General features: G+C 39.4%; 2 protein-coding genes across 2 annotated transcripts; both read right to left on the reverse strand.

Annotated features, from left to right (window-relative positions):
* Positions 1 to 22,819: 22,819 nt before the first annotated feature.
* Positions 22,820 to 23,770, reverse strand: LOC147826848 (olfactory receptor 14I1-like). The gene has a single exon (XM_087216987.1). It carries the CDS (start codon positions 23,768 to 23,770, stop codon positions 22,820 to 22,822), a length of 951 nt encoding a protein of 316 aa, XP_087073113.1.
* A 20,502-nt stretch (positions 23,771 to 44,272) lies between these two features.
* Positions 44,273 to 45,064, reverse strand: LOC101705039 (olfactory receptor 14I1-like). Its single transcript, XM_013067873.1, has one exon. It carries the CDS (start codon positions 45,062 to 45,064, stop codon positions 44,273 to 44,275), a length of 792 nt encoding a protein of 263 aa, XP_012923327.1.
* Between the last annotated feature and the right edge of the window lie 5,705 nt (positions 45,065 to 50,769).

Here is a 50,769-nt window from a genome sequence, read left to right on the forward strand (position 1 = left end):
TCATTGATGTGCCCTGTCCAGTTCCTTGTCCTCTAACCCTCTCAGCACAAATGAGGCTCATTGAGCTCTATTTTGCAGGTAAGGACAGTGACCCTCAAGTACAGACCTCAGGGTTTTCCCAAGATTTCTAGAAATGTTACCAGTAAAACATTCTATCATACAGGCATAGCTTTTTCATTCATTCAGTGAACAAGACAAAGCCCCTACCATAAAGAAATTCACATTCCAGTGGAGGAAAGACTGTGCAAAGAGACAAAAAGCAAATTAAATAAAATTCATATCCCCACCGTGTTGTCTGTGATAGAAGTGACAAAGCTGAGCATATCCATAACCTGTACCCAGCACATCCATCTTTGGTCAGCTTTTGATAGATAGATATATCTATAATGTCCACCAAGAGACAACAGCAACAGGTAAGCTGTACGGGCTTCTAGAAGCCCACTGGTGTTGAGATGGATAAATATATCATGACATACTCATAGTGATAGAGCAATAGTACACAATAAAATAGACCCTTGGCTGCCCTTGTCTTGCCTCAATGCTTTTTCTGCAAAATGTTTTGTTCCAGATATGTAACAGTTTGTGCTGTGCTTCTCCTGTACAATGCCTCAAAATGTTTTGCAAGTGTTTGAAGTTCATGACCTTTCAAGAATGTTCTGTTAGCTTGTTGCCTTTCAGGAATGTTCTGTTAACTCTACCCCTTTCAGGATTGTTCTGTTAACACTGCCCCTCTACTTCTGTGAGCATGCTCAACCAGTATATATTTCAGGACTGTTCTGCAACTCTGCACACCTGCTTCAGTGAGCATGCTCCCCTAGACAGTGAATCCTTCTATAAGGAGGCTCCCATTTCTTGTGAAGTGCTCAGACTTCAGAGTATGAACTCTGAGCAAGCTAGCAGAAGAAACCCATTTTCTCCACCTCTTCCAGTGACCTTTGTATTCTCAAGTCTTCAAATTGAGATAGCTGCCACCTAGAGCTATAACTCTGAGATGTAACACTCAGCTGTGTCTCAGAGCTCTGACACTTGGCTGTGACACTAAGCTATAACACTTGGCTATGGCAATGAGCTGTTCTACTTTGTCACAACAATACCATAAAATTAGATGTTCTATACTACTTGCAGCCACATGGATTTATCCTATAAACAAATTTGTCCAGCTCAAGAAATGCATTTATATGAATTGCAGATCCAGTAAAACTAGTCTGTGCTCTTAGAAGACCTATCGCTGGATGGGTGCATGGGCAGGCTTCTTGGTGTGGCTACTTTTCTGTTTCTTCCCATGCACAGTGATTAACCATCCAGAGTTCAGTTTGACATAAGTGAACAGGTTCTAAAATTCTGTATGTTTAATATTTTGAACTTATATTTCAAGAAAGTGTTAAAGACACAATCCATGGTGTAGTGTACATAGGAAATACAATGATGGTGGAGACAGGTGGAGACTGGTGGAGGGCTGCCTAGCTGTGGCATTCAGGAAGGTCCCCAGGAGATGGCATTTGAGAAAAAGAGGGCACAGGAAGAATAGGCACACAGCCCCCTGGGCAGGAAATACAGCTGGTGCCCATGTAGTGGAACCAGGATGATGTGTCCACAGGGTGGAACAGAGTCACTTATCTAACATAAAGAGTGGAGAAGATGAGTCTGAAAACATGCAGGGAGCAGACCAGAGAGGGCCTGGAGTGCTGTGGTACAGAAGTGGGAAATTTCAAATGTTAAAAAGCCATTGCAGGAACCCATGTGAAGAGAAGAAATGGAAGTTTTCTCTGAGTAACGGGAGTGACCAAGTTATACAGAATGGGGACATGGAGTTAATCTACACTTTCTCCTGTGCATGATGCCATGCTTGTTCAGGTTTGGCCTGAATGGTCTGGTGCTGGGGGACAAATCAGTGACTCAGGAGAGAATGTGAGGAGAATCTGGGATGAAACCATGTGAGTGTGTGGGAAAGGCTGTAATATGGAGGCCACATGGGTTTGGCTCTGGGTAGAAGGAGAAAAGCAAGAGTACATGCAATGAAAGGAGAACAATGAAAAATGGAGCATCTTTAGGTCTGACCCTTCATTTTCAGTATTGCAGTCCTGTAATTATGTCTGGATTCTTTTAGCACAAGCCTGTAACAGCTGTGAGGTAGGATAGAAGACAAGCATAGGAAGAAAAGAGAGAAAAAATGGCAAGTATTGAAATGTATTTTAAGAAAACAGCAGCTTCAAGACGTAAATTTACCCAAGGTTACCTTTAATATTTTCCCTTCCAGGATACTCATGACTCAAAAAAAAAAAATACTAAGGTATTTCAAGTACAATAAGCTTAAAAAATGGCGGCTCTGCTGTTCTCCTATAAATTGGCCCAGCACTTTTCCTCTAACACTACAGGTTCACAAATTCCACTGATATCCACCCCCCCAATACAGTATTATATACACACTATGTATGAAATTCAAACCCATGCAAATGGTTTGCATTCTGAACAATCCCACTAATGGGTAGCCTGACAGACACTAGGAAAACATTTTCTAAGCCCCTGAAACCCCAAGAACACATAAGTACCCCAGGCTAGCCTGCAGCGCATTCTGTGAACACTCACATTGCATTCTTAGTGTTACTTTCTTTGATTCCACACATCTTCCTGTGCCTCTTTTTTCACATCTGGAAATGCTTTTCAGTGGCAGGAAGCTCTTCCATGGGCAGGGTGACTTGAGGTCCCCATCTCCTCTCTTTGTGTTTATTTTATTAGGAATACATTCTCCATTGGGATTTGGTTCCTGTACATATCCCAACTTCTTACTTTTTACTTCCATTTACCTCCCCGTTTCCCTCCATTCCTAGTCCCCTTCCCACCTCCCCAGTCTCTCTCCTGTCACAGGCCCTCCCAGTGAAGTTTAGATTGCTATGGCTGTACAGACACTGACTGATAAGGATACTTGTGTTTGACAGAGATGACTATGTATAACTGCTTGAACTAGTTTAGTCTATTATGACTATGTACATGAATGTGAAAAGTTTTAAATCCAATTCTCAGAGCTCAGAACATGACACCCCAGAATATGGGATCTTGATGTACTGAATATTTTTTCCTGAATATTTTAAGCTGAAAGAAATTGAGAAAACTGCAGAAGCAGAAAGGGCACCTCATTACCTTCTTCCTCCTTCCTCCCTGAGACCTACCATGGAAGATTTCTCTACCCTCCCTCTGAGAAGAAATCCTAAGACTCTCATTCTGGAAGGGTCCTACCCTGCTACAAAAGGGGCTGAACTTCACAAACAGGCCAGGAAGGACCCAGCCTTGCTCAATTCCTCTCCCTGAAGTTATTACCAAGAGATTACACCCCAGTATTTTCCAATCAGACTCCTGCATGACCATCACAAAAACACACATTTTTCCCTGGATCTTTGGAGTTTTGTTTCTGAAGTCTCCAGTGCCACAAAAATTACATTAATGAATTTGTCATGCTTTTGTTGATCCCTCTTTTTTTTCATAAAGCTGTCTGGATGAGGAAAAGATACAACTTTTTCTCACTTGCAGGACCAGTTAGCAGCCCTGCAAACCCAGACACTGGTCCCTTCTGTTTTGCACCCCTGGATCAGAGGGAAGCTGTAGCACAGTGCAGGGGTCTGTGCAGCCCCCTGCAAGGCAGGGTGCTGATGGTTTCTGCACCCAGGCCTCTGGAGACCAGCAGCACACAGGGCTCTGTGGGGCACTGCCCAGTCCCAGAGTACGTGACCATCACCATCCATGCCTAATGGATGGAAAGGAACCTTGAGAGCCACTGCAGATTGACCTCCACTATCTTTTCTCATAGTCCTACCATTTATGTATATTTTAGAGCTTAGTTTATTATTTCCTATATTGACCTTTTAAACTGTTCTTGCCTTGTACTTGATGTCTTTATCTTGGCTGGAGGATAGGTATTAGTAAGAACATGTTCAAATGTGAAAGGGAACAAGAATTAGGGTTGGGGGAGGGAAGGAAATGAAAAGGGATTTAAAGAAATAAAGAATAAAAGCAAAAAGAAATGGAGCTAGAAATGTTTTAAATGGAGAGGGGAGAAAGGATTGGAGGGAGGGGAGAAAAAAGGGACCAAAAAAGAATTAAGATGTGTTATGTACAGGTACAAATTCCCATGATGATTGTGATTACTATGTACTACAAAATATACCAATAAAATTAAAGAATGAAAAAAATACATAAAAGCAAGGTAACAGAAACTGTTTAGAAAAAAATTTTGGCATTTGGCTTCTTTAGCTAAATATTACACTTGTAATATCAACCACACTATCTTTATAAAAATACTTTGTACATTTTCCTTAGTATATGACACTCCACTGAATGCATATATGAAAGCTAACACACCCATTCAGTGGCTCTTACCTATGTATGCTGTTTCCAGGTTAGGGATGTTGTGAATGATTCTGTACCTGTGTCCCTATTCTTAAATGCAAAAAATAAGGCCTACGCCCAAGGATAGAATTTATGAACCAAAAAGGATCCAAACTTCAAAATACACTAGAATTTATATTTCAAAATATCTATACAACTATAGAGTTCCTCCACCAATGAAACTTCACATTTAACCAAAATTTAGTGTTTTAGATTTTTTAATATTTGCAAATCCATTTAATATCTACCTCTATTAAAAATGATTTAATATGAACTCTTGTGATTTCTATTCATATTGATGAGATTTTCTTTGATCTACCCATCATTTAGAGTTGCTCTTCTGCAAAGAGCCTATGAAATATATTGCCTTTTTCCCAACACATTCCTGATTTTGTTCATGCATGAGATTATTTTAATACACATGAAGGAAGTTTTTCTAGTTTTTTCTATGATCTGCTAGTTTCTGAGCTATCTTTTATGTACTTTGTTTTTATATAAAATAAATTACCATCTTTTCATTTATTTTGAAGAATTTCATGACTTGTTTACATAATCCCTTCCTATTCAAGATATTCTCCTATCATGTCTTCTAAAAGCTTTGTTTTTGCTTTCTGTACATTTTGCCCATTGATCTGTGTAGAGTGGATCTGAAGAATGTGAAGACAGATGGAATTTCCATGTGAAAAAGTGAAGATGTCAGCATAATAGCTGCCAAGCACCCTGCTCCTCCTGACCTGAGGCAGTGTCTCTGCCCCTTCTATAGTCACATCCTTCACCAACTCTGCTGTTTAACTCTTCTCCTCCCATCTGCTCTCACACTCTCTCCTGTCAGGATTCTCACCTGTCCTTTCAAGTAAGTTTATTTAAGTAAATGAAACAGCTGATTAATTCTCAGGCCACTTTACATTTGAGCCATTTTGTATTTATTTATTGTTTTGACACAATTGATTATTCCTTCAAATGAAAATGCTTGCATTTCATTTTGTTTTATTTGATTAGCTTTAAGTGTACTATATAGTAATGACTTTATTCCTTCTTCTCTCTTTCGTTTTTTACTTTTAATTGTTTTTCTCCAGGTGTCATTTCTCCAGGTTTGCTTCCTATATTCATTAGGGTTCCCTCAGGACAGAATCAACAGAAAATATATGAATAATATGCATGGGGATTTATAAGGTAGGCTTATAGGATGAGGGATGGAAGAGGCCCCAGTGGCTGAGTGCAAGCTGGAAAGCTGGAGACTCTAGTAGCTGCTCAATTCAAGAAGGAAGCTTAGGACAAGATGGACCAACAATGTAGCACCAGTCAAAGGCCTAGGAGCTCAGTTGAGTTTTAGGAGGATTTATTTCTCACTGTCTGGCATGCAAATGTCTCAATTCAGAGTGGCTATTACTCTCGCTCACTCAGCCCAATCTGCATAATTTCACCAATGTAATAGACCCATGTGATGCCTTGTGAAAGAGAAAGATGATCAAGCTCCCTGTGAACTAAGTGTGACACAGGTCCAGAGAGTGGATATACCCCTGAGGCACAGTAGTGAAGGTGTATTGCTGCCCTTGCCAGATGAATGAAAGTTGATTCTGGTGGGCCTTGTGGACAGGTATGGAAAAAAATGCATTTCCCATATTAATAGATGCATACCAAGTACCAGCAGATGTGTTAATCTCCTCAAATAAGAAAGCCACATCTGGTATAGCAGTTTAAATCACCCCTTGATTAATCTTATGGAAACTCACCATCATCTGAGATCATGTCTTCTACACAGGTCAAATAGGAGAGTGAAGTGAGGATGTGATGACAACTACCACCACTGCATCCTTCAATTCCTTTTGGTGATGCTAATTTCCACAATCTTTCCAAGGGATATGACTTTTTTATTTTTCTTTTTTCCCATTTAAAGACAACTCTAATGGCTTCTACTTGGCCTTTCCCACCATAATAGTCCACACTCCACCTGGATGGTGCCACCCATACCCAGGGGTGGAGGCCTTCTCATTATCCACACCCAGAATCATGCTTTACCAATCAGTGCACAAATTTAGTGATCACATGCCCTTAATTTTACCATCACACAATGTGGTCCCAGTATCACACTCCCTAGATCCAGCCACCAAGGAAAAGCCCTAAGTGCATGAGGCTTTGGGAGGACATCTAGATAAAAGCCATAAGAGTGATCAGTTGCACAGAATGGGGCTATAATAGTAATGCGTTGCATATAATTTATGTGCTGAAAAAAGTAGATTTTAAGTGTTCCACACCCAAAACTGATAGAAATATTGAATGATAGAGTTCTTAATTTGCCTCAAATAAATATTCTATTTAGTAAAACATAAATAAACATACTGCATCCCAGAATTAGATATGATGGTCATTTGTCAATGAATGATTTAATACATTAAGTTATTAAAAACAAAAAATTCAAGAACTAAAAAATTTCCCAGAGAAAATACTTGTTTCATGATTGATACAGTCTACCTCATGACAATATATTAGTTCAAAAATGCACAAAAAGAAATGATAATATAGAATTTTATGAAGCCATCAATAAAAATAATATGGTCTAGGTAGAAAGGCAAAAAGAAGAAGAATGACAAAATTTTATAATTTAAATCAGGAAATTAAAGTCAATGTACATGTTCACTGAAAAAATCTGGAGGAAAATAAAACTGGACAGAAAATATGAATACAATTTTATATAGAAATTATTAGGACAAAAGAAATTTATGTTCCAACATTCAAAGATTCAGAATTGTTAACACCCTACCTTTGTAGCAGTGCAATTTAAATATGAAGTACAGAGTGATTTTTCTCTTGAAAACAGCTATACAAATGACAAACATATAGACATATTTTGAAAAGAAATATGGATATGTTTATTAGCTTATTTGGGGAAAATATTTCTATGGATACAGAAATCACATCAAGATTTACAACTTAGCTCCATACAATTTTAACTGTCACTTGTACCTAAATAAACCTGGATAAGAACAGAAGTGGCTTCCTCAGTGATGAAACATTGAAATTTGAGGAATCTTAGGCATCAGAGGAGGGTGAGCCACATCCAGACCTTCACCAGAACATGAGCTCTAGATGATAGGAGGTCCATGGTGCCAAACACCACTTGCTTCTGCCAGGAGAAATAAGTTTGGAGATGTAGTGAACCTGACGTGCTGTTGTTCCAGTTCTAGACAGGGGCTGAATGTGTACCAGTCCCTCAATGCTGAGGTTTTCCTAGATAGGGCTTCTAGATGAAACAGCTGAAGTATTTGGGACTCACTTCTGTATTTGAACCACTAGGATTCTGGTTCAGCTCTTCAGAGTCAGATACATAAAATGCTTTCCATTATGAGTGAATCCATGTGTACATGCTACATGATGAGAAAAACTTAGTTCACATGAAGCATCATCTGCTGCTCTCCAGGTAAATCCCAATAGCAGTCATTGTTCCATATGTCTCTGTGTTACACTCTGATTCTTGTTCTTCATTACAGTGAAGGTTTGAGTGGATCAACATGATGCATCTTTTCATCCAGAGGAAAAGGAGAACCTAAAACCTTCCAAACAACAATACTTTGAAGTTCAGCTTTTTTGTGTGTCCTAATTTTCATTGAATGAATCAAAAGCATTTTTGAAGGTGAAGCAGAAGGGGCAGTTGAGAATCTCTGTTGATCACCCCATTGTGTCCTCAGTTCTTCATTGTCCCCCTGTCTAATCTCCTTGTCTCTTATCACAGCCTGTGTGGAAGAGTGAGTGCAAAGAGCATAGTGCAGACACCAGGGTCTTCTCACAGGACTGCTCAGTATGCTTCTCCAGGTTGTTCAGATCCAGGATCTGAGATTCTCTCAACAGCATTGGTGTCTGTTAAGGTGGAACATGTAATGCATGCCCTTCTCCTTGTGGTACCTGATTTTGTTCTTAGCTCAAAGTGATCCCAAATATTTTCAAAACATATGTGGGCTAGTGTTTCAGGAAATGGGCATAAAATATACAATATATACCAAATACCCAGCAAGGAAAATAACTACTTCAGCATAGGAAGAACAGACAAGAAAATATATAAAAACAGCTAAAATAAACAATTCACAGGCATACATTGAAATATAAGAACATACAGAAAATAAATTAAATCATTTTCAGCTGACTCATTCCTATTTATGTTTTAATCAAGAAAAAGCTTGACTGTGAAATGAGAATATCTGTTGAACGTCCTTTGCAGAGCAGTATTGATCTCCCTAATGCATAAACAGTACATGATGGGGTTCACAAATGGGGGCACCATGCTGAAGAACATGCCAATCAGCAGATTCTTAAGGGATGGTTTCTTTGGAGTGGGACCTAAGTGAGCTATTGCCCCTGAAATGAACAACAGCAGAAGAATGGCCAACCATGAAGTACAGGTGCATAGGGCTTTGTTTTGGGATTCCACAGAATGGCTATTAAGCACTTTTAAAATTATGTTAATATATGACATAAACATAAAGGAAAACATAGTAATGCAAGACAAATGCTTATAAGAATGATTACAAATTCTGAAAACTGGACATCTGAAGATGAAATCCTCAGAATTTGAGGTACATCCCGGAAATATTGCTGGATCACATTGGTCTTGGTATTGGTAAGGGAAGCCTGAACAGAGCCCCTGTGTGGCTAGCAGAGTAGACTAGGCCAGAAGCCCAGGAGCCAGTTGCTGCCTGGGAGCACAGACAGGGTGATGATGAGCCTGTAATGCAGAGGGTGGCAAATGACCACATATCAGTCATAGCACATGACCACCAAAAAGGCAAATTCTACCTCTACAAAAAGAAGATAGAGGAAAATCTTTGCAACACACTCTGTCAGGGAGATTGACCTACTACCAGTTATGGAATTCAGTATGGGTCTGAGAATAATATCTGAGACAATACCGCGGTCTAGGAGGGCCACACTGATTACAAAAAAGTACATGGGAGAGCACAGAAGTGTATATTTCATGATGAGAGTGACAGTCACAAGATTCCCTGTTAGTGATCCCAGATAAATCACTAAGAACAGCACACCTTGCAGAACCTGGAGCTCCCTGGAGATTGTGACATCCATGAGGAGGAATTCTGTGAAGACAGTGAGGTTGTCCATGTCTGCCTACCTGCCATGGTCTCTGCAGAGTCAGAGGTTAAATTGAGCTGGTGATGCTACAAGCAGATTGTGGAGCACCTAGTAAAACTACAGCGTGACTCTTAATCAGGAAATTAGGATAGAATAAATGCATAAAATAAAGTATTCTGAAATACAGTAAATGTGCATATTTCTTTTCCTTTCCCAAACTGCTGAGAGATATCCTGTTAGGTTCTACATGCATAGTCTGAGAATGACACCAACTGGTCACCCAACACCAGTCTCCCACTTCAGGTGCTTTCAAGAGGTGAGTGTGTGTGTGAGCACTTTCTTTCCCTCTTTGCATCATCATCTATGACATTTGATTCAGGTCACAGAAATTCTCCCTTCCTGTTGGCAGTGTGTAGACTGTTCCCATCTTGTGCTTTCTTGTCTTCATATTTTAACTTAAAACAAACCAACCAACAAACAAGAAAACTTCCTGAAGTATGCCTCTGAAATGCACCCTTCTGCTATGTATGGATTCTAATATTTATTTAGGTGCCAATTTTCTCTCCTGACCTTCCCTCTACTTGCTGTCAAATCTTTTGATAAAATCTCCTCATTGTATAATTATTATTATAAATTTAACTTACTTACCTGCTCTGGTTTGAAGCACTCCAAATCATAAGTAACTTCTTTAGAAATTATCTTTCAGTACTAAAATTAGTTATATAGAGATTTTATCTCAGTATTATTTTATTTTTTGTTGAGAAACAAAATTGAAATATGATATATAAACTATTAGCAACTATATATTTGTTAATATTATGTATGTAATTTGACATTACAGAAACATTTAAATTTTTATTTTTTCCATGCATAATTATTATTTGCTTAGTCACACATTCATATGGCTTTCCAGTTCTTTACAGAATATTTTCTATGAATGGATGTCTCTGAATAACATGTGGTTACTTCTTTTCAGCATAGAGAGTTACAATCAAAATCAATAATAACTGCTCATTTGATATGATTAACATCTAGTAGGTTACTCCTGCAAACCACACTTATACCTATTTTTACTTTCCTCTATCAAAATAACAGATATGGGCCATAAAAGTCTCCATCCCATTCCCCATCTCTTCTTATTACATATACTAAATGCTAAATTCATTTCTAATCTCTTTTTTGGTACCAGAGATCAAACTTGGGACCTTGCGCTTGCGAGACAGGCATTGGAACCTCTGAGCTAAATTCCCGGCCCCCATTTCTATTCTTCACAAGCATCGTGATTCAGTGGAGCAGAGGAAATATAAGGATTATTCCTTCTAAATCATTTTCTCACTAGTATTTTGAAATTATTTAGCTCACAATTTAAAGTCTGGACAGCAGAATGATTGTAAATACTACTTCTCCAAAAATTATTAATTGAGTGAAAGATAATATAGCTAAAGATTTAATGTTATTAAACAAATTTAAAATGAAGCTACTGTTAAAATTACTATTGTTAATAATAAAATTTCTAATAATTAATAATTAAATTGCTATTGTTAATAATAGTAAACATCTTAACATTGTTTGCTAATTTAAAGACTATTTGCGATTTGATCTGCATGAAATTCTCTATAAATTTCATCTGCTTATAGATTTCTTTGTTATCCTTTTAACTCTAGGTCAACAAAATATTTAATTTACATGGACTGATGGTCTATTTCAAGGTAAAAAAAATCACTATGATTTCTTCCTTTGACCTGGACCAAATATGAAACAAAGATCTTTGGAGAGCATTTGAGAACTACTTGCCTGGAATGAAATTTAGAACCTGAAACAATCTGGCTATTCTTTAAGCACACAAAGATCATAAAGAACCAAAACCATCACATTGGCTTAAGATTTTAAAGTATTTAATAGGTACTTGTATATGACTTATGCAGTTCTAATGTTAATAGAAATACATGTGTTAATATGTAAAAACTTAACCTGACCAGTGATGAGTCAGACTTCACTACAGGAATATTATTTGTGCACATTAGGAGACTTGATGAGATCCTTGCTCCTGCTTCTTTCTTTAGTGAGTAAATGCAAACTCACTTCTCAGTGAGACTCCCAGTGTGAACCATGTGTGCAGCCCTGCTTCTGAAATACCTGAGATCCTGCTGCATGTTCACCAAGAAAATGTGGGGCTCACACTTCTGATGAGGTCTGGGGAAGTAGTGATCCCAGCTTCAAGGAGCCCACATTACCTCCAGCCTCTAATTAGTCAGGATTCTTGTCCATAAAATTGAGACTACCTAAATTTCCAAAAGACTCTTAACAACTAAATTTTGTGTGATCAACAATTATTAAACATAGATGCCTTAAAATGTTTCATATTTTACTGGATAATCAATATGTTTCCAAGTTCACATCTGATTATAAAATTAATTTACTTACACTATAGTAAATCCAAATCTTTTGACATCAAATAGTCAACTGTGCCATGTTTGGGAGAGTGGCTTCTCTCTGAGTTGGTATTTTTCAGATGACCAGTACTGAAGTCTGAAAAAGTTTAAATCAGACCATGAAAAATTTACTAATTGGGTTGCAGTTTCCAAAGTTCATTTATTCTGCATAAGTATTTTTTGTGTTACTGTGGAATACATGACAAATATCAAACTTATATGAAAGCATGATTAAAGTATTCCTTCCCTTTTTAATCATACATCAGTGCAAGGCAATATTTTTCTTGTAGTTCAACCCAACACAATACTGAAACAGGATAAATAAAGACGTACAGGATTTCACTTGGTATTGACTGAGCCAGACAACAAATATATTTTCAGATCAATGAATGTCTGTCCCTTCTTAGTAATTTTGATTTTGGGATACAATGCATTTTCCATGAAAATATAGCTGCTGGATTGTGTTACATGATTCTATCTTTTTGCTAAATGTCATTAGATGTATTTAACTTTTGTTCATTTAAATGAGTGCAAATTGTGCTTGAAACAATGCCAAAAGAACCTGCTCTAGTAATAACATTCTGCTATTGCTTCTACTCTATTCTGTGTCATGAATTTTTAAGATTCTCTCTGTTGTGGAAAGACCGTATTTCTTCATAGATTTTAAAAGATAATTTTGCAGGATATATCATACTAGATTGGAAGAATTTTTATAGAGATTGAAACTCTTCACTTCATGATCTCCTGTCCTTTAAATTATGTGTTGAGAAGCAAGCTATAATTCTAACTTTATAGGTGACTCACTGCTTTTCTCTAAGAGCTTTTAAGATTCATTCCCTAAACTGGAATTCAGGGATTTTAATTATGATGTGTCTTTGGGAGGTACTTTTGTGATTGCAGCTGTTCAAGGTCCCAAAGGCTCACTTATCTGTATGTTCAACTTTTCACCATATTTGCAAGGTGTTCTGCTATTATTTTGATAAACAAGTTCTTTATGCCTTTGGGCTCTCTTCTTATTTTTCACTAATTCAAATTCATCTTAGATTAATCCTCATTGTGTCATGCAGCAGTTGTTGTATCCAGTTTTCATGTTCTTTTCTTTTTAAGGTGTCTCTGCATAATTGCTTCCCAACAGCAGACCTCTTTTCTAGTTCTCATACTCTGTCCTCACATTGCCTGAATTTCCGTTTTGTACAGCTACATGGATGCTAATTTTTTGCAATACAGATCATTCATGTTTTGTCTTTTTGTATAACTCAGCTACCTTCACATTGGTGTATTGTGTAAACCCACTCATCATTTCACTTATTATATCTATGATTTGTTTAGTTATTGTGTCTTCTTTGAGTTTTAGGCACTTTATTTATGTTTTATATCTCCTCTATTCCTTTTGTAATAATTTGGCTGTGTTTTTTGATTTTTACCTCCTCAGTGCACCATGTGTTGGCTTCGGGGCAGTTGGAGGCATAGGTTGGCTTGAATTCTCATGTTCTTAATGCTTTTGGGGATATGATTTGTGTAGGTTTTGAAGGATGGGGGCCAGGTGTTAGTGTGTGTGTAGGGGGTTGTGGATTAATCATTTTGGAAGACACCATTACTAGCACAGAGACCTCTTTAGTTAGTATCTGCTTTTCAGTAAGGCATTCTGGTGGTGGCTAACTGTTGTCCTGTGAATCTCACAAGATTCAACTGACTGCATTTATTTGGGAGGGGAAGCTGCATGTATTTGGTCCAGCACCAAGTTCTCCAGGGATGAGCTACAGTATTGTTACTGCCACAAAACACAGTCTGGATTGTGGCATAAAAAACCAAATTAATAGTGAAAGCTATGCCACCTTGACAACAGCAATACGATCAGCAAAAGTAGTAGCAACAAAGACCAAATGTATATTGATGTACTCTAAGAACAAGTAATGTACAGTTAATTATAAATAATATTTATAATCATAATGCAAACACCAAGACAAACCAAATGTTGCCACACAGTAAATAACTGCTAAATTTAACAATTGTAAATACACTAACAACAGAACAGCATTCAACAGTAATAATTGAATTAACTAACTATATAAAGATTCTTAAAGCTTTTCAGTCTCCAGTTCCTAAATTTCTTTCACCCAATCACTGTGGGAAGGTACCAATGGAAACCCTGAAGTTGACTTGTCATATAGTTCTTCTGTGGCTCAGTCTCAATTAACAACTTCCAAAATGATGCCTAATTAAATGCCCTCTGGCAATATGATGGACACTGCACTGGGTTTTTTTTCCAACTCTAGCTGGCCTTGAATGAGTCAGTGTTGTTGTAAAACCCCACATTGTTTTTGTAGCTTATAATATGTGGGCTTCTGTTAGGGTGAGCACTACTGGTCCAGGCCATTATTTCTCCCTGGAGTTGCTGACCTTCTAGGACAATAACTTACTCCATGATCGAGTCAGCTGATTTACTGGCACATCTGCTCCTCAATGTCAAGTAGAAACAAATACAGGCTGGGTTTAGAGTTGTTAGGTGGCCACAGCTGCTATATAGATTCCATGAGCAAGAATTTCACCTCTAATTATTTTTATGTCTTAAAAGGTGCATCATTATGTCACTTATTTGGGCCTGCTTCATTTTTTTTTTTTTTTTTTTTTTTTTGGTACCGGGGATAGAACTCAGATCCTCCAGCTTGCAAGGTGGGTGGAACCACTGAGCTAAATCCCCGGCCTGTGCCTGCTTCATTTTTATAGCTTTTATCCACACCAATAAACTTTCCTCTTAGTAATGATTGTGTTTTGTCAAGTACATTTTGATAAGTAATTAGCCTAGCATCATTTGATTGAAGCATATTTTTAATTTCTCCAATTTCTTCACAATCCCCTCAATCAGTTAAGAATACATCATTAATCCTCTAATGTTTGTGTCATTTCTATAGTTTCTTTTACTGTGGATGTCAAGTATCATTGTGACACAATGTATGAGATTCTTTCAATGTTTTTTTTAATTTTGAAACTTAATGGCCAAAATTATGCTCTCCTTTATAGAAGGATCTATGGTGTACTGAAATGAAAGTGTACTCTGCTAACATTAAACAAAATATTCTATACCTATCAGCTAGTAGGTTTGATCCTTGGTATAGTATAATTTTGATAGTTATTTCAGATTTTTTTCCATGTGTCCTATATATTTGTGATAAGGAGCTGTTGATGTCCCCCACAATGATTATCTTGGTGTTAATAACTCCTTTAATGTCAAATGATATTTTTTATGAAGTGGGTGTGTAAAAGCTCAATGAATATATATTTACCTCTTCTTGGAGAGTTCTTGCACTTACCAGTATCTGTCTCTTCTGAATATTTTTCAGTTGAAGTCTACCTTGCTGGATATGCTGGATATAGATATTTCTGCATGCTTTAGTGCTCTAATAGCTTGGAGTATTACTTTTATCCTAACAATCTGAGTCTCTGTATGTCTTTGAAGATGAGGTGTATTTATTCCAGACCACATAAGGATGAGTAGTTTTTTTTAATCCATGTCTTTTAATTGCAGAGGTGTAATAACATATATTGTTATCATTAAAAGCAGTGCACTAATTCCTGTCATTTTTGGTTTTGCTGGTATTTGATTTCTTTCTGTTGTTTATTCACTTGTCTTCCTTTCCAGTGACCTTGACTAGTTCCCTCTTGAAGAGTATGACTATGGCAGCACAGAGGATGAAAGATTACTCTGAGTTGAAGTTCACCTTACATTCCAAGAGGCCAAGAAGGACTCCTTTACCAAGACACATCAGCATGACACAGTCTCAGAAAAACAGTATCAAGTTGGGAAACTCCTGGCCTTTCATTTTCAACCCAAGGTTATGAGAACAAAGATGCAGAAGAAAAACTCATATAGGAGTTTCAGTCAGGGGGAGGGAAGGAACAGGATGGTCTGCTAGGTTAAGAATATGATCAGGGCAAAAGAAGCACAATAACTGGGCCAAAAACCTCATAATATTTCATTGCTGATTCTGCTTAGCTGTTGCCCTGAAGATTTGCTGTAATCTTTAATCATGCAATCCAGGAGCCTTGCGCTATTGCTATAGGGGTCTTTTCATGTTTACATTCAATCCAATCACCAGCCAGCATCTCCATATATTTTCTCTTTTTTGTCTTACACCTCAGATTGAGCAGAGGAGAGGGGGTAGAGAGTAGAGCAGTATTGGACTTGGTGTAGAAAGGTCATTAGGACTTCTGCACAGAGGGTGCATTGGAACACATTTTAGAATGCTCTCAGGACTTCAAGAAAGAACAGAAAAAAACATTATTCCAATAATTATAAGAACCCAAATGTGAAGGTTGAGGCCAGAGGAACAATTTCCAATGTTGAAACAGTTTGTAATATCATTGCGATGAACTAAAGTAAGGTTGCAAACCTCCATTTGAAGCTTAGGAAGTCAGGCTTGTATTTGTACCTGGATACTATTAATGTCACTTTCTATCTTTGTATGAAAAGCACCATGGTGGGACTGAAACTCCTTCCAAGATTCAGAATGGTTAAAAGCAATAACAGTAATGCACATTGAGCATAACCCAGCATCACAGCTAAGTGGACTACTTGTCCATAGGGGCTGTTTGTGTTCACCAAGCCACATGGCAGGTGCCTCATAGCACCAAGTCTTTGTAGAATTTATTTCTCAGTAGTAGTCTGAGTCAGTAATTCTCATGGTAATATTTTGTAAATATTCATGGTCTGAACAGTTTGAATAGTGAGTCAAGGTGACCAATGCCATAGCCACAGTAGCAGTCAATGTAGAAGCAACAATAATAATTGTACTCAAAATGCTTAGAAAGTTCTTTTGTCTGATATGTGCAAGCACCCATGTGATTTGCTTAAGAGTGAAATTTCCCAACCACTCCTGGATGAGATTGGTGGGGTGCCAAGCTTGGGCTAATTTTCTAATTACCATAATATGAAGAATGTTTAATTGAGAGATATTAAAGTTATTCATATACTATTATGTTTGGAAAATAATACAATAACCTTTATTGGTAGTATTGGCGGCCATGCATAATGGAAACTTTTCTGCCCAGAGATACCATATGTATGGTAACAGATGATGACTAATGGAATGGCCAGACTGACTATAGTCCCTCCCACATTCCCTTAAGTGGCCAGGAGGTGGAAGCTAAGCTATGCCTGTATATGAGTTGTCATTAGAGAAAAAGGTGGTTTTGGATCTCCCTATGTAACTATGTCAGTCAGGTGAGGTGTGAACATGAGCCCAATAAATCACACCACTCACGATGAGGTGTATATGTCAGCAAATTTAGAAATAGAAGGGATTTCTAATCTTGTAATTTTGGACGTGTGATTTACGTGACTTTTGCATGAAACACGTGTTCAGAAGTGAAGGAAATTCTCATGCTTTGCAGTGTCTGCTCAGCTTCAGAGGTGAGCTGCTGTCCACTGCTGTGAAACCTTCTGAATCACAATTTTTAAAACTTGAAAATAAGCTCTGCTGGGAGCGGGTGAGAGGTCCAGGAGCCTGGAGGACTCCCTCTGTAGGGGACCAACCCCAGGAGATTTTAGGGACCTTCCTGGACCAACTGGGAACTCCTCCAGAGTTCCTGAGGTACTAAGCGAGTAACATGGGACAGAGGAAGAACAGGTCGGGTGGAGCCTCTGCTCCCTCCTCAGAAGCTTCCCAAGACCATCTCAAGCTTGAACTTTGGCACAGGCTGCTCTGCAGCCCCTGCCACCAGCTGTGCCTCCAGGGACATGAGCAGCTGGGCCCCGCTGAGCCACAGGCCTGCTCTTCCAGGGCGGCTTGTGGCCTCCGGGCCCGGAACGGGGGGGGGGGGCGAGGTCCTGGCGTGGCACAAGGTCCTGGTGCTCGGTGCTCAGCAGGCCACAATCATCGCCCTGGGACTTGCTCGGGACTGCCCTGGGCGCAGGCGAGGAGGGCGAGTTTGGGCCAGCGCTGCTGAAGTCGGGTTAGAATCCTGAATTGAGTTTGGGAGGCTGGGGGCACCTGGGGCTTCCCCAGAAGTTGCTGGGAAACACACTTGTGGGAGCAAAGCACCGGAAGCCCGAGGGGCTGGGTCTTGCGAGGAGTTGGGAATCCTCGGAGAGGGCCAGTCCACGTGACTTTCTTAAGCCGTTTCTGCCATCCCAAGGATCCTTTTTTTCAGGAATGAGTTGGAATCAATAACTGCCTTTGAAGAGCTTTTAGAGACAGTCTAGATTTCATCCATGTGCAGTGTAGGAGGAAAGCAAAAACAATTCATCAGTGTAATCCCATTATTAGAAAGGGAAAGATCTTTTCAGAGAGGGCTGTGGGGCAGAAAGGTTGTTGAGAAATCATAAATTACCTAACAATAGGAAAGACACAATTCAGTACCAAGGATAGTGTGTGTGTGTGTGTGTGTGTGTGTGTGTGTGTGTGTGTGTGGAGTTCTTTTCTTTTTCTAAAAAGCAAAACATCATTTCAGTGAAAAATTAATTGCTTAAGAGTCAGTTTGTTGAAGATGAAATTTCTTGACCTCAAATGACCTCATATCAGCTAGCACTCAATCTAGACACTTTTTGGTGATTTTTTTTTTAATGAGTTTTAAGATTTAGATGCTAGGGAGTAAGGAGTCTTCAGCTACCCTATCATGTATGTAGCTGAACTTATTGGGAGGAGTAGTATTTATGCAGAAGAGCCATGGGGAGCTCTGGGTGTGACTTAGATAGACCTGGCATTAGACACCAGCCTTGTAACGTGCACTAGCTCTGTGACCTAGGGGAAGATATTTAACCTCTTAACCCTCACTTTCCCTGCCTATAGATGGGAGTACAAGTTTCTACTTTATATAAGATGACTGAGAATCCAGCAAGATCTTATACATATACATAAGGTCCCTATACCTTGTCCATCCAACAAGTGGCAGTGGTAAGATAAAGTGATAATTGGTTCCATTCTGGGTAAGTTTACTACATCAGGAGGTCAGGGAGGTGCTTGCCTCATGTACAAAGCCTAGGAACTAACACATAGAAAGTTCTTACTAGAACTCTATTGAGTGGATTAAGTAAATAAGCAGGGTATTTGGGATTATGATTGCTTAAACTAGTGTATCAAAGGAGTTTGGTTCAGAGGTGATGACAGGTTTCACCAGTAGACTTGTCTGCACCTATTTTGGTTTCTACCTTGAATGGGAATGATTAGATTTTATTAGATTTGGCAGAAGCGTGGACTCAGGATAAGTAGCTATACTGGTTTTGCAAAGATCTTGATAGTTTAAATTATGCTGCTATCTCTAACACTGGAATATTTTCTTTCTAAGAATGTTTTCTGATTAAGTTCATACAAAGTCATTTTAGAAAATTTGGAGAGAGGATAATTTCCATCCTCAGAGGTAACTCTTGTTCACATTTTGGTATATATCCTTCTAAAGGACAGGAGCAATCAAATCTCACATTACTTTACTTTTGCTTCTTGTGACAAGGTCTCACTGTGTAGTTCAGGCTGTCCTTAAACTCACTGTGTACTCCAGTTTGTTCTCAAACTCATGCCAATCCTCCTGCCTCTGTGTCCCGAGTGCTGGGATTACAGGCACAAGTCGCCATGGCCAGCTTGCATGATATTTTATAACTAAACAGAATGCAGCTAAGAAGGCATGATAGCATTGTTATCAGGAACCTGGGGTGTAGAACCGTAATGCCTAGGCAAAGCCTGGTTACTTTAGTGAACCTATCATCTGTGCCTGAGTGCCCTCATCTTAGAATGATGCCACACTCTATATTAACAAATGAGAAATTTATGTAAATACTTAGTATATCTCCTGGAATATAGTAGCTGCTCAGTAAGTTTATTAATTTCAAAGGCTTGGCACCTTAGACACTTGGCTGAGTGGGCCCTAGAGATCAGCGGCAATATTCCCTTTCTTTCACAGGTGCACGAACAGACTCAGAGGGAAGTGATTTGCTTACTGTCACACAGGTAATTTTTAGTAGATCCAGATATGTCCTTACTTCCTCTCTGCTCAAAGGTCACCTTAGCAGAAACAAGGAGTTTATTTCCATTCCTTTCTTCCCTTGTCATGTGCCTCTTATGTTACACAAAGGCTGGAATTTATGACTATGTACTTCTGTCTTGTCTGTTACTTCCTCAAGAGCTTGGCTAATCATTCAGGTTTGAATCTTCAGCATGAAGAGACCACTGCTGAATGAAGAGGGTGTTGTGTTTGCTGGAGGATAAAGCTAACATGTAGTAGAATAGTGTCCAGATTGCGGAAAGGGATAATTCCACTGTGTGTTGTTCATTCATCTAGCTAGTATACATTGAGTGCTCACTGTGCACCAAGCATGGGTTCATGCAGAGGATACAGTGCTGCACAGAACAGACTCATCCCCTTTTGGAGTTTACAATCTAACGTGGCAGATCAGGAATTGCATGTTTTGTTCATCTTGTGCTGAGTACTACAGAGGTGAATAAGGGTGCCAGAAGAGCCAGGACCAGAGAAACATGGCTTGATGAGGTAGGGAGGGGAGGTCAGGAAGGTCTCATCTGAGGATGGAGGTCAACCTCCAACAGTGGTGAGTGTGGGTTACACAGCCAGGGGCCAGTGTTGGTGACTTGTGTGTGAGAATAGCATTGCAGGGGCTTGAGAGGCTGAGGCTGGAGGATGGCTCTGAGTTTGAGGCAACCCTAGGCTACCTAGTGAATTCAAGTCCAGTCTGAATTATACAGCAAGACCCTATCTCAAAAAAAAAAAAAATCAGGTCGAGTATTCCTTTCATTTGCACCACCATGGCTGCACTTGGAGGACATTCCTCTATGTGACATAAGCCAGGCACAAGAAGAAAAACACTCCATGAGCTCATGTAATGTGGCATCTAATAATGGTGAATTCATAAATCTAGAATAAAATTAATTTTACCATATCCTTGCAGAGGGGGTTTGATAGCAATGGGGAAATATTGATCAAAGTACACAAAATTTCAATTAAACAGGAAAAACTATTTTAGTGATCTGCACAGAATGACCACTATAAAAGTAAAAAATCTTATATTTCTCAAATATTGACAAAAAGTAGATTTTAAAGGTTTCATACCCCAAAATGGTAAACATAATTGGTGATAGATGTATTAATTTGCCAAATTTAAACATTCCACTTTGGAAAATTTATGTCAAAGAATTACATTGCATACAGTAAATATATACAATTGTTATTTGTCAATGATTAATAAGCAAATAAAATTGAAAAAAATGAAAAAATTACAAATAAGAATTAACCAAAGAAGAAGATGAAGTCTAATAGTAACTTATTTGAAAATATACAAACACAAAATTAGTATGAAATATTTAAAATCTCCTAAAATTATGTTAGAAAGTCAAAAAAAGAAGAACTAGAATGACAAAGTTTTCCAAATTAACATTGGAAATTATAAATAAATTTACTTGTTTCATTCAAATATTTGGAATAAAAAACTGGACCAAAAGTATACATATAAATGTAGATGGAAATAAATGAATAGGGAAAAATAAATTCATATGAAACATTCAAAGATTCAGAATTGTTAACTCCCTACTTTTGTAAAAGTGCTACTTAAATATAAATTGGCAAGTGATTTCTTCTCTTGAAACCAGCTATGAAAATGACCTAGGGACAGACATATTTTGAAGACATGTGCATAAGTTGGTAAGTTTGGATGGGGCAAATATTTCACAACAAATGCAAAAATTAAAACAAGATATTCAACTTAGACTCACAAATTTCAGTATCACATATACCTAGATAAAGCTAGAGAACAGATATAACCACCTCAGTAGTGAAACATTAAATTGAAGAATCTCAGGCATCAGAGGAGAGTGAGCCCTGTCCATACCTTCACCAGGACATGAGCTCTGGATGACAGGAGGTCCATGGTGCCAAACACAACTTGCTCCTGCCAGGAGCAATAAGTATGGACACACAGGGAGCCTGATGAGCCTGTTGTTCCAGTACTGGATGGGGAAAAAATGGGCACCAGTGCCTCAGTGCTGAGGTTCTCCCAAACAGGGCTTCTTGATGAAAAACAAGGAAAAATAGGATTAAATTCTGAGACATAATATCACCAATGTATGTATTAGCCAAACGCTGCAGGTTCAGCTCTTGGAAATCAGAAAAATAAAACTCTTGGTTTTGGGGGAATCCATCTGTATGTGCTATTGATGCAAAAAATGCACCACACAGTGCAAGCATTATCTGCTGGTCTCCAAGGATATTCCAGTAACAGTTATCATTTCATTTGTTTCCAGGCTACACTCTGAGTTGTTTTTCCATAAAGTCTGAATGCATCAACCATGGCCTGCATCTTTTCATTCAGAGCATAGAAAGAAAACACAAACATCTAAACTCCAATTTTTTGAAGGTGAGCTGTTTTGGGTCTTGATATTCATTGAATAAGGAAAGGGTTTTAGGAGATGCAGCAAAAGGGGCTGGAAAGGATTTCAGTGTCCTCATGCCTGAGTTGTCCCCCTGTCTAATCACTGTGTCACTCATCCCAGCCTGAGTGGAAGAGCTAGTGCTCAGAGCACGGTGCAGACAGCAGGGTCTTCTCACAGGACCACTCAGTGTGCTTCTCCAGGCTGGTCAGATCCAGCACCTGAGGTTCTCCCAACAGCACAGGTGTCTATTAAGGGGGAACACATAACTCCCACCTGCTCCTTATGGTGCCTGTCTTTCGTTTTTGTTCAAAATCATCCAAATATTTTCAGAATATTTTGTCTGTATAGATGACTTTTAGTGTTTCATAAAGCATGAAATATATAGCAAATGCAGCATGAAAAGTAAAACACAATTTATACTTCATCATAACAAGTACAGACAACAAAAATATACAGAGACATCTAAAACAAGATAATCCACAGGTTAGATCTCAATTTTAAAAATATACATCAAATATGAATAAAACTACTTTCAACTGATATATTGATATTTATGTTTTATTTGAGAAAACCTTTGACTGGGAACCAAGAATATCTGTTGAACATCCTTCGCAGAGCAGCATTGATCTCTCTATTGCGAAGAGAGTAGATGATGGGGTTTATGAATGGGGGCACCATGGTGTAGAACATGGCAGTCAGCAGATTCTTAAGGGATGGCTTATTTGCACTAGGACTGAAGACAGGGACCACTCCAGAGATGAGAAACAAAAGGAGAATGGCCAGCTGCGGGGTACAGGTGGATATGGCTTTGTTACGGGCTTCAATGGAATGCATCTTAAGCACAGTTGAAAAAATATTAACATATGACACAAACATAACTTTAAAACATACTAAGACAATGCAAACACTTAAAACAATCACTACAAATTCAGAAAACTGGACATCTGGTGATGACATCCTCAGGATTTGAGGCATATCACAGAAATATTGCTGGATCACATTGGTCTTGGTGAATGGAAGCCTGAACATACAGCCTGTGTGGATAGCAGAGTAGACCAGACCAGAGGCCCAGGAGCCCGCTGCAGCCTGGGAGCAGAGACTCAGGGTGATGATGAGCCCATAGTGCAGAGGGTGGCAAATGGCCACATAGCGGTCATAGGACATGACCACCAGGAGGGCAATCTCCACTGCTGCAAAAAGTGTATATAGGAAAATCTGTGCAGCACACTCTGTCAGGGATATGGTCTTATTGGCTGTCATGGAATTCACTATAGCTCTGGGAGCAACAACTGAGATACTGCCAAGGTCTAGGAGGGCCATGTTGCTTATAAAAAAGTACATGGGAGAGTGCAGAAACGTGTCTGTCATGATGACAGTGACAGTCACAAGATTCTCTGTTAGTGCTCCCAGGTAAATCACTAAGAACAGCACACCTTGAAGAACCTGGAGCTCCCGGGAGCTTGTGACATCCATGAGGAGGAATTCTGTGAAGATGGTGAGGTTGTCCATATCTGCCCACCTGCCGTGGTCTCTGCAGAGTCAGAGGTTACAGTGAGCAGAGGATGCTTCAAGCAGAATGCAGCACACCCTTTAGAGATATAATAAAATGCTGATGTTGGCACCAGTGTGTGGACATTAATCATGAACTCAACATAGAATGAATGGATAAAACAAAGTATCTTGAAATCTAGTGAAGGTGCATATGTATATTTTGATTTTCAGATTATTTTTTCAATATGAAAAATACTTGTATTGATGGTTGAATGTCATTTTATTTTACTTGAAAAAAACAATTGTGGGATTATAATATTGAAAATATTAACATCAGCCCTTTTTGTTAATACTTTAAATGTAATTAATTTCCATTGTAAATCATTCGCATTTTTCTTTCATATGCATAATAGTAATGATTTCTTTCAGTGATCTTCTCATATGTCTTTGCATGTTTCTACCTAAGTATTTTCCATGAACTGCTTTCCCTCCTCATCCTCTGAATTACCAGCAGTTTCTTCTCTTAGCCTTATTGCTCTGCATGAAGAGAAAATCCTGTGAGCACAGGATGTTACTATGGAAACCAGTGCTGATTGACTAAGTTAACAGTGCTTACGTCATGTAGGTCATGGATGCAACCACACTTCAGGCTATTGCTATTTTCCTTTATCACAATAACAGATTAGCTATGGGTCATTAGCAGTCTCCTTTCCATCTCCATCTCTCCTTATCACCTATCCTTTCTCTGCAGTCCAAAGTCTCAGGTTCCCTGTGCTAAATTCACCTTACATTTTTGCTCCTCACAGTGCATGACAATCCGCCGCAGAAGAAAACATATCTGAGGCTCCTTTCTCCTCCTGCTTTTTCACAGTGATATTTTGAAATTATTTTTATTTGGCTCAATATTGTAAATGGGATGAGTGTGATGCTTAATTTCCCATAAATTATTAAATGGGTGACATAATATCAAGAATATCAGCATTATGATTTAATACTTTACAGGATTGAGCTGTTATTAAAATAATCCATAATAATGACCACACTAGAAATCTCAACTTTTTTCCAATTCCAAGAATATTTTTGCTCACATGACTTGATCTCTGAGAAATGTCTCATGATTTGCATGAGCTTATAGATATTTTCATTACCCTTTTAAATCCAGCTTAATTCATGAGCCCTACTGCTTAAATCCAAGATAATTTCCAACCACTATGATTTCTGTCCTGTGACAGGGGCCACACATGAAGCACAAATCTTTGAAGAGCATTTGAGAACTAACTGCCTAAAACAAACATTAGAATCTAGAACAGTGCATCTATCCTATAAGCTCACATACATCATATGCAGCTGAAATAGTTAAGTAGACTTAAGACTTTGAAGTATTTCACAGGTATTTGTGTATGATATATTCATTACTAGTGTTAAGGAAAATACATTAATTAATATGTAAAAACTTACCAGGGTAGTGGAGTAATGAGTCTGACCTCACTGATATGAATATTGTTTTGCACAATGTTAAGAAACTTGGTGGGTTCCTTTCTCCTGCTTCTTTCTTCTGAGTGAAACACAAGCTCCTCTTCTCAGTGAGATTCCCAGTACAGCCCACACTCAGCCCTGCTTCTGAAGTAGTTGTGACCACAGTGAGTCTTCACCAAGGACACATGGGGGTCACACTTCTGATGAGCTCTGGGGACCTGGTGATCCCAGCCTCCCAGGACCCCTTTTCCTCCCACCTCTAATTGGCCACAATGCTTTAGCCACACTATTGAGACTAATTAAATTTCCAAAAGAGATTTTACGAGGTAGTTTAAAGGTGTGGCATTTAATAACAAAGAAGCATTAAAAATGTTCCACACATCACTGGAGATTCAATAAATTTTCAAGTTCATGTCTGATTATGAAAGGAATTCCTTTATACTATAGTAAATCCATTTGGCATCACATAGCCCAATGTACTGTGTTTGGGAGAGTGGCTTTGCTCTGTGGGTTGACATGTTTCAGAAAACCACTACATATTGCAGAAAGTCATGTGCCATGCTGGAAATTAAAAAAAACTTAAGTCAGACTTTGAAATATTCTTCAATAGCACTCAGTTCCCTATTTGCTATTATTCTTTAAATAATTAAAAGTTGTTTTGTGCTTGTATGGAATAAATGAAGAATACCTCCACTTATATGAAAGTACAACCAAAATGCTCCTTCATCTTTCTACATGTATATCAATGCAAAGCAGGTTGTGTGTGTGTGTGTGTGTGTGTGTGTGTGTGTGTATGTTTTCAACCAAATCCACACAGTGCAACACAGTGAGTGAAGATTTTTTTCAAGGAAATTCATTTGCCATCTACAGAGTCAAGAATCAAACACATTTTCAAAAGAAAAGAAGTTTCATCCTTCTAACTAATTTAATATTAGTTTTGGGATGCAGTGCACTTTCCACAAAATCTATCTCTGGGATTATGTGTCAGGATTGCTTATATTTGTTAAATGAAGCATTGTTTGAGACTTGGTGTTACTTGTTTACATTTTCTGAAGAGTTGTGGCTTGAACCTACTCGGTCCTAGGCTTTTGTTTTATGGGATACTTTGTATTGTTGATTAGGTCTCTTTACTCCTTATTTGTCTATTCAGATCTTTCATATCTTCCTCACCTGAATCTTGTGGACTGTGTGTTTTTAGGAATATGTCCATTTCTTTTAGCTTATCCAGTGTTTAGAAGTATAATTATCCCCAGCACTATGGGGGTTTTTTTTTTGTATTTTTGTTCTATCTGTGCTAATATCTTCTCTTTTATTTTTGATTTTATGAATTTCACTTTTTTTCTTCTATGAAAATCATTTTGGATGAAAGTTTGATGAATTTTATTTATCTTTTCAAATAATAAGGTCTTACCTGTATTCCATTTTCTATTTCCTTTGTTTTTTCTGTTTTACTTATTTAAGGTTTATACTTTCTATTTTATTATACCTGTAACTTTTGGGCTTAGTTCACTTCATATTTCTAGCTGAGATGCATAAAAATTTATTTGAGGATTTTTTGATATAGGTGTTAAAATTTCTAGCATAGATTGCTTTTGCTGCATTCTGTATTTTATGTGCTAAATTTCTAATTTCATTGATTTAATGATACTTTAAAATTTATATTTTAATTTCTTCCTTGAAATTTTGGGTATTTAGCAACATGCATTTTAACTTTCAAGTATTTGTGGGTATCCAAAATTCCCCATTTTCAATTTGAGGTTTCATTCTATTATATCAAGAAATGACAGCTTATATGAGTTTAGTATTCCAAAAACTTAATATTTTTGAGGACTAAAATATGATCCCTTTTGAGAATCTTCCATGAGGTACTGAGGCCAATGTATGCTGTGTCTGTTGGAAGGAATCGAAAGCAGGAGTTGGAGAAACAGTGGAGAGGAAACACAAGGACCTGAGGAAACAGACAACCCCTGAGAAAGAGGAAACACATGGGACAGAACCTCACTAAAGTCTCCCTGGACATAAGCATGAACAGAGTCTGTTCTCCTGACATCAGAGGCCTGGCTGAAAACAGCAACCACAGGGTTTCATTCTCATGTGCCCAGAAACACAGCCCACTGAAGCCTGCATAGAAAGGCCTGAGCTTGGTTCCTCCATGCCTGCCTGCCCTGGAGCTCCCCAAAGCTGGAAAGGCCTTTTCCTTGTTTTCTCTAAGAAGCTACCTTGGTGTATCCCCACTGCTGCTATCCTATCATTACTTCCCATTGTTTTGTTCCAATGTACAGAACTCTCTGAGGCTGTCTTGTCAGGCCTGCCTTGGGTTAGGGACCTCCCTCAGATTTGGTGGAGTTGTAATATATTTATCTCTTCTTCATTTCTAAAGGAGAGAATTGTATTGTAAAATACTCATGATAGAGATTCTTTTCCCTTTTGGCACTTTGAAGACATCACCCCATTCTCTCTGGGCTTGAAAGTTTTCTAATCAGAATTTTACTCAGCTTGTGTGAGATTTTTCACCTGTTTGGATTTCTTTTCTCTTTGCTGGTTTCAAGATTCTTTTTTTCATTTTGGCAGTTTATGATAGTCTTTTCAGTATGCTTTTTTCTTTTTTTTCTTTTCTTTTTTTTTTTTTTTTTTTGGTTTGGTCATGGTTGGTGTCTTGACACTTCCTGAAAATTTATGTGTGTGTCCCTCCCAATATTTGGAAAGTTTTGTCCCAGGGAAAAATAAAAGACAAGTTTTGGTAACCAACATGATGCTGGGATTGGGTTAAGGCACACATCTCACAAAGCAGCCCCAACCCCAAGATAAAGCAGCCAGAGTGGGGCAGGTCTATTCATGGGAAAGTTCTAAATGTCCACTAAATCTCTAAGAGAATATCTGTTGGAGGTATACTGTCAAACCCTACAGCAGGGGCCTTCTTCAAATAAGGCAGCAGCTCAAGGCTCCAAGGAACATGTGCAATCAAGAGAGAAAAGAAACACAAAAAAACAAAACTAAGCTCCTGTGGCTGACCTGGAAAAAAGGGAAATCTGTGAATTTCCTGTGGAAGAGTTTAAACAAAACAAATCAAACATAAAAACTGATAGAAGCTCATTGAGCTACAAACCACAAAATTTTCCAATGACACAAAAGCAAGAAACACACTAATAGTCTCTCTTGGTTCTTATTTTTCACCCTTGCCCAGCCCTCCCTTCAAAAATAAGAAAAAACATGCATTATTTAAAGGTACAATTCCCAATGAGAAATGTAATTGTGTTGTATACCTACAATGTACCAATAAAAGAATTTAATGAAAAAAAGAAACACACTAATGAACAAAATAGTGTTTTCTACAGAATGTGTAGAAATACAGAATTCATCCAATACCAAGAGTTTTATTTTTCTGATTCCAAGATCTGAACCTGATGCATTTTGGCTAATGCACATGTTGGCCATAATGTGTCTCAGAACTGAATCCAAATTCTCCTCCTCTTTCATCTAGAAACCTTGTCTGGGAAAACCTCAGCATGTCTGCCCACCTGCCATGGTCTCTGCAGAGTCAGAGGTTAAAGTGAGAAAGTGATGTTACCAGCAGAGTATGGACCACTCATGAGACCTACAAAGTGGCTTCTAATCAGGAACTCGGGAGAGAGTAAATGGACATAGTTATCTTGAAATACAGTAACACACATTTTCCATTTCAATTTCCTTTCCCAAACTGCAGATACATGTTATATTAGTGTGTATAATTATAAAATGTGAGAATTAATCAATAAAGCACTTAAAGTGCAACTAAGAACCAGCAATCTTTTACTTTTTCAGCATATTTAAGTCCTTTATAGTTCTACAGGACACCTCAAGTGTTTTTTCCATTTGCTTCACTTTTGTGTGGCTTTCCCTGACCTACTCTATGAGAGCTTCTCTAACAACCCCAGGTATTCAAAATCCCACATCTGCTCCTCATCCTCTAGGTCCTACAGGTGAAAAATGACTGTGATGCAGCCCCTCATGTAGCTGATGCTCTGGTCAATTTTTCCCTAACAGTTTTAATGCATGAACCTGGTGTGTTTGATGATGACTTTGATTTAAATGACACCAGGCCAGTCACACTGCACCATTCTCTCACTTCAGATGCTCATCCAGACATGTGTGTGAGCCTTTTCTTTCTTTCCCCTTTGCACCATTATCTATGCAAGATGTTATTTCATGTTGGAAGTAAAAATTTTATTTTATATTGGCAATGTATACAATGTTCCCATCTTGTACAGCCTTATCTGTGTATTTTATAAAAAGAAGACAGAAAAAGGAAGTAGAAAGAAAAAAAGAAAGAAAGAAAGAAAAAGAGAGAGAGAAAGAAAAAAAAGATTGAAGTTTTCCTACATGCAAAAACTTCTAGGAATGGATTCCAATAATTAATGAGGTGCCAACTTTCTACTTAGAATTTCCCTCTGCTTGCATTTATGTCTTTGGCAAAAATCTCATTATTCTTAAATCATTATTTTAAAATTAATTTATTTACCTGTGCTTGTTTTGAAGCATTCAAATTACAAATGATCTGTTTACAAATTAACTTTTCTGCATGAAAATTAGTTATAAGAAGAGGTTTAATCTCAGTATCATTATTTTCATTGGCAAAAAGCAGAATAGAGAGATTATAGTATTGAAAATATTAACATCTGCACATTTAATACTTTATAGGTAATTACTTTGTCATTACAAACTCACAATTATGCTTTTCATGTGCATAAAAATAATGATTTCCTGACAGTGGTACATTCATATGGCTTTCAATGTTTTCAAATATTTTATAATAGGAATTTTTTTGTCTGCTTATTCTTTGAATTACATGGTTTTTTTTCTCCCAGTAGCTTTATTTCTCTAAAGAAAAAAAACCCTGGGCCAGGGATTTAGCTCAGTGGTTCCGCCACCTGCCTTGCAAGCTCAAGGTCCCAAGTTTGATCCCCGGTACAAAAAACTAAAAACTTTTTTAAAAATTAAAAAAAAATCATCAGAGCACAGAATGTCAATCTCAAATCCAATGCTACATGATAAGGCTGATACTGCAATATGGTGTACATCACTGCTGCAAGCCACACTATGGTGATTTTGATTTCCTTCATCAAAATAACAAATGGTGTCATTTGAAACCTGGTTTCATTTTTCCATCTCTTCTTATTACATGTCCCTCCTTCTCAGTGCAAACAAATTCTCAGGGTTCCCTGAGCTGAATTCACCTTACATTTCTATTCTTCAAGGTGCATCTTGATCCTGTGACGAACAGGAAATCCAAGGATTATCCCCTCTTGTTTTTGTTCTTAGTGATATGTTGAAATTATTTGGCCCACGACTTTAAAATGTGGATGACAGAATGAGCATGGTTGCTAATTCCCCATAAATTGTGAAATGGGTGAAATATAATAATATATCTAAAAATCAGCTTTATGATTTTATATATGAAATCCAGTTTTTTATAAAAGTTGACCATAATAATGACTGTAGTAGACATCTTAACATTTTTTGTCAATGTAAAGACTGTTTGCTTGCATGAATTTATTCCCATGAAATGCCCCAATAAATTTCATTAGCTTAAAGATGTTTTTAGTTATCTTTTAAAATCCAGCTCAAGGAAATATTAAATTGGCATGGGTAGATGCTCTATTCCAGAGTAAATTTCCCTCACTATGATTTCTGCCTTTGGGCCTGGGCCACATACGAAACACAGCACCTAAGAAAACATTGGAAGAAGTAATTACATAAAGTACACACCAGAATCTGATACAGTCTGTCTATTCTACAAGTACACATACATCATATGGAACTGAAATAGTTACCTTAGCTTAAGATTTTGAAATCTGCATTTCACAGGTTCTAGTATGTGACTTATGCATTACTAATGTTAGTGGAAATACAGAAATTCACATGTACAAATTTACCTGAGCAGTGAAGCACAGAGTCTAACCTCACTTGCTAACATGAATGTTGATTTTACTCAATGGGAAGGGAATTGATGAGATCCTTGCTCCTGCTTCTTTCTTCAGTGAGTAAATGCAAGCTTACTTCCCAGTGAGACTCCAGTGTGGACCATGCAAGCAGCCCTGCTTCTGAAATACCTGTCAGCATGGTGAGTGCTCACCAAGGATGCATGGGGGTCACACTTCTGATGAGCTCTGGGGACCTGGTAATGCCAGCTCCAAGGAGCCCAAGTTTTGTCCAGGCTCTTATTGGCCAGGATTCTTTGGCCACACCATTGAGAATATTCAAATTTCTAATAGAGTTTAAGACATAGCTCATGTGTATGACACTTAATAAAAAAGAAATATTTTTCATGCATCAGTGGATTTTCAATGAATTTTCAAGTTCAGAATGGATTATAAAATTAATTTACTTACATTATAGTAAATTCCCGAAATGTTGGCATTTCACATTTAGTGTGATGTGATTGGAAGTGGGGTGTCATTCCCTGTGTCCATGTTTTCCAGAGATTCAATACAAAATGTTATAAAATCACACACAACCCATAGTGAGGCTAAACATTTAAAACCACAGCATGAAAAATTTACTGATAGGACTTCCCTTCCAGACCTTATATTATTCTTTAAGAAATCAGATGTTGTTTTGTGAAATAAATGAATACCAGCAATGTGTAAAAGTACAATTACAGTTGTGACCCTTTTGGTCCTATATTGATGCAAGGTAGTTTCTTTCTTGGTCAACCAATCCCACAAGCTGCCCTGGGCAGGAGGTTTCTCCTCAGAAGCAGATGACTGCTGCACAGCTTACTCAGGCTCAGGGACCCAGGCTCCTCTCCCTTGTTGCCACAAAGCTTCCTTGTGCTCAGTGTAGCTTTTATGATGGTACATGGATAGATAGTGTCGTAAGTAGGAAGTTGTAATCCTTCAGGAAACCTAGCTCAACACTGTGTGTGTCTTGTGTCTTGGTCTTTTTTTGTCCTCAGCACAACAAAATGCCTGTGGTGGTGAATTTACTTTTTCAATGTATTTATTTATCACATGGTTCTGGATTTCCAAGATCAGGGTATGGGTAATGGTGCTGGTGAGCAGCTCACAGCAGCTGGCTCTATTGAAGCAAACTTTTGGTAAACAGGTCACTCCTGGAGGCACTCTATGAAACTCTTCTGAGTATTCTAACCCAAACTTTATTTGCCTCTCAGTAGGGCCACCTGTTAAAGCTTCTATCATCCCTTGTTCTCCTCACATTGGGGAACCTATGTTAGGAGTTGGACCATAGAGAAGCCATAACATCATATTAAACAAGAGTATTTTCACAATCTTTAAGGCTCTCTGATTTACCTTGTAATGAAATTGAATCAAAGTATCAGATGTACCAATTGACTCTTCAGGGTTAGGTTTTATTTTCACTCATTCAGATTGGCAACTTTAATGTACTGCTACACAAGATGTACAGTGAGGGTTTTACAGTTAACTTATGCCATATATTGAATAAGAAAATTAAATAAGATATAATGCAACAGTTCAGAGACAAATTCATAACTCTAATTTTCTAATGATTACTAACATTCAAAAATATCTTAATCTTCAAAATGGAGCCTCAGACATGCATATTACTGGTACTTCCCTAATGGTGCAAAGAAAGGCCCACAGCATTCTGCAGGGAGCTCTCTTCTGTGTGTGTCCAGACCATAATATTATCTGTGAAGGATTTATTGAGCTAGCTTACATGTGAGCAATTTCATGTTACAGAAAGTGGAAAGTAATTCTATTGGTGCCAGGATCACTCATAGCTAATTGAAACTCAATATTTATCTATAAATCTTAATTTACACTAAAGCACAAAGAAGAATTTGGCATTGGGCACAAGCACACCTAAGTGTACATCTTTTTGGAAAATGCTACTACATTGGCTTGGCATAAATTTAAATGACGTTATGACAAGAAAACTAGCTCAAACATTGTCTCTTTCAGCTAAAGCTATCATTGCTCAGAAAACACCCCTTCTCTTTCAAAATTGATATAGACAATGGGATTTCCTTGTGCTATTTGTTAGATGAACATCAGAGAGTGTGGTGACTGTCAATACCTAATGTTATATTTGAATAAATCCATCTCATGTGGTGGAAACTCCACTGAAAAACATTGAAATATGAGCTACAGAGGTAATGCAAATCCTTTGGATGGCTCATTTATGATGTATTCGCTTTGGTTGGTTGGTTTGCTGAGGGTTCTTCATGAAGAATATACTCAGTCACTTACTGTTATCTTCCCTCATCCACTCTAATTTTCTCCCACATGTGCTGTAATTCTCAGGACTGTTACATGCTCATATATGGACATCTACCACCTGTCAAATGGTCACACACTGGTTAGAATAATGAGTAAATGATTGTATAAAGAATCATCTAAGTAAGGACATCATGAATTGCAATTTCTGCTCTAGGACCAAATAAATTTTGTCAATAACAGAGAGGGGCACCAATGCTGAAGGATTTGGACAATCATTCTAATGTGGGATACTGAGTGTGATAATTTGGCTTCATTGTCAGATTGACTAGGCTGGGAGCCACCTATGGGAAGAGTAAAATGCACTTATGGGTGTATCTGTCTGGGTCATGGAGACAGGACCTTAAGTTCTATACTTGATCTCTAACCCCTTCCTTTTTGGCAGTATTCCCTTGCTCTAGACCTTGGCTTCATCATGGCCTTTGGTCATGATGTTCCTGGCTTGGAGGCAGTTGCCCAGGACAAAATCCTCTGAAACCATTAGCCAAATTAAACATCTGCTCTTTTAACTTGTGGATGTTATATGTTTGGTCCCAGAGATGGGACCATACCAGAAAAAATGGACCAGGTGTAGAGTCATTGCTGGGACTATGCCTGATCATGAAGTTTACAATTGGTTAGATGGAGAAGTTTGGAAAGGTTTGAAGATGTGGGACTGAGGAGCCCTACAATTTTGTGTGCAGAACTTATGGTGATTCTGCTTAGAGTTCAGTGGACCAGAAGACTAATAGGAGTGGGGAGAACAGAGGCCAGGCTCAGGAAGTTTCACATGAAATGAGAATGTTTTAGGGAAGTAGACAAGAAGCATTAATGTTAACCATTCATCAAAATATCACTTTGTATTCTGCCCATGTTCTGAGACTTTTCATGAGGCTGAGGTTAAAGCAGGAGGACTAATTGCCCTAGTGTAGGAAATTTCATGGCAGTGCAACATTCACAGTGTGTCATAAGTACTGCTGGCTGCTTTTAATCCAATGTATAATGAGAATCTAGGGTAAAATGTAGAACAGAAAAAAGTTTAAAATCTTAAATTTTGGCCCAAATTAAAGCACATGTACTGTTGGCATCAAAGAAAGTTTGGTTGGGCCTGAGGATTTAGCTCAGTGGTTCCACCACCTGCCTCATAAGTGCAAGGGCCCAAGTTCAATCCCCAGTACCAAAAAAAAAACTTTAAAAAAAAAAGAAAGTTTGGTTGCAGTAGTTACTAGTGCCATTCTAAAGAAATTAAGTACTTTGAACAGGAACAAGTAGAAAGATGTCATCAATGCACCCTCTGAATTGGCAAAACCCTATTTGTTGCTGGCAAAAGGATGCTAAGCATAAACTTGTCACTTGAGAAGTGAGCTCCTGATCCCCCGATGAATAGTGGCTGTGTAGATAATTGCTTCTCTCAGTGTTATTTCATGGTACTTGCCTATCCTATTGGTCAGAGGCTCCTAGAACCATGATCCATGAGCCATGGCTACTTCACAACCTGATAATAGCCCATGGCATCATCCATGTGCTGCTGGTTGTTTAGGATGCAGAATTCAGGATTATGGGGCCAGAGGACTTCTAGCTAGAGGCCAGATATGAAGCCTCTGAGAGGTGGTTGTAGGAAGCTGTGGGAATGAAGCCAAAGTTGCAATGGAGATCACCGGAAGTGAGAGAGGCCAAGAATGTAAATAAAGACCAAGGGAAGCCACTAGGAACAAGCAGCATCAGCCCAAATGAGAGGCTGTGTGGGTTGCAATGGGCAAAGTCATAGTGGTGGGGCTGCTGAAGCCTGATGGATCTCACTATCACCATGTGTGCTATGTACAAAATCAGAGATATGGGTCTTAATGAATTTACCTATGACCATAACATACATTTTAGAAGAGTAAGTCATGATTGAATAAGTTGTAAAATTAAAATATATTAAAATTAAGACAAAAGTGGAAGAAAAATATCTCCCACGCATGTATTGCAAAGAAAATTTGGTGTGCAGGATCCTTTCATTTAATGCGAAATTTCAAATTGGAAAATCAGTTGTACATACTTAATAAAATACAAAAGGATCCCTCTCTACATAAATAGGATCCTGTGCTGTGAAACAAAAAAGTAGCTAAATAAATTTTAACCATCCAGTGAGAGCACTCTAGATCAAAACCTCCAGCACTCTGAAAAAAGGAGATCAAAGACAATATCAGAAAATAGAAATTAGTTTGTTACTGCATAAGCTGAAAAAATATTATCAAAATGGCCATATTTCTAAAATTGATTCCCAGATTTATATACATCCCAATAAAAAAACTAAATATCATTGCTCACTGCAAAGAGAAATCAATTCTAAAATATTTATGGAATCAGAAGGAACCCAGAATAGAAAAAGCAATCCTGGGTAACAAAATCAAACCAAAAGACAGGCATCACAATCCAGGATTTCAAGTTATACTGAAGAGACAATGTGTAGAGTGGGAAAATATTTTACCAGCTAATCTTTGAACAGAGGAACAATACCTATGATACATGAAAAACTAGAACTATTGCACCATCCCCAAATAAGTCTGCAACTGAAAATGGGAAATGGAAATGAATAAACACTTCTCTGAAGAATTATAAATGGCCAATAAATATGTGAAAAATGTTCACCATCTCTGTCCATTAAAAATGAAAATTAAAATAATACTGAGATTCTATGTTACCTCAGAAAGAGTAGGTATCATCAAGAAATCAGGTAATAACCTTTTAGATGGGAATGTCAACTAGTACTACTACTATCAAAGTCAGTATGGCTATTAATAAAAAAAAATTAAAATTGTATTTGACCCAGCTATTTCCCTTCTAGATATCTTCCTGAAAGAGCTAACTACATCCTATTACAGTAAATATATGCATACCTGAGTATATAGCAGCAGTGCTCACAATAGCTAAATCTTGGAAGCAGCCCACATGTCCATCAATAGATGAATGGATAAAGAATATGAAACCTGTGTACTCATGGAGTACCACCCTGCCATAAAGAAGGATGAACCTTAGTTATTTAGAGGAAAATGAACGCACCTTGAGATCATTGTTTTAAGTGAAGTCATCAGACTCACAGTGTAAATATCATATGGTTTCTCTTAAATGAAAACCCCAAAAGATAAATGAAGAAAGATAAAAATAGATACTACAAAATAAGAAGATAAATATTTTGCAGAGAATAATGGGACCAATAAATGGAGGGATGAAACAGGAGTGTAGGGGAACTGAATTAAAAGAAAATAAAAGATGTTATGTGCATGTACCTACTTACCAGGAAGAATGCCATCATTATATACTTCAAACATACACTACTGAAAATAAAAAGTAAAATATGAAAACACAGGAGATGAATAAGTTGATAGAACAGAGTGAAATACAAGTGCGTAAAGCAAGGGCCACACACTCAGGAATCTTGGCAGTCTGCAGTGAGATGCTTAGGACCTGTCTGCCCCAGAAATGTTAATGGACCCCAGTGGACTTCATGCAAGGCATCTGGTTATGGTCCTCGTGTGGACAGCAGAATAACGCAGCTGCTTGCCCATGAGCCCCCTGCTGCCTATGTGCACAGCCCTGACGTCACAGCAGGCCTAGTGGATAGGGGAGCAAAGACATCAGAGCAGGTGTAGGCGATAAGCACAGGAGAAAAAATAACAAAGTAGGAAAGTTTGAGTGCCACAAGCTGGAAGAGACATCTATTTGTTTCATGTCAGATAATTCATGATTGATTTAAAAACAGGAAAAGAAATGTAACTGAAATCTGAGGGAAGAGCTCTGTATAAAGAAGCACATTGGAAAGCATGGTCTTGGTTCCATTACAAGGGCAGAAATGGTGGCAGAACCCAGCAGGAGCTCCCACATAGAGCACAAAGAACATCAGACCAGGGTAGGTGTGGAGCTTCTGGGAGCTTGAAATGTCCAGGAGGAGGAATGCTGTGAAGTTTGTGAGGCTGTCCATGTCTGCAGCTCTGACATGTGACTTGTAGCCAATGGGCAGAGTAATAAGATGATACCAGAGATGAATAGTAATAATTTGTTTTGAGATATTTTCCTATTGGCCCTTTGATTTCTTACTTGGTTCCATGGAGTGCTGAGCATGTGGTATCTGAGAGTTTATGTAGTAGACAGAGAAAGGATGGGAGAGTGGGTTGGTTGCTTCTCATAGTTGGGTTTCTCAGCTTCACCCCTCACTCCAGCTCACCCTCCTTTGAGCTGTTGTGTGACAATCAAGGTGGATTCAGTGAACATTTGCATTCCATCACTTGAAATCTTGGATTGTCTTGTTAGTAATGGTTGCTAATGGGTCCAAGCAAGAGACATCTTTCTTGCTGTAGCAGTGACTACCTCATGATGACTTTGAGAGTGGGTAGGCAGAGAGTTGTTTCAGGGACTCTACAGGGATTTCTATAGGTTGTCTCTCTGTGTCCAAGAGGAGACAGTTCTCTTACACCACCCAGACCATGGCCAAAGCTCTGCATGGAGGTCTGAGACTCAGCCTTGGGGAGAAACTTTTCCCAACCCTGCTCTCCATATCTGCTAGTTATGCTCCATAAAATAACATCTCACTCTCTACACTAATAAGAAAAAGAGGCACACGTAGCCATACTTTGGTTCTATGTTGCACTATTTTTTGAAGAAGAAAAAATCAGGAATTTATTCTCCATATACTACACTAATTACCCTGATTCGACTCGTGACTATCAATTCCCTCTCTGGTGTCATGACTGTGTAATTAGAAAATTCTGATCATCTTAACTATCAATATTCAAGAATCACATGTGCTTAATAAATTAAAATATTGGCTGAAAATAGCATATCTGATAATCTTAGCAATTCTGATGCTAGGCACTTGAGAAATGGGGAGATGCACCTTTTTTATTCTCCTTTTTACCTCTATTCTTCAATTTACAGAAAATTGTATTCATTTAAAATAGTCTGTCTCACTTCCCTGTAGTCACTAATACTTTCACTGTGGGAAAAGACAGCACAGAATATTAATAAACCTATATAATTTGTAATTAAAAATTGTAAAATTACATATTTGCAGTAGGTATGATTGCACTTGCCATAGGGAGTCACTACACTGGAGACTATTCAGATTTATTAAATAATCCATTTAGCATCTCTAGAGATTCCTGAAACTCATACATTGAGGGGACCAGAGCTAACATGGTAGGAATCATACTATGCTCACAAGAGAGTAGGAAACACAGTTACATGATTAAGTATTGAAACTGTCAATCATGAAATGATTGGAATATTCACTTCCAAGGTGCCCTGGAGCTGCCAATGACATTCTCATTGTGCAAGATTCTAGGGTCACAAGACCATGTTCTCCCAGAACATATGTGCCTTCATATCTTTTTACATTGAGATCCCAAATGATATTTTGAGAGTATAGTTCATTATAAAGTATAGAAAGCTACTTAAATACTTTCTCAAATTATACAAGTCCTGCTCAAAATATATAGTGAATCTCTCTAATTTTAAAAATACAGTAAAAGTCACATTGCCATTCATTCTACTCAAAACACTCCAACTAGCTTCCAGAACACGCATCCCATCAAAACTGCCACTTTCTGAAGTACTTTCTGGAGTCTCATTTCGTGGGTGTCTTTAGTTGTAATGTCACATCTACCTTGATGACATGAATCTATCCAACATACTTCCTTTTCATGGTCATTTTGACTTAGGGTCAGAGCTAGAAGTCACACTGGACCAGCTGAGTGATGAGGTGGATGAGGATGCACCATCATATTTCTATGAGCCTGCATTTCCACTGGATGACATACATCAGGAATTCACTGTGCATTTGATCACATCCATAAAGACACAAAAGAGGACTTGCAGCAAGTGGCAATAATGAGGTGATTTTGTTCAAAATGAGGGGGTATTTTGAGAGGATTAATCACTGTAAGAATTCTAGAATTAAGCATTTATCATATATTTTGATGATGTCTCATAGTTTTCTTTTTAAATCACGGGATTTTTAGGATGAGTTTAATGAGTACATTAGGAAGAAGGGCAGTGGAAACTGCAACAAAAAAGTAACTGGTAATTGTTATGTATAGACGTGATGTCTAAATTCTTTACTATTCTTATTATAAATAGTATCTAGGGCTTGTAGTTTACTGAAGGTCTCAAGGTTTTTCATCTAAAACAAAGGTTTGCATCTGGGCTGTGTGAAATTTCCTCCAATGTATTTTCTCTAAAACCTGAAGTGCTGAATCAAACACATGTTCATTATTACATGGGCCTTAAGTAATAGTTGGTGATAGAGAATTACTAATCAACAGAAATATAAGCAGGAGAAATTGAAGCATTTCTTCAGAATATAGCTAGCTTTTTTTCTGGAGGTGCTTTGTATTTCATTGACAAGAAAATTAATTATAATATGTATTTAAAGGATTAATTAAATCATTGAGTGAATCAATGTATCCCAAAAACTTTGGCTTTGGGAAAGTGAATTTTTGTACATCATACAGCAGAAGAATATCCCTATGATGTAAGATATTGCTAGCTCATTGACATTGTTATTTTATAGCAAATACTATAGATCATGGCATCATGCAGAGGTTGGTGACAACTGTTCTTGTTCTTATAGTGTAAACTTTCCTCACCATATTATTCCACAATGTTGTGATAATTTTAGAGACAATTTCTTTTTGACAAAAGAAGCTAGAATAAGAATTGTATAAAAAATTTGAATTTTTATATTGGCACTGAACTCCACCTAGAGGATTCCCTGTGAGGCATTTCATTATCCTGTAATTCAGTAATTTAAAATCTAAAATAAAAATAATATATGTTTTTCCAAATTTGAAAGATGCTAGAAGAAATGATTGTAAAATATTTTTTAAAATCAATCCTGTAATGAATGAGCATTACTATTTATAAGATTGAGAGCAGCAGTAGCATAGAAAAGCACTCCTGATTTTACCTAAAACATAACTTTCAGTACTTCAGAAAACATTGCATGTATCTCATTGAATTATTTTCAAAAATAAATTAATATAAACTGATGTTTTGCTTAGGGAATTTCCCTTATTGTCGACAATTCAAAAGGGAGATAGTTTGATAAACTATATTCTTATTTATATAAACTATGAGAACAGTTAATAAACAGAAATGTTCAATATAAATCAATTAACATGTCAATTGTTTTCTCTAATATTGGAGAGGGGAATGGGAAGTTAGTTTTTACTGAATAGAGGATGTTCAGTTGAAATGAGAAAGGTGAGGAATGAAGGGGATGTAAGCATTTCTCTTACACAAATCCCAAAAATTTCTAAAGTGAGCATTTTAATATAATTTCTCATAACCTAGAATATGGTTCCTTAATGTGCTGGTGTAATTTATCAGACATTCCATGATCTGTTGTTATTTGGATTACATGAAATTGACTTTTTCATGAATAGGAATAGAAAAAGTAAAATGTCTCTCAGACTGAGCTACGCACTTTGAGTTTCATAGTTTCTAGGTCCTCTGCCACACCACACCAGCCACTCCCTTCCTGTCTCCCAGAACCAATCAGAACACAGTTTCCTGTATACAATGTTCATGTGTAATAATTTTGTTTCTAGTAGAAACCTAGTGAGAAGGGAAAACAAATTCTTGAGAGGTGCAATTGTCAACTTTCCCATTGCTGGAACAAAATACTAGACACCCACTACATAGAGGTGGAGAATTTTGTTTTACCTTGAGATTTGAGATGATTCAGTCCATGGTTCACTGGACCCAACAAAAATGGTAATGCAGAAGTTATCTCAGAGGAGAGGCACTCACCTTGTGGCAGCCAGGAAACAGACACAGAGAGGAGGTGCTGGGAGGAGAGTTTTTCTGCAGAGACCACCTCCAAGCCGGCCCCACCTGCCAGCAGGACAGTCAGCTACTGAACTCCCCAGGATGAATGCACTGATGAGGACAGCATGCATGAGCCAGTCAAGGTCTAAACATGAGGCTCGAGAGGCACAGTTTAGATCTAAACTACAAAAGGGTTTTTGACGTGGTCATAAAACTGTGAGTATGAGCCATTGGAAGTATGACCAAGGTGGCATTTAATACATACGTTGTGTGTGTGTGTGTGTGTGTGTGTGTGTGTGTCTTACCAAAGGTCACAGTTCTGCATGTTGAGTATCTCAGACATACCTAGAAATTTCATTGTTTTATGTAAAAACTTAGTATTTTAAATTATTGAATTATGCAAAGAGCTTGCAAGTTCATTTAACTTAAGATTTATTAGAGTTTTTTTTTTTTTTTTATTCTGTAGAACCAAATAGGAAAAACATCAGTCCAACTCTTCAACAGATCACTGGGTTCAGTTCCGGAAGGTGGCATCCAGGGAGAGGAGACAGCCCTGCTGATACAGGGCTTTATGTGAGTGTTGAACATCAGCCCAGCACTGTGACCCAGCCCCCTCAGAGAGCCCCATGTAATGGCCTGGGTCCTCACTACAGAAGGTGCTGCTGCCACCACTGAATCCTCCACAACCTGAGGTCTGCATCCTGAGCTTCTCAGGCAGTCTGTGAATGGCTGCCTTTACACAACCAGCTCTTGTGAGCATCTCCTACCACGTCACTGGTGTAGGATGAACCAGAGACACGGAAGTGTTTATTCTGTGACTTTTGATTCCCTTAGGAACTCATTTCTTTTCCAATCAACTTCTCAAAATGTTTCTTGATCAGAACACTTCTAAATATGGTGGCACTGCAGTGGATTTCTTCTTCAAAGCTAGCCTAACATGCTGAAGAAGTCACTTTCAGAGTAAAATATTCTCTGCTTTGCAGCTTGCAATAAGCATTGTTTTTCTTGGTGCTGCTGGTGGTCTGTTGTTTATTACTGGGGCTGCAGGTTCTTTCTGAGCTTACATTATGCTTACTGGGTCAGGTTCAGGAGGGAATTCCTTCAAATTCAAGTTACATATCTTGCAGTATCCTGAGGAAATAAAGGACAGAACAAGAAAAGAAATTGCCAACCAGTGTTCCTCATGAACCTACATGTAATATCCCAAACAAAATACAGGCAAAACAAATTCAACAGCACATTAAAAGTAAGTTTTAGCATGACCACCTGGGAGTTACTCTTGGAAGGCAAATTTGGTTGAATGTATGCAAATCAATGTATGTGGTAAAATGGACTGACAGGGTGAAGGACAGATTTATAGACCATCTCAATAGACGCAGAAAATTAGTTGACAGAATTCAACAAACTTTCATGATTAAAATTCTCCACAAAAACAATCCAGTCATCATACACCCATAAATCCATATTCACACACCGTAGTTCCAGGGACCTTCAAAAAGCCCTATCTATGAAGCATGAGGCTTTGTGAGGACAAAGAGTTGCAACTCAAAGCACATATAAAGCACATATAATAGAGCAAGCCCATCCCTGGTATGTAAGAAAGACACATATCAATCTACTGGAGAAATACCCTCATCTCTTGTTCACTGGAGCTCTGTTGACATGGAAGCAACCTAGGTGTCCCTCATTAGATAAGGCCAAAAGAATTCAGCATATACACTATTGGAATCGAACTATATAGTCTTAAAATCAGGGAAGTCCTGGCACCTTATATAAATACACAATTGTCACCGATAACTAGATGAAGCTGGGGAAGAACAGATATAGACTCCTCTATGATGAAACATTGAAAGTAGCGGTATCTCAGGCATTAAAGGAGGGTGAGCCACACCCAGACCTTCACCAGAGCATGAGGTCTGGATGACAGGAGGTCCATCCTGCAAAACACTACTAGCTTCTGCCAGGAGCAATAAGTACAGAGACTCAGGGAGCCTGATCTGCCTGTTGTTTCAGGACTGGACTCAGGCTAAATGGGGACCAGTGCTGTGATGCTAGGGTTTTCCTAGTCAGGGCATCTGGAAAAACATCTAGGTAAATTTATGATTCAGTTATGAGCCACAAAATTTCCAATACTGTGCTTAATTTAAACACTAGGTTGCAGGATCTGCTCTTGGGTGTCAGAAAAATAAAAGTGTTTCCATTTGCAATCAATGCATTTGTATGCACTATTTGATGAGAAAAGTGTACCACACACGCAAGAATTACCTGTCACTCCCCAGGTAAATCCCAGGAGCAGCTATCTTTTCATCTGACTCCATGCTACAATGTGATAATATTTTTCTTTATGCACAAATTTCAGTAAATAAGGCATCAGGTTCATCTATTCATTCAGAACACAGGGAGAAAGCAAATCTTCCAAAATAAATTTTGGGGAAGTTCAGTTGTTTCATGTCCTACTTTTCACTGAGTGAATCAAAATGTTTTTTAGCAAATGCAACAAAGAGGCCTGTGAGGATCTCAATGTTGATTGCCCTATCTTGTTCTCAGGCCCGAGTTGTCCCTCAGCCTAATCTCCTTGTTACTGAGCCCAGCCTGAGTGGAAGAGCAAGTGCAAAGTGCACAGTGCAGAGAGCAGGTTCTTCTCACAGGACCACTCAGTACACTTCTCCAGGTTGGTCAGATCCAGAACCTGAGGTTCTCTCAACAGCACAGGCATCTATTAAGGTTGAACAGATAACTCATGCCTTGTTCATTATGGTGCTCATCTTTACTCTTAACTTCATATATCAAAAATATTTTCAAAACATTTTGTCAAAATAGACAAGACTTCCAGTGTTTCAGGAAAGGGATATAAAATATAAAAAGTACTGAGCAAGAAAATTGAGATATACATTTGTACTTCATCATAAAAAACATATACAGGGACACATACAGACAACAAAAATATGCAGTCAGCTAAAAATGCACAGTGCACAAGTGTAGGTCAAAATTTAAGAATATACATGATTAATGAATAAAACTACTTTGCAAAGATAGATGAGGTTTGGGTTTTGGTCAAGAAATTTTTCACTGAATGGTCAGGGAATCTCTTGAACATTCTTTGCAGAGCAGCACTGATCTTCCTGTTGCATAGACAGTAGAAGATGGGGTTCGCAAATGGGGGCACCGTGGTGTAGAACATGACAGTCAGCAGATTCTTAAGGGATGGTTTCTTTGCAATGGGACCTAAGACAGCCACTGACCCATAGATAAGAAACAAATGGAGAATGGTCAGCTGTGGGGTACAGGTGGACATGGCTTTATTACGGGATTCCACAGAACAGGTCTTAAGAACAGTTGAAAATATATTAACATATGACACTAACATAAAGGCAAAACACACTGAGACAATGCAAACGCTTAAAGCAAGAGGTACAAATTCAGAAAACTGGACATCTGAAGATGAAATCCTCAGAATTTGAGGAATTTCACAGAAATGTTGCTGGATCACATTGGTCTTGGTGAATGGAAGCCTGAACAGAGATCCTGTGTGGACAGCAGAGTAGACCAGACCAGAGGCCCAGGAGCCAACTGTGGCCTGGGAGCACAGACTCGGAGTGATGATAAGCCCATAGTGCAGTGGGTGGGAAATGGCTATGTAACAGTCATAGGACATGATCACCAGGAGGGCAATCTCCACCACTGCAAAAAGTGTATATAGGAAAATCTTTGCAGCACACTCTGTCAGGGATATGGTCTTACTGCCTGTCATGGCATTCACTATGGCCTTGGGAACAACAACTGAGATGCTGCCAAGGTCTAGGAGAGCCATGTTACATATAAAAAAGTACATGGGAGAGTGCAGACGTGTCTATCATGATGACAGTGACAGTCACAAGATTCCCTGTCAGTGCTCCCAGATAAATCACTAAGAATAGCACACCTTGCAGAACCTGGAGCTCCCGGGAGCCTGTGACATCCATGAGGAGGAATTCTGTGAAGATGGTGAGGTTGTCCATATCTGCCCACCTGCCGTGGTCTCTGCAGAGTCAGAGGTTACAGTGAGCAGAGGATGCTACAAGCAGGATGCTGAGCACCCATTAGACCTACAGTGTGTCTTCTAATCAGGAACTGAGGAGGCAAGAAGTGGATAAAATAAAGTATCTTGAAATCTAGTGAATGTAAATATTTCTGTTGTGATTTTTATTTCCCAAAACTGCTGCTATCTTTTAATTTCTATACTCATAGGATGAGAGAATTAAGCAATACAGTATTTAAAACGAAATCAAGTTCCAGAAATCTTTCATTTTCTCAGTTCTTTCAAACTGGCTTTTTAAATTTTACCTGGACACCTCAAATATTTTTCTCATTTGCTTGAGTTTGGTGTGGCAATGCCAGACCCATTGTAGGAGAGCTTCTCTGTCAGCCACTGGGTTTGGAAATTCTTCACCTGCTCCTCATTCTCTAGGTCCAGGCCTGGAGAATGACTGTGATGTGGTTCTTCTGTGGCTGATGCTCTCCTCAGTTTCCCTAACAGATCTAATGCATGAACCCAAGCCTTATTTGACAATGACTTTGAACTAAAGGACACCAGGCTGGTCACACTGCACAATTCTCTCTTCAGATGCTCTTCAAGTCTAGTGTGTGAGCCCTTTTCCCCCTCTTTTCACTGTTATTTATGCAAGGAGTGATGTCATACTGGATGCCAAAGTTCTATTTTCCTGCTGGCAGTATATTTCCTATTTCATTCTGATATGTCCTTGTATGCATATTTTATTTAAAAAATTTGAAATACTCCTCCTAGATGCAACCTTCCACTGGATATGGATTCTAATATTTAATGAGGTGACAACTTTCTCTGCAGACCTCCCCTCTGCTTGATTTTAGAGCTTTACTAAAATCTCTTTTATCTAAATTTATTTTAACCTTAATTCATTTACCTCTGCTTGTTTTCAAGCATTCAAATAATAAAAAATTTGCTTACTAGTTTTGTTTTCAGTATTTAAATTTGTCTTACTGAGTGATTTTATCTTTGTTTTACTTTATTTTCATTGGTAAAAAGAGAACTGCATTATTATAATATTGAAAACATTTTCTTTGGCATTTGTAATATTTTGTAGATAACTACTTTGCCATGAAAAATTACCATTTTTCTGCCTTATATTTGTGTAATAATAATGACTTGCTTACAGGGGTACATTCATGTGGCTTTTGAGTGTTTTACAAAATATTTTATTGAAATTGTTTTCTCTGGTAATTCTTTGACTTACATGTGATTTCTTCTCTTAGCTGTATTTGCAATAAAAAAAAGTCCTTTGAGCACAGAATGTCACAATCTAAAGCAAATTAATTGATGAAGCTGCTACTGCTGACAGGGTGAGGATCACAGATACAAACCACACTATGGCGATTGGATTTCTTTCGTCAAAATGACAGATTGGGATCATCATCATCAATTAGTTTCATTCTCCTTCTCATCTTACTACATGTCCTTCCTCTCAGTGTAAACAAATTCTCGAGTTTCCCTGAGTTGAATTCACCTTACCTTTCCAGTCTGCACAGTGCACTTTGATCCTGATGTGTTGAAATTATTTGGCCACAACTTAAAAATGTGAACAGCAGTGTGAGTGAGGTAGTTCTTTCCCCATAAATTATTAAATGGGTGAAATATCAAATTTTATCCAAAGAAGAAGCATTATCATTTTAATACTGTATGACTTCAAGTTATCATCAAATTGAGCTTAATAGTGACCACAATAGACCTCACAACCTTTTTTCTTTTGCTAATTTAATGACTATGTTTAAACACTATGGCTTGATTTCCATGAAATCCTCCGGCAAATTTCATCTGCTTATAGATTTGTTAATTTCTTTATTACCCATCACAATCCACCTCAAGTCATTATTAAGTTAGCATGTCCTGGTGCTCTGCTCCATGGTAATTTCCAATCACTATAATTCCTATCTTCTGACTTGGGCCTTAAATGAAACAGAGCTCCTCCTGGACCATTTGAAAACCTAACCGCTAAAGACAAACTGTAGAATCTGGAATAATCTGTCTATTTCATAGTACACATACCTCAGATGTGGCTGAAATAGTTACATTAGCTTGAGACTTTGAAGTATACTTGTATGTCTTATATATAATTAATGTTAACAGAAATACAGAAATTAACATGTACAAAATTACCTGAGCAGTGGAGTAATGAGTCTAATCTCACTAATATGAATGTTGATTGTGTTCATTGTTAAGAGACTTAACGGGATCCTTGATCCTGCTTCTTTCTTCAGTAAGTAAATGCAAACTCACTTCTCAGTGAGACTCCCAGTGTGGACCATGCGTACAGCCCTGTTTCTGAAATACCCGTGAAGCTGCTGAGTCTTCACCAAGGACCCGTGTGGGTCACACTTCTGATGAGCTCTGGGGACCTGATGATCCCATGTTTCCTCCAGCCTCTAATTGGTGAGCATTCTTGGCCACACCATTGAGACTAATTACATTTCAAAGAGAGTTTTCAGAAGTAGTTTATTCATGTGACACTTAATAAAGAGGAAGCATTCGGATATGATTTGTATGTTGCTAGATATTCACTGAATTTTCCAGTTCACAACTTATTATAAAATTAATTTACTTACATTATAATAAATCCCTAAAATGTGGGCCTTGTAGACAGCATGCTGTGACTGGAAGAGAGATATCACTCTGTGGGTTGAAGTTTTCCAAAGAATCAATATATGATATTACAAAATTATGAATGAGTCATACAAAGGTCTAGAAAAATTAAAATCAGAGCATGATAAATTCATTCATAGGGCTTCAGTTGCTTTCATTCAATTATTCTTTAAGAAATCATAAGTTGTTTTGTATCATGGTGGAATAAATTATGAATATCAGGATTAAATGATTATATGATGAAACTCCTCTCCTTTCTAATTCTGTGTCAATGGGATGGCAAACAAGCATCAGAGGAGAAACAGCATGGTGCACAGGAGGCAGCGAAGGTAACACAGGAGTTACCAGTGCCTGCTGCTGCTTTTATCTTATTCAGACTACTTAGGGGGGCAGCACTCACACCCTTAACCCCAGGGCCTTGGGCCCAGCATCGCATCAGGAATCAATTCCAGCTTCACACCCTCCAGATCCAGCCTGTGACCACAAGAGGCTTTGGGGGAAACCCTGACCCAGACCACAGCAGTGATGTACTGCACACACTGATGAATGAAAAGTAAAAACTAAGAGAGAGGCCGCCGGCCCCCGTAGGCTTCCCCTGTGCTGGGAAGAGCTCGGCCTGAAAACCTGAACAGAACGTGCGGCCAAGCGCAGGGGAAGGAGGCTGCGGCCACGGAGGCCGGCCACGTGACGTGTCGCCCCACTCCCGGGCACATGTCTCCCCTCCCACGGGGGTGGGCCGAATATGTCTTCTTGCGGCCCTAACTTTTATAAATTAACATGCTTATGTACAGGTACCTTCTCCCCACAGTGAGTACACTCGCTTTGTACTGCACACGTTCTAATAAAAATCTTAACAATCTACAGAAAGAGAAGTCTGCCGCTGTCCTATGTCGGTACTGGCAGAAGGTGATCACGGGTGTCAGTAGGAGCAGATCTAAACACACAGGGAGGAGGGAAGACTGGCTTCCTTGAAATCCAGTGCTGCAGACCAACAGTTTTGTCCAGGCTCCCGGCTGCTCCAAGCCACCAGATAAGCGCGCGCGTTCGAAGCCCTGTTCTGCGGATGCCCCGGGGCCTGGGATCTCAGGAGCACTGAGCCCTGCGCAGGCCTTCTCAGAGCAGGCACTGGGATGCAGAGCTAGGCAGCCTGCTCCTCTCAGGGCTGCAGAGGCCCGAGGGCGCAGAAGGTCAGGGGAGCAGATCCCAGGGCGCGGACCTCGGGGCTCGGCAGGCAGGTGTAGCGGCAGGTGAGCGCCTAGCAGGACACGTGTGAGCCACACACAGACGCGACGGGGTCGGGGAGCCCAGGATGCGCTCCGGGCTGGGCAGGAGGCCCGGTGCTTGCTTCTCCGCCCTGCTTCTGCTCCTGGCCTAGCTGGAGCGCGGAGATGGGGAAGCTCTCAGAGCCCTCAGGAGAACCCGCGGCCCGGGCCTGGCACAGGTTCGCCCCCGCCGCTCTGGGCCGAGAGCCCCTTCCTAGCTGCGATGCCCGCTCAGCTGGGGTGGGGAGAGGCGGCGGTCAAGGAGGGGACGGGAGGAGGAGGTGAGGGCCCAGGACGCACCGCCCGCCGCCCTAAGCAAGGCTTCAAGCACCGCAGCCCTTGGGGCCGCACAGCCAGGGCCTGGGAGACCCGGGAGGGAAGGCGGCACCCAAGGCCGCACCTGGGACCCAGCCCCCCCCCCCCGCCCTGACCGCCTGGGGTTACCAGAGCACCCGCAGCAGCGCGTTGCCCATGGTGTCCGACCCCGCTCAGGCCCTGCCTCTGAGCAGGGCTGTGCCCCGCAGCCCCAAGCCCACCGGGGTCAGAGGCAGGGCCGGGACACGCTGAGGGGAGGAATGGGCGAGAGAGCCAGAGCTCACATGCGCGAGCCCGCCCCGCATGGGGAAAAGCCGGCCTAGACAGGAGGGTGCTCGAACACTCCCGGGACTGCATGGCTGGCAGGTGGGGCACCCTGCTTCTCGGGGTTCAGAGGGCCGAGCTTCCTGGCACACTGTTCCTATCCAGATGCCCACAGAACCTCTTACAGGAAAAGACAGAACCAGCAATAACTTTCTGAGGCTGTGGCCCTGCAGTCAAAGCGCGCAGTGTCCTCCTCGGGAGGTTGGGCTTCCTGGCCTGGAGGGAAAGGAGAGGACGGCAGGAGGTCCGGGCCTCCGGTGGGGCTGCAGCACTGTCCTGCGTCCACCTAGGCGGCTGTGGGGAGGAAGTCCGCGGCCCAGCACCCCCTGTCTCCCGCCCCGGCTGCATCCAAGCTGGGCTCCCCATAAGGCCCATCCGCCCAAGGGCGGCAGGGATGGGAAGAGCCTGGGCCTTGGCCTCGGCCTCCCTGGAGCCCCTGGGGCTGCGCGGCTCAGCTGTCCTGGGAGCAGCTCGGACTTGCAGTCATTCTGTGGAAGACCCGACCCTGGGGGGACCTGTGAACCCTGCATCCTAGAGCCCGCTGGATCCCCGCAGGAGTGCCTGTTCTGGGAAGCGTCTCAGGAAGGAGGCCCTCAGTCCCCAGGGCTCCTCAGTCCCAGGTGGGTCCTGAGGGGATGGAGACTCCTGCTCCCTGCTGTCTCTCTTCTGGATGGGAGTCCAGCTGGAGAAGGACCAGGCTTTCTCTGGGTCCGAAGACCAGGCTTCCTCCAGGTCCCCAGGTGCAAGCTCTGGCCCTTGCTCCCTGCAGACTGGACCTGAGAACCTGCTGCCCCAGGGGGACATGGCTGCTGGTCCAAGCCACAGAAGAGGTGGCAGTGGAGCCCACACAGACCTGAGACAGTTCGGTCCTGCCTCCAGCAAGGCCTTCTCCTCCCCCTCCTCCTCCTCCTCCCCCCTCCTCCCCCATCTTCCCCGTCCTCCTGTCCTCCTCCTCCTCCTCCT

The sequence above is a fragment of the Heterocephalus glaber genome, unplaced genomic scaffold, assembly GCF_053883595.1.
Source record: "Heterocephalus glaber isolate CG9 unplaced genomic scaffold, H.glaber_assembly_v1.0 deba00001461, whole genome shotgun sequence".
Taxonomy (NCBI): domain Eukaryota; kingdom Metazoa; phylum Chordata; class Mammalia; order Rodentia; family Bathyergidae; genus Heterocephalus; species Heterocephalus glaber.

Excerpts from the sequence above, each read along its gene's own strand:
- LOC147826848 (XM_087216987.1), bottom strand. The coding sequence starts at position 23,770 with ATGGACAACCTCACCATCTTCACAGAATTCCTCCTCATGGATGTCACA.
- LOC101705039 (XM_013067873.1), bottom strand. The coding sequence starts at position 45,064 with ATGGCTCTCCTAGACCTTGGCAGCATCTCAGTTGTTGTTCCCAAGGCC.